This window comes from Setaria viridis, chromosome 1 (assembly GCF_005286985.2).
Source record: "Setaria viridis chromosome 1, Setaria_viridis_v4.0, whole genome shotgun sequence".
NCBI classification, from domain to species: Eukaryota; Viridiplantae; Streptophyta; class Magnoliopsida; order Poales; family Poaceae; genus Setaria; species Setaria viridis.
Window position 1 is genome coordinate 24,510,813 of NC_048263.2, and position 70,878 is coordinate 24,581,690.

Below are 70,878 nucleotides of genomic sequence, written 5' to 3' on the forward strand. Positions count from 1 at the left end.
GGTTTTTCAAGAAAGACACAGAAGGTAAAACCACTAGCGGAAGCAAAACGTCGGGGTCGGACGTCCCTAGTGAGGCCAGCCGGGACATCACTGATCCCTCTCCTCGCTGTCCGAGGAGGGATCCCACTCGACCGTCCAACCCGGAGGGAGCTGGGGCGGCCAAGTGCTAGCGGGAGAAGGGTCGGGAGCAGCAACTTCACCTGAAAAATAGGAGCCACAACAAGGCTGACCTACTAAGCTCAACAAGACTTAACCGGCAGGAGTAAAGCTACTCCATACTTCTAGACATGCAAGGCTTTTTGGCTGAGGGGTTTGTTTGCCAAAAGCACTAAGTAGAACCCTACTTTCCAGTTTTAGCTCCAGTTCTAAGTTCATTATCCGGTCTAAGGTTTTGCAACCTATTCTAGCAATCATAGAACCAACCAAAAGGTATATACAACATCAACAAGACCATGCCATCATCAGATTCCTCATTTACTCAGGGTGACATAGCGATCAAGCAGTCTCAAACTGTGAGAGGCAGACGAATCGATTCGAGTTTCTTAACCATGCATGGCGAACCTAATCTCACGACATCCGTGCACCACAAGGGCCGCTTCCTGTGTCGGCCGTCCCCATCGATCCCCAGGCGCGTGTCAGGTCCAAACTTCCCTTGGCATGCAATGCTCCACAGTCCCGGCCTCTACCGTACTGTGACCGCACTTGCACCCACATGATGCACCATGGGAACCTTGTTCCAGGGACAGCAGGGGTATAAGCCACGCCCTAGTTCAATCAGGTACTAGGCTTCCCCACCCCATACTAGGTATGAGATTAGTACCTTCAAACACTTGATCACGAACACCACCACTATCGGGCCTTAGCAAGTTTCATAGACAGACGGGGCGACCATCCGTCCACCAAAGAGTTACCTCAACCCCGCCCTGTCCATCGTCCTTACAGTTATAACAGAAGAGTAGACATTCAGCTCCTACAACTCGCGAGTGACAAGAAATCACTCGGCTTTTACCGTCTCCTATTTAAGCAAAGCATTTACTCGGTCCAACAGCTAGTGTTCAGATCATGGGAGCTAAGTCATGCATCTAGGGTTCCAATCAACTCCTATACGTAAATGCACAAGCATGTTAAGAAGGCATGCGCAAGTCTGGTAAAACAACACAGGGTTTTCATGCAACCGGGGCTTGCCTTCGAGCAAGGAGGAAGAGAACTGCTCGACTTCTGGGGTGGCTTCGGCTTCAGAGGGCAGGAGCTCAGCTGCACCATCATCTTCTGGCGTCGGGTGCAGCTCGTAGAAGCCATCGGCGAGGCGCAGCTCTACACGAATGCAATGCATTAGTTAACATAGACGGTTATTTCAACAGTAACACTTGCACGTCTGAGCCCAGAAACTCGCGACAAAAAGCAGGAGGGCGGGAAGGTTCAAGGGAGCTGATCGAGATCAAGAGGTAAGGGTCCGAGGAAGGGAACTGGTGATCGGACCCTTAACTAGAGGGTGGCGGCGGTGCTTCTTGTGGATCACAAGTAAGCTCTTACGCAGCGCGGAGGAGCAAACGGCTGGCTGGCTTGGGGAAATGGTGTGGAGCGGAGAGGAGAGTTCCTCAGGAACTTAGTGTGTGGTGCTGGGAGCTCGAGCAGGGAGCAAGAGAAATGGCGGAAAGGTAGTGATGGCGGAGGGAACTCCGGCGGGTTCGTGCATTCCCTTTTATAGCGGCTGGGAAGGGAGAAGGGAAACGGCGCGGGAGTGAGAAGGGGAGCGGCGCGAAGGCCGGGGAAGAAGCAATGGAGTGCCCTGCCTGGGCGGCGATTGAGCGACGAGGGCGGTGGAGCAGGACTTCGGGGATGACGCCAGCGGTCATTGGGCTCTGGTGTCAGGGCGGTGCAGGAGCGGGTATGCCGGTGGTTGAGATTTGGCGGAGGCGGGCGTCGTCGTGCGGTAGAGTTGATGGAAGTGACCGGGTTAACGGCGCTAGAATCGAGGGCGCACAGGTGAGAAGATAGGCAGACGCGGGCGCGCGGGCGAGCGCGGAGCAACAGATTGTCGGGCGGCTTCTGACAGGGCGGGGAAAGGAGCTGTCGCTGCCGTGGTCAGGGTTGGCGGAGGAGGAATCGTCGGGTAGCGAAGACCAGGCGGCGCGACTGTGTCGAAGTGACGGAAAAGACGGGCGACATCGGGCTCTGCGGCCGGGATCTGGCGATGTGATGATGGGCGCGGGTGGCGAGGCGTTGCAGAAAGGTTGCAGAGGGGCCTCCGCTGCAATTGGGGAAGGGGGCGCGAGAATCCATTCGGTCGCGGGCCAGGGACGAGGCGGAGCGGCGGCGTCGGAGAAGTTGAGCCACGCGGCGGGGAAACTCTGAAGCGGGCATGCAACTCGAGTGCGTCTGTCGCGGAAGATCTGGGGGAAAAAGATCTCGTGGGTCCACCGGTCAGACAGAACAGACGTTTTTGGGAAAGACTTAGAAGGATCCGACGGTGAGTTGGGGTTGACGGGGTCGGAACTGGAGACAAGCGGGGAGGGGTCGGGTCTCAGGGGTCGGAACCAGTCGGGAGGTTGAACACTTAGGCTTTGAAAGCTAAGACGGGTGATCAGGGGCTCGGATTAAGATTAACTTGGAAGATTTGGGGCCGGTCGTCACATGAATGCTGAACAATATATGATGAAAGAAGCATCTAGACATCCATTAATCCAAAATATGCTTTGTTCGTATAATTTATTAATGAAAGCATCCAATGTCAAACTTAGTCGATAACACATGCACAACTGAAACACATAAGGTATCCGACTCACACTAGCTAGTTTGAACGCATCAAAATGTAATAAGCTATGTCTAGCACTGTAGCAAAGTTTGGCTTGACATTGATCGTCCCATCACTTGTGCGCTCCACTCAAACTCTATCTTGCTCCTGAAAAAATCATTAACATTGGTATATGCATCAGGTAAACTAAAATTGTATTATTTTTGTAGGGATACGAGGTAGGCTACGCTAGCGTAAATCAAAATTTCTACCGCATAAAACCAGGAAGAACTGCCGTATAAGGATCACAGGATTACCACTCGACGCACTACTGGTGCAGAAGATGTAGATATGCGTCGATGCAGTGAAGACGATCACGTATACGTACGTAGTCGATCAACGTAGTCGTACGTAGTCGATCACGTCAACGTCCAGCAGCTCCTCCGCAGCTCGTCCACGTGCAGCAAGATCGCCCCCGGTGCCGCGGCTCGTCGTCGGCTCGTCGTGGCTCGTCGGCGGCTCGTCGGTGGCTCGTCCAAGTGCTACAGGCGCAACACCTCCAAGGTATCCACACGTGCAGGGAGGAAGTGTCGCAAGCCGGACTGCTAGATCCGCGAGTTGCAACAGGCGAGGGCATGGGAGGCGCGACAGGTGTGTTTTTCCAAAAAGGTGTGAACCCTAGGGCGCCCCCACCCCTCTATTTATAGAGGTTCCTGACGGGCCTCTGGATCCGAGGCCCATTAGTACTTCTAAACCTAATCCAACTCGGATCAGATCCGAATTGGGCTTCCAGCCCCTTAAGTGTGTGACCCTATGGGTTCGGATACGTATAGACATGGCCCGAGTACTCCTACTCGGCCCAATAGTCGGTAGCGGCCTCTAGCAAGACGTGCCAACTCCTATACGCACACGAAGATCATATCAGACGAACCATCACAACATAATATACATGCTATTCCCTTTGCCTCACGATATTTGGTCTAGCTTCAAGCCGACCGCTCTTTCTCGATCCTGTGATTCGGAATCCCTTTGTAGGTTAACTCTTAACCGTACGTAGCATGGCCATGCATTTTCGGATCCGATCACTCGAGGGGCCCAGAGATATCACTCTCAATCAGAAAGGGGCAAATCCCATATTGATTGACCATGTCTCATAGCATGCTTCTTGACAATCCTGAAAACTACCTTTATAACTACCCTGTTACGGCGTAGCGTTTGATAGCCCCTAAGTAGGTCGATCCACATCTAGAATACATGCGACAATCTCAGGTCTAAGGACAAAGCGTATATGTTGTTTAAAGAGAGAACTACTTCTCGTGTTGGGTCAGTCCTAGCACATGTCTCCACATGTGTCCACATTATTAGTTCAACATCTCTATGTCCATGACTTGTGAAACATAGTCATCAACTAATACATGTGCTAGTCTAATATTCATGTGTGTCCTCACATGAACTCCGACTAGGGACAACTTTAGAATAACCATACAAGTAAAGAGTTTCACATACAATTCACATAATTGCAAATCAATTCAAGTAGCCTTCAATGGATATTCAATGAACACAACATACAAATCATGGATACAAATGGAATATCATCATCTCTATGATTGCCTCTAGGGCATACCTCCAACAATTTTATCAACAACAGCATGGACTGAACCATTTTGAAGGTAAGCAATTTGGAATCATAAATTATTGGCGAATGGATTTGAAATTTGCTTATTCATTCAAAGTAAAATTATCCATCAAATGATTGTATGATAAATTCCTTTTTATTTCTCAAATGACCAACTTTCAGTTAATGAATGATCTTCGGTAATAAAAAAATTTCTTCCATGACTAACGTGAGCAACAGCAAGCCAACTTCAGAACAAGCTAATAAAATATTCAGAGATAGTCACGACAGGAAACACTAGATGATCTTATCCAGCACGATTGTTCACAGACTTAGCAGCAGGTGTTCATGCCAATTAAAGAAAGGGACAACTGATATCCACTCACATCAAGCCAAAAGTCTAAACTAATTTAATCAGAGAACCAAATGCAAGCAGCAACAAGTACGTAATATTTTCAAACCACCTAACCAAATCCGTTGATAAATATGCCTAACAAATTTAATCAGACTAGCAGGTTTACAAATAAATTTGCAGAATTATTCAAAAGTAAAATTTCCCATGAAAAGGTTATATGATCAAGCGTACAAGTCAATCAGTATATACAAAATGCACTCAGTGATAGAAATCTGATTCAGAGATATTCACAGGTAGTGGAGTTAAAAATCACCTGTGCATTGCCAGCATGTTGATTCCTTTTGGCTAATGCTCATTTTTTAGCTGCATTATTCTTCAGTGCTTTTGTAGTAGTAAAAAAACTGTCGTATCCCCTCCTTTGTTTTGGCCTGTTTGTGTCTTATTTGCATGCCTCACTCATTAATTTCTAGCAAAATATTTGTGCTTCCGCTTCGATCTACTTGGGTGTACTTTTCTTGTGTGCAGGAACTGCTTTATCCAGCAGGAAATTATCCACATAAGCTACTCTCCGAGCCTCGCTAGTGCTAGAAGTTGTTGAGGGACTCGAGCAGCATTTTGTGTGCTACACAGCTTTTGACCGGTCTGACCGGCCAGCCCTGGCTGCAGTGTTCGAGTGGGTTGCAATTTGAATAAATTGTCAATTCGCCTATTCACCCCCTCCCCCTTCTAGGCGACATCAAGATCCTTTCACCGCTCAACTTGGACATCATCAAAGCCACCATCTTCCCTGGCGATGTGTCATGGCTGGGGGCAGCCACGCCTTCTGAGAAAGAAGAAGATGGGGATAGAGAGGATCACAAGTGGGGTCTGAATTGGGGGGCAACAATGGTAATCCACACTAAAATCGGTTTTTTTGGAGCTGAGAGCACTCTTCTAGCCAAACACCCCATCTAGACAGCTCCAACTCCACCCAGAGCTGGTTCCACCTGAAGTTTTGAAGTGGAGCAGCTCCACTCAGAGTTGGAGCTATGCCAAACATGACCTAATTTACCTCTACTGCCAAACTAGCCCTTAGTAAGGAAAGAAGAGTGAGGTCTTCCATGGGCGACAAGAGCTACTCCGAGTAGCCAAGGAAGACATGCCTACGCTCAGCATGACTCACCAAGAGACAGCAGCAATCGACACAGGCAAGTCATCCTTGGCTACCGAATCAGCTCTGGTCCTCATGCAAGGCTTCCCTCTTTCGATCTGAATTTGTGTCTATACATGCATGCACCATGTTCCTCAAGTATTTATAGGGTTAAAAAGCTAGCAGAAAAGCATATATGCATGTTATGCAAGGAATAATCAAGTTGGACCATTCTGTGGGCACGTTTGACCGCTGGCTGTGCCTCCTCCACAACCTTTTGGTCGTTTCGATGCCACGCTTTGGCGTTTGTATAACTTCTCTTGTACCATCAGAATCTGTTCTCTATGTGTTCAGTTCGCAGTTGGCTATGACTGATGTCTAGGAGTAATACACATCGGGCTTATCATTATGCACTTAGCTGACAAAAAATGCTCTGGCCACTCTATGTAATTGACTCTGGAATTAACTACAGAGATTCAGCTTCAAGTGCATCAGAAATAACCTACATTGGAACCCTATCTGACCTACCATAATTATCATGTCTACCATAATCACTCTTATCATTCAAAGTTCAATCATGGTTGCTGACCATCCACTTGTTCGGCATTTTTCAGATCCATAGTTCCTTTTGACATTTTTGCCGACCCTTTTGACATTCTTCCAATTGATCGATATGCATGATATATCAACACTGGCTAGCAACTTTCCATCTGTATGTCAGTTCATGCCTCGATCATGATAAGTGATCGGGTCTATATTCCACCAGTGTGCATCATGTGCAAATCAAATGCTGCTGAAATGGGAATCTAGCTGACCTGATAGATTTGTTTAACTGATCACTTGTCTTCATGGAGCAAAAGCAGGGTATCTGACTTTGCTTCTCTGATATTTTGGATCCGGTAAGGTGACAAGTGTGCTACTGCAACCAAAAGACGTGGCTTTAGTTTCTAGATTGGCACTTGATGTTGCAAAGGCCGTATCTCTCCAACTAAATGATGCTCCGGAAGTTTCCTCCTTTTGGAACAATTGATTATCACTCTTCTGCCTTTCAATTGTATGAGTCAAGGGTCCTAATTAAGTCATAACTCATAATAAGCAAAGGGGAAAATAGGTAATTTATTTACTTGAAAAATTGTTATGCAAAACTTATTAAGAGAAGGAGAAAGAGAGCCTCCAAAATTCTTATGTAATGGCTTGTTCCACTGTAATTTTGTAGGTATTCTTGTAATTTTATGAACTAATAAAATGACAAGCATCCAGCCCATTGTACATTGTGTCTGCCTATATTTATCAGTTGAGCCATTAGGAGACCATGACGCAAATGGCTACATGGAAATTCCAAAAGAAAAGGGCCGCATAAGGTACTCTATCAGAACATCTGAGAAAAAAAATACTTAATTTAATTTCACAAAACAAATTAAATCCGTGGTATACATCACAAGAAACAAAATAGAAGATAAATTTCAATGAACCATATCTTTATATTTTCTTTATTCAACCTTTCCTTATCGAAAATCCTTTGTTCCACATCAATCTATTTTTCCCCAAAGGGAAGAGAAGGGAATTGTATTACTAAATTGGCACAGTACATCTCCTTATTACAATGGAACCATATATCGATGTAAGGACTCTGCAAGTCAAGTCGATGTAATTTGTCGTCTTTGTTTTTTAATGTTTTGTCTGAAATTTTCATGGCACAATATATTTTTTCGTAGGATCAGTAGCCAGCTAATTTCTATAGATAGATTTTGCTCGGTATATCCGGAACGTGTTTTACTTTCAGCTACATCCTGAGCAGAATGCCAAGGAATAAGTTAGAAATCTTTGAGGCAGAAATTGAATCAGTTATAGTATATAAAAATCATTCAAAATACAAGTCAAAACTTGAGTTATTGGAGTACGCGCAGATCAACAGATGCTAAGTACTGTCTATCATCATTATGTTTACATCATTTACAAACCAACAAAAAGATTGACCAAATCATCAAATAACTATCATACAACATATTTTTTATGAAGGAACTACATATATATTTAGTAAAAGCATCCACAAAACGTTACAAATTTTAGTATGTAGCTTCCGCGTTCCATTTTTCTAACAGGCGGGCGCTGATAGGGTGGAACAATTCACATCGTCCCTCGAAATCATGGTTTCGGTTTTATGAATTTCTCACTAAAACTCTAACATGTGATTAGGTCCTTACGTATTTAAATCTTGTTTGGCATGGCTCCAACTCTGAGTGGAGCTACTCCACTCCAGAACTCTAGGTGGAGCCAGCTCTAGGTGGAGTTGGAGCTGTAGGAGGGTGTCCACAGCTCCAGAAAAGAGGAGTTTGAAGGTGAATTGCCATTTTTGCCCCCAACTCATGGTCCCACCTGTCATCCTCTTATCCCCTCTTTTCTTCCACAGGAACGCAGCAGAGCACGACATAGCATGAAAGAAAGGGAAAGAGAAAGGGTCCAACAGCTCCGTTACGAACTCCTGCGACTCCGTCATCCCTGTATCCGAAACTCCAACGCGGTTAGGAGCTAATCATTTGAGGTTTCTGGAACGGGAAGCACAGAGGGATTGAAGCAAACCTATGCATTCGGGGAAGTCGTCGCTGGCCTTGTTGCCGCTGCTGATGAAGCGGAGACCGCGGATCGCCCGTTGCGTGCGGGACTTGGTGCGGTCGAGCTGCGCCCGGCGGCGGGGTTGGACGCGGGGGAACAGGCGCGGGGGGTCTCGGAGTCCCGGAGGAATAGAACGAACAGTTTTTTGTGTAATCAGTGGCGTAATTACCCACCAACTCCACGAGGAGGTTCAAAAGAGGTGGTTTTGGAGCTGCAAAAGAGGTGCTCCAAAATTCCACCTCCATTTACACTACAGCTCTATGAAGTTGGCAGCTTCATGAAGTTTTGGAGCTGAGATGTTTAGCTAGAATTTTTGCTGAAGTTGTTGGAGTTCTAGAGTGGAGCCATGCCTTGGCATGACCTTAGTTTTACAGTAAATTTCTCACCGAGTCCAAAGCCTTTGATAATAAAGTCCCTCAAGTATGCACTCGTTGTATGGTCCGGCCCGTTTACATACAATTTTGCAAAATTATTCTTTGGTAATACACATCGACATCAAGTAGAGCCAAGTGATATGTCTATATCCATTCCACAACATCGAAGTCTTTTTCCTTCTTCAGGGCAAACGGAAAGGACACTGGGAGGAAAAGGAAATGCCTCGGCTTGTATCGATGTCGCATTTGGAAGGCCCAAACTACCCGGCCCAAAGATTAACGCTGCCAATTCTCTCGCTGTCACACAGGATAACGGCCCACTTTGCCCCTCCCGTCCACAGAAAAGGAAAACCTGCCATGCCGGCTGCCGCTGCTGGCGATAAGCTCCCTGTCTGCGTGGACGCGCTTCCGCCACCTCACCCTGTACACCGCCAGCGCAACTGCCTCGTTGGCAAGTCCTTCACGAAGTGGACAGGTCACCGGTCCATAGGTTGCCTGGTGAACTTGGCTCACGTAGACTTGGTTCGTGCTTGCACATGGCTAGCTTGGTTCCAAAACGAAATGACAAAAATAAATGGGAAGGGCGAAGGCATGGAGCTCTCCTGCTAGCTTGGTCCGGTCTCCGGTGGCAATTCGTGCTTGGGGGGAAGAAGGGGGCTAGGCGGCGAAGCAAATCTCGGTTCTCCTCTTGCCGTCTCGCGCTTGCCTGAAGGTTGGGAACCTCTCCCCCTTCGCGCTGCATTCTTGGGCACCCGTATATTGTTTGCATTGGGGATTAGGTTTAGGAGGAGGTGGGTACTGTCTTGAGGATTTGCTATTGATTGAAATGCTCGTCCTTCAGCGATGACTCTCGGTTCGCCACGAATTCTCACCCTTATTCTCTCATGCAGGAATACTCGTTGTGCACTACCTTTTGTGATGCTCTGAGCCATTAGTCAGGAACTCTAGTAATGGCCGAGTGTTCCTTGGCGACACTGAGAGGTCAGTGTCGAGGGAGATGGACCCAGTCCAACAGCAAGCTGTACCCAAGTAGTGTTTCGATTGGAATGCCGAAGAGGTCGGTTTGTCTCAGCAAGTTTTGTAATCGAGGCTATCTTTCTGTTTCATAGAAATCCTGATCATCTCAAATTGTTAGGTTCTCATCTTTGCTTGCAGGAATTACGACCACAAGATTCACCTTCCCTTCCAGTCCAATGCAGCAAGGGAACCGAAAAGTGCTGCATCTTCTCACTTTGGTTTTCATGGCAGGGGTCACAGGGTGGAAACTTCAGTTGAATGTTTTCGCTTGCAGTCGCTGATGGATTCTGAGAGCATGGTTTCACCAAGTTTAATGCTGATTTCGGATGAAGCTCTTCTCACTATCAGCATGATTTTTGCGTATTTGGCTGGAGTTGTACCTTCTGGGAACACATCTCCTCGTGCCAGAAATCAGGGTGTTAATCAACATATTACAGAGCCAAGCTCCTCTGATTCTGGTAGGTAAGAGTAGCTGCATAAGTATTACTTCTACATATCAGACTGGTGTCTTAGCTGGAAAAATGACTGCTAATGCAATTTCCTTTTGCAAATTTGGGGATTTAAAATTCTTACCGGAAAGGAATGCTGGGCTTGACCCCAGGGATATGTGGAGTGAAGTGAGAGCTAAACTTTCTGAAGCTTTACAAGCAAATGTTCAAGATGCAAGTTTGGATAGCAGAGAGGATGAACTCACGAGTGATAGGAAAAACTATCCTTTGAGTATGCTTGCCATTCATGGTGGTCCCAGGTTGCGGCTTCTTCTGATCACATTTCAGCTCCTGGAAATGGAGGCAAGAGACACACCACAACTCTTTGTTTGACTAAGATTGCCTATGTATACTCACTTAGTTTGTTATAAGTAGTATCTGCGCTGTTTTCAACTAAAAGAGGGGTATTAGTTCCTCTTGCTGATTTTATTGGCTCAATTTCACAAGTTGTATAAATAATCTGTCTATTTGTCTGAGTTTATTATGATTGTGCACTATTCTATTCTAAAGTGTAACCAGCATCAGGATTTTTTTCCTTGACAGTATGACTCGGTTCTTGTAAACTTTTGAACATATATGAAGTAACTATGTTGACTTGTTTTTAGTTGGTCTGATATCATGCAGGTAAGAAATATCTCAGGAAGTTCTGAAATTGTCGATGGAATCAGGTGGTTGCAAGTATCAACTGCCTTGATAGATGGTTTGATTGAACCAGCATTTGTGAAATGGATTGAAGAAGAACAGGCCTTGGAAAATGGCCAAATCAATGAAGTATGTTACAAACTTACTGTTTTGAACTGTTGTCCTTGTCCATTCCAACATATCATATATGCCCCAAATCACAGATATCCTTTTATGTTCCAGAAACTTATGAAGATGATAAGCAGCAAAATAAGGGAGGACGATAGGATCTTCAAGAGGTTTAACAGATTTGGGAAATCTGAACTCTATTTGGATCTGATCTTTTTCCTAAGATTTGGTTCTGCAAGGTACTAAATGACCTTCTTTGTCCTTGTAGCAACTTTTCGGTTCAATTTCTTTTGATTTGGAAAACTGCATCTGAACAATTGTCTAGACTTACTTTGTTCTTTTGCCGTTTGCTGAACAATAGCCTTTTCGGAGGTGCATAAAAGGCATCCTTATCCTGATACTTCCTGATGGCAGGTCCGACAGCTGTTTTGATGCTAAATTTCTTGCTGAACATGGAGCACGAATTTTGGAGGACCTGGTTATTTCCTTAGCTGATGTGATTGCTAGCATTTATCTGGAGCTTATGTCAGTTGATGGTGATATGTCTACTGAAGTTGTTAGTTCCAGCTTAGCTCTATGTTCTCTGTCAACCAGGGAACTTCAAAAGCTGCGCAATGAGGTAATAATTGTGGGTTGTACATGGTCTTGTTTCTGACTTTATTATTGTACTCCTCCAGTTCATTGACATATTGTATTTCTTGTTCAAATGTGCTTTAAATGAGATCATGTGTTCGTGTTTGCTCTTATTTTTTATTCGTAAGCAGGGAATCAGATCCCGCCAGAGCAAATAGAAAAGTTGCTAGGTTTACATGTAATTTCAACTTCTTATAAACTGAACCTCCTGTTTCCAATGATGAAAAAACCTTTTGGTTTTGCTCCACTTACTGGCTAGAATTGACTGGGAACTGATGCCATTAGGCATTGGATTTTCCAAGAACCGTATTTGGACCTTGGAAGCTTCCTGTTGGCTGCACCTAGAGGAACACTTTTGTGCTTAGTGCTATGAGTGTCTGCATTGCTTGTGCTTCCCATCGAAGGACACTTGCTCTTCTTCCTCTGGTTGGTGGCAGCAGCTTAATTACAAGCAGTGAAAAGATAAATTCGATTCTTTAACATTCTGTTTACATAATATTATGAATGATTGATGCTTCATCCTACCAAGCTTCACACCTTTAATTTACAGTAACGTTTTAATTTCATAATTTTATTAGTGGGGAAGTGGAATTGGATCTATAACTTGTCAGTTTATCTGTGGTTCACTTGAAGCTGGACAAAACCTTATGCTTGCAGATGAGTTCAGGTTTACAAATACTTAATCATCTGGAAACCAGTATGAACAGAACTTGTGGATCTGTTCTCATTTTTCAGGAAACTTATTATTCGTACATAGTATTCTTATATAATCAACACTGTAATGTTCACTATCACCACCCTTCTTATAAATAATGAGCATCGGTTTACATGGAAATAGCAGATTTCAACCCTAGCATAGGTGGATGAAATACTGAGTTCTAAATTGTGGTGTGCTCCCATCTATACTTTTACTTATTATATTTTTTACCTGAAAAGTTTTATTTTCTTCTATAACTGCGACGCAATGCAAATTTATTTAAGTGGGCATGAAAGGATAAAGCATGGATATCTAATTCCTACACAAGCATTCTCTTCGAATTCTCCTCATTTTGTGGTGCTTGCATAACGTGTCTAGGTTTACAAATTACAATGCATACACATTAAAATTTTGGATTGCTCGAGGATATGGTTGTAGTCAAATGCCCATGCACTATTAGGCTTTGCTGGCTGTGCTGATCTCTCTTATTTCTTGGAAAGGTGGCGATTAATTGGTGGTTGCACCAATACTTCGAGTCAGTTGTTTCAATGTACGAAGACAGGTTTGAGCTATATGTTCTATGCAGAAAACAAGGTGAAAAACCAGCAGATAATCAAGCTAAGAGGACAAATTGGAGGCTTGCATTCAGAAAGCCTAGTGCGCCTGCTCTTCTTGATTATGTTAACATCAGTCCATTTTCCCTTCCAGCAAGAAGGACGAAGGAATTAAGAGCTTTAACTGGATGGTATGCCCGAGCCTCTTCCGATCTATGCTATTTGTTTCATTAAAAGTTTGAAATATTTTACATGCGACCTGGATTGTGAATTTTCAAGTACCTCATTAACTTATTTCAGTTATCCTGAAAGAACAACTAGGTAGTATTAGTCTTGCGAAACTACAGAAGCACCGTAGTTAAGAAAAGGAAAAGATGAGATCTTTAGAGTAATGCCACGTATCTATTTTGTGTTACAAAAAGGTATTGTACTTGCGACTAAACTTTCAGATAGACATTCACAGTGAGATAACTGGATTAATTTGTCATTTGTATTATACCAGAACTAAGAAAAATAACATTGTACTCCTCTTCAACTGCAGGAGGTATTACATCAGCCTGTTCTTAGAGTTGTCAGATATTGCAATGCCTTTCGTAAGGGCTGCTGTCAGCAAAGTGAGCGCAGCAGTGTCCTACTTCTGGGTCTCCATGATTGGAAGATCATTGGGACTGATTTTCTCAGGGATTAGACAGTCACTTGGCTGGATATGAGCTTATACCTGTTTTGACTGTGACTTTTCTTTTTCCCCGGCACTCTGGTGATACTGAATGATCGACTGTTGACTCCTGTAATCTCGATTCAGTTTTGTGACTGTTAGACTATGCATTGGATATCTTTATTGCCCTGATAAGGCCATCATTTTATCCTCTTTGTTTCTTGTGTGTTTGCATTGTAAACAAAGATTGAAGGATGATATGAAAAACCTGAAAATTGCTGGAATTCATTGAAGCCCTATGCTTGTAGTGATGAATCACACTAATGTGGAGGAACGGTTCCACGTTGCTGCTACGAATAGATATATATAGCGGAAGTATTGGAGGAACCTTTCCAGTGTGATAATAGGTAGAAACAGCACGAAGTGTTGAAGGAAGTACTTCAACGTGCTGAGCTTGATATCGTTCTAGAGATGAAGATAGACCAAAAGGTTGAATCCAAATCCACGGATACCAAGAGCTAAAGCTCTTAAGGTACACGATCTAGTCCAAAATCTAAAGGTTAGAGCAACATGTTCTATTCATAAGGTGTTCTATTCGTAAGGTAGTGGGTACATCAAAATCATCTTACAAACTTGAGGCTTGCTTCTGTTTATAGGCTCGTAAGCCTGACACAACTCACACACAACTATTATGGCAACTCGCATATAACAACTAGGTAACAACTCATGTTATAGCTAATAGACAAGCTTCAAGATACTTTTTAATCTCATTAGTGTAGTAGTATTGTAGTAGTACAACCAAATTTGCAACTAATTTTTGAAGTGTCTAAAGATGGGTGTATCTTTTCATAGTAGAAGAGTGGGACTTGACTTCAAACTCTTGATAGCAAAATTCAGTTTGGATTTTGACGCACTTGAATGCTCATGAACCATTTGGCTATGTCTTTTGTTGATAAAGGACTTCATTCCAAATTAGAAGCAATGTACATGAGAGAGGGTCAAAAGACCCCAGTCTACAGATGGAGAGCCGAAAGGATCGGGCAATCCTGATCATGATAAGAGTTTGTACAAACAGAAGTAAGCACCCTATCAGAGGATACAGTTCTGGCTCGAACAGCTAAACAATGAGCTGCCTCATTTTGAGATCTTGAGATTTTGATCACTTGCACCTCATCTTGTAATCTCAGTTCCTGAAACTGAGAGATCCATGGGCGAAGTTGCCGAGGTGACTGTAAAGGAGCCTTGAGAAGATATCTGACCGCCAAGAGGCAGTCAGAACCAAGACCGCCAGCATTGACCTGTAAAATAGAAAAGATTTTACCCGCCAGAAGAAGGGCTGCAAGTTCAGCCATCACCACAGACTCCACTCTGGCTAATCCAAGCACCTGCAGGCGACAAGAGAGGATAGTGGATCTGAGATCGACCACTAATCCCAGTACTGCAGTTCTGGAGGCACTTCCTGGTCCATCTGGATCTAGAGCTGCATCTGCATATGCAAAAACAAATGGCTGCCAAGCTTGGCTGGAATGTAAATCCTGCATCACCAATAAGGAAGGAACAACAGCAGGAAAAGAAGTATTGATGGCATTGGCAACAACATTATTTGAAGTCCTATTCCTATTAGAAATAGAGATTGAGGTACCACAACCTGGTGAAGATATCTTCCAAAAGATCATCTGAAACACAGTTTGAAAGGATTAAAGATAAAGTGCTTTGAAGGCCATCATATTCCAGAGGAAGCCGATCAGTCCTCAAAGGAACCCCTGCAGAAAACCAGACAGCTCTGGCAAACTCACATTCAAAGAACAGGTGGAACTCAGTTTCATCAGCACCACACAATTTGCAAGTGTTTTCTATTCTCGAACTAAAGGAAGCAGCTCGATGACCAGTGGCAAGAGAGTGTCTAATAGTCCTCAAGCAAAAGCTTTAATGCGAGGAGGAATGGTTTTATGTTGCCAAATTCTGTTAAGAATGGAAAGAGCATCAGAGGAGATAGCTCTTGGTCCTTGGTTCGGTAGGGAGTGAGTGGTTTGAGCTGAAAGGTATTTGTAAGCTTCTTTAGTTGAGCAGATACCATGGATAGAAGGTTTCCAACACAAGCAATCTATACAGGTAGAAGAAACTTTAGGAATCTGAAGGATGGAATCAGCAATTTGATGGTGGAAAGTAGAATTGACAAGATTAGCATTCCAAGAGACTGCTGCTGATTCCATAAATCTGACATTAAGTTGGGAAGCTGCCTATGAACATGAGGGTCTTTAAGGTGGGTGTATATAGTTTCCCAATTATCAAACCAGGGATCAGTCCAGATATTAGAGTTACCTTTATGAATCTGCACCACGCACTGTTGATGAAGGTGATGCTTTACCTGCAAAATAGAAGACCAGAAAGCAGACCTAGTGCCATGACAAGTAGCTCTCCAAAAGCTAGTGTTAGGAAAATATTTGGCTTTTATAACTGATGAAAGTAAAGGATCAGTATTAGAAGCAATTAACCAGGCAGAATGTGACACTAGGCTTTTGTTAACAGTGTAAAGATTTCTAATTCCAAGCCCACCCACTGACTTTGGTTGACAAATATCATCCCAAGACCTGAAATAAAAAGGTTTCGAAGAATCCTCACCTTGAACTCCTTGCCACCAGAAACGTCTCAGGATTGAATTAATCTTCTCAGTGAATGATCTGGAGAACAAAATATTCTGCATATAGTAGATAGGAATAGAAGCCAGCACCGAATTAATATAAGTGATCCTCCCTGCATGATTAAGCTTGTTGGCCTTGATACCAGTTAACTTGGCCCTGAACTTAGTAAGGATAAAACCGTAGGCTTGCGTTCTATCTTTATAGGAGAAAATGATAGGATGACCAAGATGAGTGGTTTGAGAGGTCATCAAAGAAACAGGGAAAAGATTCTGTATCTCCTGTTTAGTTTAGACATCAACATGAGAATGGAGGATTTGGCCCAATTAGGAGTTTGACCAGAAGCTTGACAAAATCGACTGAGAATTTCCTTAATTTGACAGGCTTCAGCAGCAGTAGCCTTACCACAGATAAGAAGGTCATCAGCAAACAAGAAGGAATGTATGGGAGGACAATTATGACCAAGCGAAATCCCAGAGAGATGGTTACTTTGTAAAGCAATTTGTGAAGTGTGGGAAAGCTCATTCATTGCCAGAACAAAAGATAAGGAGATAAAGGGCAGCCCTGTCTAATCCCCCTTTGAGAAAGAAAGGAAGGAGAAGATTGACCATTCACAAGAACAGAGAAATCAGTAGTGGAAATACAAGCACTTATTAAATTTACAATATGAGTAGGTAAACCAATTCTAAGCATGGCATTTGTAATAAAGTTCCATTCTATTCTATCAAAAGCCTTAGCTAGATCAATCTTGAGAAGAAAGCATTTATGTTTCCAAGAAGTGAGACCAAAGGAGTGAGTGATTTCCTGGGCTATAATGATATTAGATGAGATATGTCTACCAGGAATAAAAGCAGCCTGAGAAGCATGAATTTTATTAGGAAGGAAAGGCTTGATTCTATCAGCTAAACTCTTAGCAATTATCTTATAAATAACATTGCAAAGGCTAATAGGTCTAAAATCCTGAGGAAGCACAGGTGCATTTTTCTTGGGGATTAAGACAACGAAAGTTTTATTTAAATCAGGAGGAAGAATACCTGTGCTATAAAAATTTTGAACCAGTTGTACTACATCATCACCAAGCCAGTCCCATGAAGCTCTATAAAAAGCCGCATCGAAGCCATCTGGACCAGGGGCTGCATCCTTTCTCATGTTCTTGATTATTGCCCATAACTCAGCTTTATCTGGAACAGATCTTGTGAATTCACTGTTTAAATCCTCATCTCCCCTATTCTGTTGAGGCAAGTAATGGAACTGCTGATGTTGAACCTGACTTGTGAACAGCTTTGTGAAGTAACTGTTGAAACAAGAAGCTATCTGGTCTTGAGTTGTGAGAGGGTTGCCAAGTTTGTCTGTGAGAAAAAGAATCCTATTCCTTCTGGCCCTCTTAAGGATGGACTGCTGAAAGAAGTGTGTATTTCTATCTCCCTCAGTAACCCATAGCTTCTTATATCTCTGTTTATGAAATTCTGCTTGTTTATCAAGGATCACCTGATGCTGTTGAATTAAATCTCTCTGTAGGGTGTTGTTCTGAAGGTTTGGATGGAGGCTCTGCAGTTTAAGAATGCTATCTTCTATTGCTTGTAACTGAGAGTTGAGGTTAGGTTTCTTTTTTCTCCATTTTTGTAAGTCTGAAGACAAGAACTTTGTTTTAAGGTGAAATGGGCGTGAGGAGGACTTTTCCCAGACAGTAATAGCTTCCTTCTGAAAATCCTCTTCCATTAACCACCAATTCTCAAACCTAAACATCTATCCAAAAAGTGCAGGGCTCAACTCAACCTAAAAGTCCTCTTCCATTGGTAGATGGAAAATAGCCGTTGATGGAAACGCTGCACACCATTCTGCATTACCTAAACATCTATCCAAGCGCTCAAAAGTGGGATTAGCATTAAACCCAAATCCATGAAACCACATTCTTTAACTAGATGACAGAAATTAGACATACGAGTAATATTAACAGGTCTAGGACCTAGCTTTTCATTAACATGCATCACATTATTAAGATCCCACATACAGAAAGCAGGAACATTTGGATAATTTACAACAAAAGCATGGATCTCCTGCCAGATAGACTCAGTTCTTTTGTGATAGGGATCACCATAAACAAAAGCTAGGATAAACTTCTGAGCACTTGGCTTATATTCACAACTAGCTAAGATAACATTAGCTCTAGACTGTTCTACTTGCAGGGACACATCTTGTTTCCAAAGCAGCCAAAGGCCTCCTGCAAGGCCTTCAGCTGGAACAATGTGAGCATCATGAACAGCAAATTTGTTAACAACAGAAGATTTTCTGAATTTCTTATTCCTAGTCTCTGAAATAAAAATTACCTGCGCTTTAGTAGACACCACCAGTCTGGAGAGATGATTCATTTTAGAGCTGCAGAGACTCCCTCCAGTGCCTCTGCAGTTCCAGGATAGAAGATTCATGGTGCCCGTGGCACCTTTAAGGCTGGTGCCAAAGCCTCTTGAGAAGCCGAGTCATTGCAAGCCAAATGGTGTCCAGTTGCTCTTGCCTCATTCACAGGCGGCAGGATATTCTTAACATCCAGAGCAGGATGCAATAGAAGTGCAGGGCTCAACTGAACTGGCTTATTGGTACTGATGGAGCCTTTCTCACCCTTAGTAAAAAATTGATGAAACTGCGTGATTAAAGGGGAGACCTGCTGAACTTCTTGGACTTCAAACACATCTTCTGGAACAGCTGTGGCTCTAGTCATCCAAGAACCGAAGACTTCAAAAGGAACAGGTTCAGGATAATTCTGAGCAGACTCAATGCATATTTTGCATTGTCTGATAGAGCAATCTTTGACATGGTGAACGAAACCCACACAGGAGGTACATATTCTGAAGATCTTCTCATAATGAACATAAATAATAGCAGAGCTATCTTCTCCAAGTTTGAGTCTGATTTTGTCAACTGCTCTATGGTTGATATTTATCTTAGCTCTACCAGCCACACATCTTTCATCACTAAGCATAAAACTAGCAGTCATAGGTTCAAGATCTGAAGGAAAACCAACATTCCTAATTAACTGATCTACCAAAACCAGAGTTCTGAGATAAGGAGGAACCCCAAAAAACTTGATTGTGACATACATGGAATCAAATCGATACTAAGGTAACTCTTTGTGCGGATCTACCCATTCCAAAAGCAAATTATCTCTACCTACATGCCAAGGCTGTCTGGTCCAAACAAATCTCATGTCACTAAGACTACGGAACTTGACCAAAAATATATTGCGAATCACCTGAGAGATCTGATGAGGGTTGCGTGACCAAGCATTGGCCATGTCTTCTTGAATAGGTTGCAGACAAACTTCCTTAGCTAAACCATCCGGATCAGCCACCTGCTGAGGAGTATCTGGCGGCGGATGTGGAGGAACAGGTGGTGGATCAGGAGGCGAGTCGTCGGAGTAACCGAGAAGGGGCTCGTTGGACGGCTATTTTTGCAAAACCCGGTTTGAGAGGGAGAAATAGCGCCCCTCCGAAAACCAATCTTAGAATTTCATCTACATTTTAACCATTGGAGAGAAGATTTTATCACACATTCGCCATTTTTGCATCCGTGGAGCGCCATGTCACGTATACATGCTGGATGGGGTATACGAAAAGACCCGGCTGCCCCTAGCCTTATCCTTTAGACCACCCGACTGCCGGTCTCTGTCCCAACCGAGCCAAACCATCCATTCGAGCCAGACCAACCATTCCCCGCCTGCTCGAACCCGAGGGAGTAGCGGCGGTGTAGGCGGAGACAGTGGCGAAGGCAGTGACTGCGGTGTCGGCTTCAACGGCAACGGCAATGTCGCGTGCTACAAAGTCTTCCGACGGATTGAGGGGATGGGAAGGGGTTAGGGAAGAAACAAGCCTTCCCTTGGTCCAGTGCCCATACTGCGGGAAGGCTAGGGTGTTCGAACGACGGTCGAAGAAGGACAACATCAACCATGGCCGCTGTGTTCTTCAAATGCCCAAGGGTGTAGGTTGAGTGAGATAGTTTGTTGCTCTCATGCTATATTTGGGGTTCGTTGTTCTTGACTTGATGCGGTTTTTGTCTACAGATACTAGAAAAGTGTGACTACTACCGGTGGCAGAGGAAGTATCTGAATGATTTGGTTGACGCCAAAGTGGTTAAGGTGTTTTATCATGAACATGAGCATGAAATCGAAGAAGAGGACCAATATGTGGACTTCCAGCCTGTGTTGTTGGCATAAGAACGGGTTCCTGGCAAAGTGCAGAAGCAAGATATGAAAGCAAAGTTGGACAAATTAATGAAGCTTGTGTTTGTGTTGTGTATGCTATTTGTAGCCATTGTTGGCATGTTCCTTGGCCATGTGTTGAAGTAGAAAATATGTGTTGTAGTACATTGGCCAAGGGACATATTTGACGAATGAATGGTAGTATTTGATGAATGAACAATGCATATTGTGTGATGACTGAATGAGTTCAAACTGACGTAACTTTTTCAATAGCGACATAGTTCAACTTGACAGACATAGTTCAACCAAAACATAGTTCAATTTGACGGACATAGTTCAACCACAATATAGTTCAAACTGACAGATATAGTTCAAACTAACACACATAGTTCAAACTGTCACACATAGTTCAACCACAACACATAGTTCTAATTGACACACATTACTTCTTAGTTGCCCCTCTCTTTCTTGGACTAATTTTCTTTGCTACAGAAGGTTTCAAGACCTTGGACGCCAGCTTTTTCTTTGGAGTCATCTTCTTTTCTGGAATTGTCTCTAAAGATGTTGGCATTGTCTCGATCAAACTGACAGACATAATTCAAACTAACACACATAGTTCAAACTGACACACATAGTTCAACCACAACACATAGTTCTAACTGACACACATCACTTCTTAGTTGCCCCTCTCTTTCTTGGACTAATTTTGTTTTCTACAGAAGGTTTCAAGACCGTGGACGCCAGTTTCTTCTTTGGAGTCATCTTCTTTACTGGAATTGTCTCTAAAGGTGTTGGCATTGTCTCTAAAGGCTCCAAATCAGTTATGGGCACAATTCCAATGGTCCTTCAAAATCAAGCCTCCTGTACAAATTCAGAGTGATGTTAGTTATTTGTTCACATAGGAAATGCAGTAAAATGGGGATCATACCTCTTGGGTGGAGCTTCAGGTTCTGATTTTGTTGCTTCACTTGCTTCAATTGTAGTTGCTGGACTTGTTAGTTCACCTGCTGCTTCTTGGCTTGCTGCTTCCATACCTGATGCTTGGCTTGCTGCTGCTTCCTTATTTGCTGCTGCTTCCCTTGCTTCTGCTTCCCTTGTTGCTGCTTCCCTTGCCACTGCTGCTCTTGTCCTTGGTGTTGTAGCCTGCACTGTCTCAGTTGTCTTTGATTTCTTTCTCCCAACCTTGGTCTTTGTCTTCTTGGATCTCTTCCTTTTCTTGGTTCCTGTCAGTTCACACCTTCAACTCCCCTTCTTGTGACCAAGTTGACCACAACCATCACATTTTGTTTGCCTTGTAGCCTTTCCTGACCTCTCCAAGCAAGAAGGTATCCTGTTCTTTCTCTGCCTTCCCAGACCTCTTTTCTTGGCATCTGGTGGATATAGCTTGAAGCCCTTATCAACTTGTGACCACTGACTCCTATCTGTTATGTTAGGCCATCCAATGTCATATGCCTATCTGAACCTTTGCACTGAATAAGCCATGTCCACATACTTGTCCTACACTGGTTGCCTCCCTGTAGTGATGACAGCCAAAGCATGTGGGTAAGGCTTTCCTGTTACTTGCCACTGTCTACATGTGCAATTATTCTCATCTAGACAGACCACATGTCTTCTGACATCCTCATCCTTGTAAATCTCTGTTACCTTAGTTTGTTTAGGTCTGCCCTTAGTGACTTTAAGGTGTCCTAACCCCTTTGTGGCTGCATTTAGCTGATGAATCATAGCTAACAGTATGACTCCATGCAAAGGTCTAGATATCCTTCTCCTTTTCTCAAACATGACCACACCCTTCTCCCTTATAGCATCAACCATACAATGCAATGGCAGGTCCTTGAACTCCTTTATCCATGCATTCCATGACTTAGCCAAGTTGTTGTTGATGTAGTCACACTTTATATTTGTAGGAAGAATAGAATTGGATATAATAGATTGATTGTATTGCATTGAGGCCTCGGACGATTTATATTGAGTACAGGACTTAGAGGGCAAGGCTCCCCCGGATATATATATGGCAGTCTATGATACATATATCTACAACTACCAAATATACTCTAACATTCCCCGCAGTCACAGTAGGAGCACCGCAGATGATGAGACTGGAGAAGAAGCCGAAGGCAAAAAGCTGATGGACTGACATCTCCTCGCAGTGATAATGTCGGTGTGGTGCGGATGCTGTGACTAGACAGAACACCGGCGAGTAACTCATGCAGATGATAGCCCTTTGTGCCGATGTCAAGGTAGCCAACCAGGAGGATGAGTAGCCGTGGTCGAGGATGCCGTGCATAGAGTAGCCGTGGTCGACGTAACAGTTTAAGTTGCCGAAAACGAGGGAGCCGTACATGAAGCCGCGGGCACATGAGGATGCGCCGAGAGAATGGTGGCGCATAAAGGAAGACACCAAAGACGAAGACGGTGACGCGTCGAGGCAATTGTAGAGGGGGAGAGGGATTCAATGCTGAAGTTGATGCAGCCAGGCTGACGTAGATGACAGAGTTGGCATCCCAGAGCACCGCTGGATGGCCCTAGTCATAGACCGAGTGATAGGGCGCGGAGGAGCAGGAGGTGGCGACGAGGAGCAGGAGGCGCGGTCGGGGCGCTCGCTGGCCCGGTCGGGGATGATGGCACGCACCAGTGTTGCCAATACTAGACATGCGAGGTAGAGGGCACCAACCATGTGTTAGCATCTAAGGAACTAGCAGAGAAGGCCTCCAAGGTGGTCGCAGGCGCAGAAGAACGGCGAGGTAGAAGATTCCGATGCAGCCCGTGGTTGCTGGAGTAGACAAACGAGATGGAGATTAGACTGCGACGCTGGTGACGAGGTGGTGCTAGACGAAGCGAGGAGGTAGACCCGGACAATCTGACGCAAGACCTGATGATCTGGATGACGCGGCGGTGGAGCTCGAAGGAGACGGGGAAGAACTCGAACAACCTAATAAAGACCATGCATGCAAGGTGCAGCGACTCGTAGTCGATGATGAGGTCGTTGATGTGGTTGGCGGCAGTGAGGATGCAACGCTGAAGGAGACCACGTTTGGGCCACTACTGCCCGAAGAGGCGATGCAGTGGTAGCCCTCCATACTCGGGCAAGAGGTGCGCAATATGAGGACGAACATCACGGGAGTTGGGTGAATCACGCACATCGGCTGATTAGATCAAGTATGCGCAAGGCGAGACGACGATAGACAAAGTCGGCGGAGGTGTCCCGATCAGTGGAGGCGATGATGAGCCGGTGGAGGTCGACATGCGGATGAAGTAGCGAGGAGAACGGTGCACATGGGCGTCCCCTAGGACGTCATCCATCTCACCAAGCCGCATAGTCGGAGACGGGGACGGAGCTGGTGAAGTCGACGCTGGTGTCGAAGTAGAGGCAACAGGACGACGGGCGGTGGGTGATACAATCCCGATCTATAATCAAGCAAAAGAAAAAATAAGATACAGCAAGAGCATCTCATGTAGAACCTTCAGGTGCATGTAGGCAGAAAAGATGGAGTGGAGCAAGAAAATCTCATGCCAAGGGATGGTGGCGCAAGGTGGTAGTGAGCGCGACGCAGGGGATGTGCAGCCGAGGGCGACGACGCGAGGAGCAGAGGCGCGCGGCCGGGGGCGGTGGCGCGAGGAGCAGAGGCGTGAGAAGCAGAGGCGTGTGGCTGAGATTGGTGGCACGAGGAGCAGAGGCGCAAGAAGCAGAGGCGCTCGGCTGAGGGCGGCGGCGCGAGGAGCAGAGGCGCGCGGCCGAAGGCGGCAGCGACGAGGAGGGAGGACGACACCCGGGTGAGTTTCTTCACGATCTGATCTTGCTTGACAACAGAGGGCGGCGGATTAACAGGATCCGTCGCGGAGACTGTGGGCGCTGCCCCCAGCGGATGTCATGGGCAACCTCCCCGGGAGCGCGCTAGGAGGCCATCGAGGGGGCGCGCTGGATGCGCACTGTGAAGGATGGCCGGCTGCGCGCGGGAGGTAGGGAGGACGTACGGAAGCGGAAGGTTTGGCCTAAGATCTAAAACCCTAAACTCGTGATACCATGTAGGAAGAATAGAATTAGGTATAATAGATAGAAAGTATTGCATTGAAGCCTTTACCGGTTTATATTGAGTACAAGTGTTGACGCTAGATTTCGACACGTATGGAATCGGCGTCAAGGAAGGAGAAGACTGGCTGATGCGGCAGATTGGAAGGCTGGAGCGATTGGGCCAATATGGGCTTAAAGTGGATCAGAGGAAGAAGATAGATATTGGCCCGCGGGAGTATAGTAACCAACTCCGATACGAGTTGTGTTTGTAAATATTCGTTTTCGTTTAAAATTAGAGATAGATCCTAGTCGGTTAAGAAATTGGTTGTAACAGGCTATAAATAGCCATCGTTAGAGATTTGTAAAAGAACACATCAATCAATACAACAATCTACTATTTCCTCGTACTTTACCTTCAAGTCGGCGACTTCGCCAATACTTTTCAGTCGTACCAGGAGCGGGGAGACCGTCAAGAAAGCTCCTTTCCCAACTCCCCACCAGATCACCATCGCTGAAGACTCGGGCAAGATGTCCGATATGGTTCAGCAGTCTGTCTACCAGGCCTTCATCGATCAGTCCCCGGTGATGGCTAACACGGTATACAATGCCGTCATCAGCTCCCTGGCCAATGGCGTATCTCAAGGGTATCAGGGGCCAGCATACGCCCCGCCCATTACGGCCCCAATCAGGAGCTTTCCAAACACATCTCACTCGGCTCCTCAGCCGATGCCAACTCAACATGGAATGCATTTAGGATACAATGGTGCGCCATGGTTTCAATCACAAGCACCGCCGCAACCTGCTCAAGTTTCCTCCATGCAATCATTGCCATCAAACTCAGCGCCTTGGGGGGCACCATCGACATCGGCCGTTCCGGATCAATCGGTTGGCTATGGAGGCTCTCCAATCCAGGCACCATTCCAATCAGCCGCCCGGCCGACGGTTCCACAATATCAACCTGCCACGTCAGAAATCGGCAGGGGGGGCAGATGCTGCTGAGACGCTCCGAGGCGCGGCGCCGATGATACTGTATGATGAGACGGCCGGTCCGCTGTGCCACTAGATGCCAACCGCTCAGCCGGCCACGTTACCGCAGAATCCGCCACACGCCTTGATTCATCACCCGGTCATCCCACCACCGATCCACCAACATGTGCCAATTCCTCAACAAGTAATTCATCAGCAGCAAGTGGACTAGATGGCAAGGATAGCGGAAGTGATTCAAGATCAGTTCGGGTTGAAGCCGAAGGTACAAACCTACACGTACAGGACGCCATACCCGCCTGCCTACGATCTACTACCGTTTTCCCATTGGTACAAAGTTCCCGACTTCACCAAGTTTTCGGGGCTAGATGACACTTCAACTGTGGAGCACGTAAACAGATTCATCATCTAATGTCGAGAGATGGCTGCGCAGGTGCTCTACGGGTGCGTTTGTTCTCGTCATCCCTATCCGAGTCGGCTTTCCAATGGTTCACTACGCTACCGCCCAATTCCATAGTCACTTGGGCCGACATGGAGAAACAGTTCCATAAATACTTCTACGCGGGAGTCCATGAGATGAAGCTCTCAGATCGGACCAGTCTCAAGCAAAGGAGCGATGAGCCAGTGTCCAATTATGTGCAGAGGTTCAGGGAGGTCAGAAACAAGTGCTACACCCTAGTCCTGACCGACGCGCAGCTGGCCGGTATTGCCTTCCAAGGCCTCCTGCCGCACATCAAAGAGAAGTACGCTTCCCAGGAGTTCAAGAGCCTGAGTCAAATCGTTCACCGATTGGCCGGACAAGAAGTACGCCCTTTTGATCAGCGGAGAAATTTTCAGAAGAAGGTGGCGTACTTAGAGGGATCTGAATCTGAGGAGGAAGCGGAAATCAGCCTAGCAGAGTGGGTTAAAGGAAAGAAGCCAATATCGTGTCCTTTCGGGAAAAAGGAACAAGAGGGGTTCGGTTTTGACACGTCAAAGGCCGACAAAATTTTCGACCTACTTCTCCAAGACGGGCAGATCAAACTATCACCCTATCATACGATCCCATCGGTCGAGCAGCTGAAAAAGATGAAGTATTGCAAATGGCACAATGCCACGTCCCACAACACAAACGAGTGCAAGATCTTCCGTTAGTAGATACAATCGGCCATCAAGCAAGGTAGGCTCAAGTTCGAGGTCCCGACAAAGCCAGCAAAGCCGATGAAGATTGATCAGCATCCTTTTCCCACTAACATGGTTGATACGGGAAGGAACGCGCTTCAAACCAAGGTGCTGACGTCGGAATCGGCTAAAAAGAGTGGCGCTGTGGACCCCAGAAATCAGGCTTCTATGGAAGATGTCAAGGGGAAGCGACGGGTTGACGATGAGGGTGAAGGATTGGAAAGGCCGCGCAGACCTATTACTTCCCAATTTCTGCTCGACAAATATCAGCAGCAACAGGAAAGTTTGAGATATCACTAAGGAATGATACGACGACACGAAGATCATTAGTGATGCCCGTTCTTCATCCATTGCTAGGAAAATAACCTCAGATTGCCATCGGCCAATAATTGCCCGGAGTGCAGCGGTCCATATCGCAATAATTGCCCGTTCAGGAGGTCTCGCTCCAGGGATAGAGGATCAGAGCCAATCAGTAGAAACTGGCGCGAGCAAGAGGATCGGCGCCTTTCAGTGCGTGATCGGCTGGGGGGCAGAGTTGTCCGATATGATCGGCCAAGGGATAGACGCGAGCAATATGATAGGCCGGGGGCAGATCTGACCAACATGACCAACCAGGTGGCAGAGTCAGCGCACACGATCAGTAAGAAGAGATGGCCGATGCTCGGGTGTCAGATGAAAACCCCCTGGGACGGGAACCAGACTGGGAACGCGCGAGACCGCCGGCCAAACCGGTGAACCCCAAGTGGTGCAATGACGGATTTACCAAATCCCAACAGCGAAGAATCCAATGCCTGCGCCAATGGGAACAATAGGAAGAGGAGCAGACGCAGATGGTGGGAAAGAAGGATAGGTCTCAAGTCTGGCGCCCCAAAAGAAACAACAATGAGGAAGATGCCAGCCAGGAATCGGCAGCTGACGTCAGCATGGTGTTCATCTTGCCGATGGAGTTCATGGCTCCCGCCGATCGATATGACACGACAAAGATGGAGGAACAGATGGCGCAATTGGCTTTGGAGCCGTTGACAGCCACTTTTGAGAAACCCGAAGATGAAAAATGACAACACCTTAAGGCACCGTTCCTCAAAGGGCACGTCAACGGTCGACCCGTCACCAGGCTACTAGTAGATGGAGGCGCTGTAGTCAATATCATGCCGTACGCCATGTTCCAAAAGCTGGGTAAAAGCGACGAGGATCTAACCAAGACGGACATGATGCTCAAGGACTTCGAAGGCAACGTATCTCCCGCACGTGGAGCGCTTTGTATCGACCTCACCATCGGCAATAAGACCCTTCCCACTACCTTCTTTATTATTAATGGCAAAGGATCCAACAATATGTTGCTCGGTCGCGATTGGATACACGCAAATTGCTACGTCCCGTCTACAATGCATCAATGCCTCGTACAATGGGTCGGTGACAACATCGAGATAGTCACCGCCGATTCCGCCTATAGTGTTGCTGCGGCCGATACGCAACAGTGGAGCTGCGAACACGTCAAGTGCATTTCCGGAAGAACTTGGGACACCGATTTCCTGAAAGTGTTCGATTTTGGCCTACAGCCGATCCGAGCAGTCGGCTCTGAAGATTCAGATTAGATTGATAAGTTCGTCCGAGAAGATGGGAAGTTGGGGCACGGGTTTATGTCGGCCGATTCATTAGAGATGATAGATCTAAGTGATGGCACCAGACCGAGGCCGACGTACATTAGTGCTAACTTGGATCCAGAATATAAGTGTAAATTGACAAATTTATTGAAAGAATTTAAAGATTGTTTTGCTTAGGAATATCATGAGATGCCTGGTTTAGACCGGTCTATTGTTGAACACCGGTTGCCTATAAAGCCGGGATATCGGCCATATCAGCAGCCCGCACGACGATACAATCCTAAAATTCTACCTGACATAAAGGCCAAAATTACAAGACTGATTGAAGCAAAATTTATTCGGCAGTGCCATTACGCCGAGTGGATCTCTAACATTGTACCCGTATACAACAAAAACGGAAAGCTGCGCGTATGCATTGATTTCAGGAACCTTAATCAGGCCACGCCGATGGATGAATATCCAATGCCAACGGCAGATGTGTTGATAGATGTCGCCACAGGATATAAAGTCATCAGTTTCATGGATGGTAATGCTGGGTACACTCAGATATTAATGGCCGAAGAAGACATTTCAAAAACGGCTTTCAGGTGTCCTGGCCACCTCGGTTTATTCGAGTGGGTAGTTATGACCTTCGGATTGAAGAACGTCGGCGCTACATATCAACGGGCAATGAATTACATCTTCCACAAACTCATCGGCGTCCTGGTGGAAATCTACATCGACGATGTCGTGGTCAAATCAAAAGGGCATCAAGAACATCTAGTCGATCTACGAGAAGTGTTGGAATGCATGAGGAAGCATGGGTTGAAAATGAACCCAAACAAATGCGCATTCGGTGTATCGGCCGGGCAGTTTCTGGGATTTATGGTTCACAAGCACGGGATAGAAGTCAACTGGAAAATCATAACAGCCATCAACAAGGTTGTGGCAGCACAGAACAAAACTGAGTTGCAATCCCTAATCGGCAAGGTTAATTTATCAGAAGATTCATATCCAACTTGTCAGGGCGCATTCAAGCCTTCACGCTGTTATTGAAGTTAAAGCCCAACCAGGAGTTTGTATGGAGAGATGAACAATGGAAAGCACTGGAAGACATCAAGCGATATCTAGTCTCGCCACCTGTGCTGGTCCCACCACAAGCTGACAAGCCGTTCAGATTGTACTTATCGGCTGACGAGCGGGCCATCGGATCGGCGCTAGTACAGGAGTTCGAAGGAAAGAAACGGGTAATATATTATGTTAGTAGAAGACTTCTGGACGCGGAAACAAGATATTCCCCGGTAGAGCGGCTATGCCTATGTCTTTATTTCTCATGCACCAAGCTCAGGCACTACCTGTTATCGGCAGAGTGCATAGTCGTATGCAAGGATGACGTGGTAAAGTATATGCTGTCATTGCCGATTTTGAAAGGACAAATTGGAAAGTGGATCCTGGCTCTGTCAGAGTTTGACCTAAGGTACGAATTGGCCAAATCTGTCAAGGGCCAAGTCATGGCCGATTTCGTGGCCCAACACTGCGGACCAGAAGTCGCCGTCGTTGAGCCAGCTCCATGGACTCTATTCTTTGATGGTTTGTCATGTGGTGCCGGATCAGGAATCAGCATCGTTCTCATATTGCCTCGGAGGGCAAGCTATGATTTCTCTCTGCTGATAGAAGCTTCCGCGACCAATAATTAGGCGGAGTACCGAGCTGTCCTAAAAGGCATTCAATTATTGAGAGAGATCAAAGCCGACACTGTGGAAATTTTTGGGGATTCCATGCTCATCGTAGACCAGCTAACGGGAAGATCAGAATGTAAAGATGATGTCCTGCGGATTTACCACAGAGATTATCTCCAACTTTTAAAAGAGTTCAAGACTGCAGTTATTAAGCATATTCCCAGAGATTATAATGAAGAGGCTAATAGGCTCGCCCAACACACATCCGGGTATCGGCCAATTCAGAGCGCCATGATTCTGGAACTCGCAGCCGACGATTGGCGAAAGGAGATCGCTGATTACTTAAGGGATCTATCCAAGAAAGTGGATCGGCGAGTACGTTTTCAAGCCACAAAGTATGTGCTACTTGATGATGATTTGTTTTACTAAACGATTGATGGAGTTCTGCTTAAATGCCTGGGGACAGAAGAAGCAAAGATCCTAATGGGAGAAATCCACGAAGGCATGTGCGGAGCTCACCAATCAGCTCATAAAATGAAGTGGATGATTAGGAATAACGGATATTATTGGCCGACGATACTCGAAGAATGCTTGAAATATTATAAAGGTTGTCAAGACTGTCAGAAGTTTGGCAACGTACAACGTGCGCCGGCATCGGCTATGAATCCAATAATCAAGCCATGGCCATTCAGGGGTTGGGGAATAGACCTCATCGGACAGATTTATCCTCCATCAAGTAAGGGGCACAAATTCATATTGGTAGCCACTGACTACTTTACCAAATGGGTGGAGGCAATCCCATTGAAGGCTGTGACATCGACCGCTATGGTCGCGTAAGGGACCACATTGTTTATCGTTTCGGTATTCCTCAAACTATCACAACCGACCAAGGGACGATGTTCACTTCGGGAGAATTCGAGGAGTTCACTGCTGATATGGGAATCAAGTTACTGAATTCTTCTCCATATTATGCTCAAGCTAACGGCCAAGCTGAATCATCCAATAAGGGGATAATTAAGTTGATCAAGAGGAAGATTGAGATACAACCTAAGAAGTGGCACTTATGTCTGAACGAGGCTTTATGGGCTTACATGATGGCCTGCCACGGGGCAACTAAAATATCTCTTTATCAATTGGTGTATGGTCACGAGGTAGTGTTGCCTTGAGAATTAAGGATAGGGTCAAGATGCACATCGCTTCAAGACCAGTTGACGGCCGACGACTATTCCCACCTCATGAAAGGAGAGCTCGATGACTTGGCAGGTCAACGGTTGAGGGCTCTGATCAGCATTGAAGAGAATAAAAAGAGGGTGGCCAGGTGGTACGACAAGAAGGTTAAAGTCAAGCAATTCTCCCAAGGGGATTTGGTATGGAAGTTAGTGCTGCCGATAGGATCCAAGGATCCCAAGTTTGGTAAATGGTCGCCCACTTGGGAAGGGTCGTATAAAATCGGCTGATGCGCTCTGGGAAACGCATACATACTGGAGACGATCAAAGGAGAAGAATTCACAAGGGCCTTGAACGGGAGGTACCTAAAGAGATATTATCCTAGTATATGGGTCGACGCATAACTAAGTTACGAAGAGTATCAAGATGGCACGGCCAGTTCCTATTAGATCTTATAGCCGATGCAAAGATGAAATCGCCTTGAGAACAAAACATTCGTTCAAGTTGGCCGATTTATTGTTCAGTGTGAACAATGGGGTACACGGGCGACATGGTACAAGTCGCCCTTAGAACAAAAGTACCAACACATCTATTAACCACGCTTTTTCTTTAGTTCCCTCTCTACCCGACTTAATTCTATCAAGAGGCAGGTGCTCCTTTCCTCCAGATCCTTCATCGTGGCTTCAGCCTCAACTTGGCACGGAAGAGGATGGCTCTGATCTAGCGGTGGTTGAGACGTTCCAACTGAGGCGTCTTCAAGGGTGATTGGGCGAGGGAGTGGATGACTCCTTTCGATTGGTGGCCGCCTGTAGTAGTTGGCGTCGATGTGGTCCCAGATCCGCCGTTCAGCGGGGACGTGGTCCCTGAGTTCTTCGCGATGGGCTCTGATCAAGTCCTTGTCCTCCTGCGACAACAATTCATCGGAGTGCATGATCTCGATTGCTCGTTCCAGTTCGGGACTAAGGCGTCTCGGCTGAAAATTGACAAGCAACCTCTCGATGTCAGACTGATCAAAATGTCGAATCAGGGAATGGAGGGCGAAGGAAGGATCCAGTACCTGGTTGACGGAGGCGGAGGAGAAGGAAGAAGACGAGGAATACATCTTGGTGAACAGTCCGATGGTATGAACTACTGGACGAGAAGAGGACGAGCGAGGCGAATGACTTGGGAAGTAATACGAGATCTCGTATTTATAGAAAGAAAAGGGGCAAGAGTTTGGTAAGATGCATCTCATCGGAGTAAAAGGGGTAATAAATGAAAGTCCGCCACGAAGGACGCATCAGAGTTGGATTCATGCATCAAACGGTCAAAAGACTTTAATGTTTTTATGGAGCGGCCAACACTTTTACAGTTCATCCAAGGAGGGCATTAATGGCCGCAATCGCTCGTTGCCTAACTTGATCGGCCGAGTCTAATATCCGCTGGTCGTCATCGGCTGATCCTGGGACTTCTGGCATATGGAGATGGAGTCTGATTGCTTCGTGGGCTAGGTTTTGTCTCTCTTGCTTTAGTTCAGTGATGACAGAGGAAAGGTCTTGGAGTCTCTTCTCTTCAACGGCTATGTCCTTGGTCACCTGCTCCATCTCCTTGGCGAGCTCCGCCCTTCGGCGCTTGAGGCGATCTATAGCACCAACAATACCCGGGTGGGAACTTTCAAGAAAGTTGATCCGGTGATGTATGTCTTGGGCTCGATGCTTGTAAGAGTCTTCCTCCTCATGAGCTTTAGCTAGCTTGGCGCGATCGGCCATGTGACTCAAAGCCCTGAACACTGGGATCCGCATTGATTCAATGTATGCGACTGGCACCAAGGCTTCTTCCGCCTCTTCTGGGACTCAGCCACTGATATCACTGAAGAGCTGCCGAATTGGCGAAGCGTCCTCCACCAATCGACCGATGTCTTCTTGAAGGAGGGTCCATATGCTCTCAAGTTTGGTGCGGACGCCATCAGGGATTGAGCTCAGAGTGACCTGACGTGAAGCAACCTCCTCGTCATCAGAAAGTGCGACCGCGAAGGAGAAGAGACTGTTATTGGGAGTATCTTGTTCCTGCAGGAAAGTAAAATGATAAGCATCGATTAGCCGACGGTAATAGGAAAATCGGCCGATTCGGGTAACAAGTCTCTTACCTCTTTGAAGCGGATTTCTTCTGTTTGCGTCAACGGGAGTGCCGCCCTTGGTTCAGGAGCTGGTGCGACCGGCTCATCAGAAGAGGAGGACTCAATGATTATTGGCGTCCTGCTTGGACCGGCCTCCTGGAAAGGTACGAGGAGCAAGTTCTTATGAGTATAATACAAGTGTTTAGATCTGATGACATGTGGTGATTGCCGTACCTCTGAGGTTTCCTTGGTCGATGGCTATTGAGAAGGTACAATTGATGTACCAAGGGTAGCCTGCATCAGAATCAGTCAAGCTTTTGGTTAAGTATTAAAAAATTGAGTGAAGGGATTCTTTACCTCAGTGGGAGGATTTACTGGTGCTCCGATTTCTGCTTGGGGCGTTGGCAATTGCTGCGGAGGCACCGGGGCATTTTGGGCAGCCTAATGTAAAGAAGAAGTCAGTATAGGAAGAATACTCAGGAGAATGTGAACACAAGGTTACCTGAATTGCTTCTAATACCAGTGATGTGGTGGCCGCTCCAGCTTCTGTAGCAGCTTGGGGATCAACCTCCTCAATGACCGGGAGGATCGGCGCAGCCAAAGTTTTCGCTGATGCCGTCGCAGATTGAACGGCCGATTCCGTGCGAGCATGCACTCGGCGGCTTGTCTTCTTGACAGTTTTCTTCGGCGTTTGCTTTAATCGGCTGGTGGTGATATCATCAATGGATGGGGTGTGGTGGCCGATGAGTGGGAATTCCGTATACGGGTAACGGTTCTCTATCGGCCTGCCACTCCGGCTGCGTTTTAGGGGGAGTTGACTCCCGGACTATAAAAGAAAGCAAGAGTTAGCGACAAATTTGTAGCATAAGAAGGAAAATAACATTAGAACCGGCTGAAGGAAAAGCAGTACCTCTGCACTCGGGTCGATGTTCTCAGGATCTAGATCATTGCAATATGTCGCGGGAGATACACAAAACAGATGTTGCTTCCATTCTGCCCACCATAATTTGAATGGTTGGACAGCAAAAGGAGCTACTATCCAGTTGTTCAGATCGATGGTGCTGGAATCAGGCACTCGGTCACACAGCCGACTGTAGTCGAGACCCTTGGTGAGCCTATCTCGGAATTTCACGCGACCGACGAAATAGACTCGAATCGGCAGCTGACCTAGGCCGAACTGCCGTGCCGCAACTGATGGGTTATAAAATTCATAAGTAGGGGCATCCTTCCCCGAGAAAAAATTCGCTGGTAAGATCCCCGATTTAATCAAGACGTCCATAAGATCATTATTAAAGGTGTTGGACGTCGAATCGTAACAGAAGGGGAGCTCACTCTGTCCTCTGATATGGGTACCAACTGGTGGTTTCCTTACTGAAGCCGTTGTAGAAACATCTGAAGTACTCGGCTACTTTGGTGGCGGTCAACTGGCAACCAGGGAAGACTGATGCTGCTTCGCCGAAAGAGGTGCATCGACGCCGTACGGTGGGGTTTTCTTCCGATTCAATGTTGGGGAAGGTCATGTGCTCCACCCGATGCTGAGAGATCTTGCTCATATACAAGTTGAGCCAGAGATTGATGAACCACCAGGGGCCACCTGGGTTTCCAATCGGCTCTCCCTTGGATAGTTTGACACCGATTTGGTGCAGCATGTCATAGGCCGATCCCAGCAGATCTTTCCCGAGGGGGACAGAGGCTCCTCTTGATAATGCTTTGGCCAAAGCTTGTGTGTTGGAAGACAGACCGACTGCCCTGCCACAGAAAAGATGTTTCTCCAACCACATCATCAGGAAGGCCGCGTATTCTTTCTCTGAAACAGCCCCGGTCTTCATTCATGTTGTTCTTAATGAACCCCTTCCACCCGCCGATTGCTTTTGTCTCCAGCCGATGGGTTGGCTTGACCAAATAATGGAAGGGGGTATCGGGAGAAGAAATGTCAAGGCTGGTCAACATTACAACATCGGCCAAAGTGGGGGTCATAGGCTCATGACCGAAAAGGAAAGCATTGAGGGCGTCGGACCAGAAATAGGAGGCCGCCATCACCAAGGGTTCATTTCTCTCCATTTGAGACAGAGAGAGATTGATGCATTGGCTGATTTTTCGTTCGTCCCATTGAACTCTCTTGGAATTGGCTATCCGTTGGTACCATTCTTTCCAACTGGAGGTTTCATTCGGCCAAGATCTAAAGGTGCCTGACCACTGATCCAATTCCATTAGGGATTGCTTAAATGGGATTATGTGAGTTTCTAAGTTTATCAGATTGGTTGGGTCTGGATTCCCCATAGGACCTAGATAGATGAGGCCGGGGGCTTCGGAAAGGCGAATGGTGATTTGGTGTCTAACCACCTAAAAAAGGTAAAAAGGGAAGAACTAAGAATGGATCTAAAACAAATGCCTGGGCGGTAAAGGTGAAAAGAAAAGTTCCGGGTGAATACCTCCGGGATGAAAGTCATCGTCGCTGACGGGGCTGCTGGTGGAGCTACCGCCGCCGAGGCCGCCGGTGGAACCTCTGTCGCCGATGGAGCTGTTGCCGCCACCGATGGAGCTGCTGCCGCCGCCATTAGAGCTGCCGCCGGGGTTTCTGTTGCTGGAGGGGTTGTTGATGGTGCCACAATTGGGAAGATGAAGCGGAATGCGGATGAGAAGGAGGTCACCGGAAGGTGTGGTTGGAAACCAAAAGGGCGCCGGAAGAAGATGGAAACTAGTGCGCCAAGAAAGGAAGTTACTGGCTTGTCAAGAAGAAGTGCGGGCATGCCAGTATTTAAAGACCATTCGAGAAGGGGTAAAGGCAGGATTTTTACTGCGCCATCTACACGAATTTCGGGGGAGTGGTTGTCTCAGGCGCCCGTTTCGAAAGGATTGCAATCACCAGGCAGGAGACCGCGAAACGGAAGGATATTTTTAATGCGTTTGTTTCGGAGGAGAAGTTGAAAAGGAATTTTGAAGTCAAAGCTATGTTTTACTCCGAAACTGGAGGGCATGTGTTGACGCCAGATTTCGACACGTATGAAATCGGCGTCAAGGAAAGAGAAGACTGGCTGATGCGACAGATTGGAAGGCTGGAGCGATTGGGCCAATATGGGCTTAAAGTGGATCAGAGGAAGAAGATAGAGATTGGCCCGCGGGAGTATAGTAACCAACTCCGATACGAGTTGTGTTTATAAATATTCATTTTCGTTTAAAATTAGAGATAGATCCTAGTCGGTTAAGAAATTAGTTGTAACAGGCTATAAATAGCCATCGTTAGGGATTTGTAAAAGAACACATCAATCAATACAACAATCTACTATTTCCTCATACTTACCTTTAAGTCGGCGACTTCGCCAATACTTTTCTTCTTTCACGAGTTCGTACGGGTTGGCAGGGCTGCATCGAAACGATCTCCGGCCGATTCTGTAAGTTCCATTTATCGAGTAATATCTAAGCTTTAACTTCGGGCGCATCGCTGTCGTTTCGTTTAGATTTATTCACCAGTTATCGATATTTACTAGAATTATAGGTTTTATCTGTTGTTCTAGTTTTATCACCAGTTATCCAGCTTGAGATTTGAATTGTCGGCTTTGCTATTGTTATTTTTGTTCATTACTACCACATAGCCGATTAGATCTGTTTCAAGTGTTATTTTCGTAGCTTTGTCTAGTTTACTCTAGTAGTTTTCTTTACAATCGCTACGTGATTGTCAGTTGTATTATAGCCGATTATCTTTTTATAGCAAATCGGCCGATTCACTGATACGCTCCTCGAGATCAGAACTTTAGCCGATCGGAACCCCTGGAATTTGACACGTTTTCTTCCTTGCCAATCAACATGTTAGATTGGCTGGTATACCGCGCGAACCACACCAGGGCGATCACCCGAACAGGAGCTAAGCAGATTCTCCCGGGTCGTGTGTCCAATGTTGAGGGTCAATCAGCTTACTTTTAGCACGAACAACAAGACTTGGGGGACAAGGCTTCCCCGGATACATATGGCAGTCTACAATAAGTATATCTACAACTACCAAATATACTCTAACAACATCTGGTGAGAACTTTGATCTAGCCCACAAAAGGTTGTGATGGTCTTCCAGCCATTTCTCTACATCAGGGCTGGTTGCAAAAACATTGTCTAGGAAATACTTATGCTTTTCTTGTGAGTATGCTCTAGCTGCAGGCCACATGTCTGATGCATAAACTTCTCCTGTGAAATTCTTCTTCATGTTCTCCATAAGATGATTGAAGCATTCCCTGTATTCTGCACATGGAAATACAGTTTTGATTGCAACTTCTAATCCTTTGCAGGCATCTGTGCATACTGCTAACCTTGGAAGAACACTAATAGCTTTCCTTAGTTGCTCCATGAACCAAATCCAATTCTCTTTGGTTTTTGAATCAAAGAAACCATGCTAATGAAAACATCCAATTGTGACCATCAAGAGCTAAGGCTGCAAGCATGTGACCATTCCACATTCCATTTAGTGCAGTGGAGTCAATACCAATGTAAGGCCTGCAGCCACCTAAGAAACCATCTATGCTACCCTTGGAAGCAAAAAAAATCTACTAAAATGCTTATTGTCACCAATTTTTATATAATCTATCTCAACAACACTGCTAGGACTTCTCATTTCAACCTCAGCCTTAAACCTGTACAACCAGTCAAAATTGTCAACCCATTTCCCAAAAATTTTATCTGTTGCCCTCTGTCTACCATACCATACAGTTTCAAACTGAGTCTGAATCTTATACTTGTCCTCCAGTTCCTCCTTTAGTTCTTTAGCACCCATCCCAAGCTTCCTCTTCAGTAAAGGGATAGCTCTCTCAGCAACCCAAGCCTGGTTTGCCATTCTTCCCAACACTCTACTTGTTGAAGCACACTGATGAAGATACTTATTTATTTGAACCTGCAGTAATGCAAACAAACATTACAGTAGTTAGTCTAACATGAAGCTCAGATGTAACTGCCTAACTGTAATAAATTGCATAAATATAACATGAAATAGTTAGTAGGTGTACCCTGACACAACCATCCAATTGTGTCTTAGCCCTAATAATCTAAGGGCATGCAGTAGCCTTGCAAAAACCCCTGAACCTAGACTTGTAAGCAAAAGCCCCTGAACCTGGACTTGTCAGACTTCTCAGTGCCTAGCTCAAATTCATTCACAATGGCATGCTAATTAACTACTAGTCTAAATTCAACCATAGAAGGATACATTATGCCAATAGACATTTTTGGATTATCCCTATCCCGATCCATAACAGGTTCAATAGGATCACTGTCATCCATAGTACAGCTTGAATCTCTCATGTCCTCTTCCATTTCTTCTGGAATGGGAATTTCTATTCTTGTTGTCTGTTCTGCTCTCTCATCTACATCTTTGAAACCCATAGCCTCAAACACTCTATCTTCATCAGCCAGTACAGTTGCTTCACCATCTTGATCAGGCTCAGGGAGGATAACCAGAGAGTCCCAATCCACAATCTCAGGTGCCAAATTTTCATGACATGTCTGCTCTGCCTCTGCATTATAACTAAATATCTCACCTAAGCCTTGAGCAACATTAGGTACTGGTTGTGCTTGGCTGGTGACACCTGAACTGGCCATAGATCCATCTCTAGTTTCACAATCTTGTTCCTCCTGCTGATAGCCCTTTTGAACTACTTGCACTAACACATTAGCCAACCTGTCATGAAACCTGGACCTAATCATCTTCTCAAAATGCTCATTCCTTCTGATCTTCCACTGAGAACTACTATCACTATCAACAACCCACACAACAAGTGTCTGACTAGGATCCCAAATGATCTTACTCGCCATTTCAGTAACAAATGAATCAAGATTGTACCCACTATATCTATCAATCCACATATCATGCCATTGCTCAGCCATATCTAAAGCACCAGAGTACTCCAAAATTGACTTAAATTTTTCACATTAACCATTTTCTAAAAGCATTGCCAGGATCAATCCTGACATAATCATAAACAATGAAACAATTTGACCCTAGAGACATGAATATGCGGTGCAGCGACTTCAAGCGCGCTTACCATGGAGGGCATTCGCTAGGCTCCATGTTCAATCAATGCAAGAACCTCACATCTACTAGAATACCTCCCTACAACGATGAAATAAAGCAAATCAGGGGAGCTCAAGGGAATCTAGAACCCCACATCTAGGAGAACACCATTCTTGGAGCAAGCGTGGAGCAATTACCTTCAATCCGTCACCATCGCCGTCGAAGCCGACACCGGCGTCGCCGTCGCTGTCGGGGTCCAGCTACGGTTCGAGCAGGTGGTGAATGGATGGTCTGGCTCAGTCGGGACGGGGACAGGCGGTCGGGCAGTCTAAAGGATAAGTCCAGAGAAAGCCGGGTCTTTTCGCGTGCCCCCGTCCAGCGTGTATGCGTGACATGGCGCTCCACAAATGCAAAAAATGGCGAATGTGTAACAAAATCTTCTCTTCGGTGGTAAAAATGTAGACGAAATTCTAAGAGTGATTTTCAAAGGTGTGCCATTTCTAACGGTGGCAATTAATTAAATATCCCGGTTTGGGATAGTTGGGAACATGAAGAAACTAAGTGGTGCACAAGGATCTATGGAAAACGAAGAGATCGAGGGATGAACATGGGTGAGATTCACTGTAGAAGGGATGAGGGAGAAGAAAGGAGAAAAGGGAAACAGAACCGGCATACCGCCTAACAGTCAAGATTATCCGTAGCCGCATTTGGCTAGGTTTGATGTCCCTCGTCATGTAGACTTCGTAAAAAAAAAACAGCTGGAGTAAATGAGCGTGAGAGATGATGTTGTAGACCCTTTTTGTTGACACAGAATGGAAAGGGCAGCATATTTTATCAGCATGCATCATATTTCGTACAGAATTTTCATTTCACTTCACTCATACATTTATCTGGACTGAATTCCCGTAATCTAAAAAAAAGTAAGAAAGCAGCCCTTTCATCTGACAACTAGTGCAGAAAACTGAACCGGAGGTTCAATGATCTTGCATTACGTGATCAAAGTACATTACTTTTCCGCCCTTTTCAATTGCAACTCTGACAGTAGAATGAAAGAATATCATGAATATGAACCTACAATACATCCCTACTTACATACAAAATCGTCTAAGATCAGTCTGCATTTAGCTGGTATGTGTCACAAGGTTCCTGCAAAGAAAGGAGGAGATTATTAGATGGTTCATCACAAAAAGATCATCTGCAAGGAACTGCACAGCTAAGATCCATATTCTTTGGCACAGTAGCACATGCTCAAATTCATGCAAATAGCCTAGTCATTAATACTCCAATAGTTCCATTATTCAAAAGTAAAAGCCTAGCATCATTGTAACCCAATGGTATTTTGTAGCATCATTCTTCAATTATACTTAATCTTCCAATTTGTATGTTAAATCTGTTTTATGATATTTTTAGTGAAAGAACACAACAATTAATTTTGACGAATAAAGTTTCACAGTTTTTGTTGTTCCCAAAAAGGTACCGCTGCTTCCACAACACAAAGTTCAAAAACAACTTAAAGTTGCCCATGCATGTCAATCTTGGAAACAATGATGAATAACCAATATCAGGCATAAATTCCAGGAACAACTTCCGTGCGGTCCAAATTGCTAAAAATTGGAACTGAACTTTGAATTGAAGCAAACAAGAGAGTTAGAAACAAAAAGCGATGGGAATCCATCATCTGTCAGTAATTACTTACCCTTCATCCTTGTGCTACTTGTTTTTGCTGCTTGCTGCTGGGACAAATCAGTCAGTGACAAAGGAGTTAGTGGCGGGGAAGAAATATCACTGCCATCTCTGCTATTTCTAGCCTCCAACAATCTGTTCACAGTGATGATGGGTATCCTCTGGCTATTTGAGGGTATGGAATAGCTGCGAGTGAGGGTAGCAGGTGGTAGTGGAAGTGGCGAGGGGCTTTGTGATGCCGTCGGCGATGCACGGGCTGGTGCTGCAGGAATTTGAGTCTGACGTTTTGATACCAGAGGACCAGAGTAACCGACCAAGCCAGAAGGTCTGAGGGACTCCACATTGGCTGGAGGCCTAGGAAGCTCATGAAGTTCGCTGATCTTTGGTGATTTTGTTGAATGCCGCAACATCTTGGGGGAAACTTTTGGGGACACAGATGATGTCTGCCGAGAATGACTTTGAGGGTTTCCTGGCATCACATGTTGTGCCATGGGTGACCTGCGATCGTTCAGAGAAGATGGCTTGCTTAACCCTGGTTTGCTTGGAATTGGACCAGACCAAGATTCCCTCTTCATCTTCTTGTAATCAGAAACTGATTGGGAGAACGTCGACATCCCCTCAGTACTTGATGGCATTTTCACATGGCCACTCGGCCTAAACAATGGAGATGAATGCCACAGATTCGTTGCCACATGAGGTTTACTTTCAAACTGTTGCGAATGATGTGATCTGTGAGCACCTACTGTTCTGGGGGTTTTGTCATCAACTGGGGTTGGGAGTTTGTACGAATGTTTGGCTGAAGATGGCTTCATTTGCCAAAACCTCTCAGAAGGATCTGGTAAATTGCCCGCAAAAATTGGTGCTGAATGTGTGTTAAACTCAGGCTTCACTTGTGGAGTTATAATATCTCCCTTGTTTTGTTTGACCTCTTCCTGCATATAAGAGGACAGCAATATTATTATCTTAAGAATATGCCCCCGATTTGATTTATAAGTTAAGTATCAAGAAATCCTAATATTCTCTACACCGAGTCTAATTGTACCTGCTTGCTTTCTTTTATTGGCTGTGGGGAATTCGTCACATCTCTTTTATCCAACTGTGCACAAAAATTACAGTAAATAATTAAAAAAAGACAATGCAGATCATTGACATTAATTCTCCATTGTACAGATAAAATTTAAACACAAGAATGTAAGAGAGAAGTGTAGTATCAAGAAAAAGATCAGGAAAAAAATACAGCAACAGCCATACTGTTTATTTTATGAAGTAGAAAATAAAACTGATAAAACTAGAAGCTAAATTAATAGGCTGAACCTCATATATCAATCATTCATTAAATTGCATTATCACACGCTAACCACATTTCATCTAGCAGTGGTGAACCCATGAATAACGTGCAACTCTTTTTTAAACTAGCCTTTGAGGCCATATTTGTTCTTCTAATCAGCTCAAACAGAAAACTGTGGAACTGGAGTCAAATCTACCTCAAATGCTATACAAATAATGCTTAATTACAGGGTATTTATTCTGTGAAACCAAGTGTGGACAACATTAATTGTTAGGCACTTGAAGGACAGAGGCACCTAGTTACATAAAAAGCAAACCAAAATATGAACCATAGAACTTACATCCATTGAACCTCTTGAAGCAAGAAAATCTTGATCCTTGTCATTTATTTCATAGTCAAAACTAAGGTCTTCATCGTCACTGCAACCATCCTGTTCAGAGCTGTAATCGCCGTTGTCAGATGCATCATCCTCAAGACCACTGAACTGGTAGTCAATGTGCTGTTTCTCAGCTATTGCTTTTACATGAGGATCGAGTGCTTCAAGACACTTCAACCCTCTCCTGAAAAAGCTTAACTAAAAGTCGAAAGAACAGTAGGATAGTTAGGTTATGTGTCACCCAATCACAGGGCCAATTTGAAAGCCAGAGAAAGAGTAAACCTACCTGAGCGGCATGATGGCGAGAAGCCTGTGTTAAAAGACTATGGAACTGCCCTTGCCTCAATGATTTTAAGCGAAATATGAACAGTGCTGCATCTTCTTGGTACTCGGCAAAAGAACTTTGCAGTTGCTCTGCAGAACATGATTCAATTTTGGAATGCCTTGACTTTCCCTTTTCCCTATAGGATGTCCTCATAGCTTCATATGCATCTCTGTGATGAAAGGAAAAAAAATATTGGTAAGAGAAGTATCAATCGTAAATGAGAAAAAAGTTGATTTGAGTTGTATTTGAACCTTTTCATGTCGCATTGCTGCTTCATTTCCTACATGTTGTCAAATAAAACAGAATGTACAGTGTGTCAGGATCTTACAGAAAAAAAATGAAGTAAACTAAGGGCATATTTGGATGGGGATTCCAAATGAATTTTCGGATCCTATGTTCTTTGTTATCAAGTTGATCAAAGTCCAAAAATTCTCAGAGCAATCCTCTCTTCAAACACAGGGGGCATCCCCTTCTTACTGACATAAAATATTTCCAAACAAATTCATGATCAACAATCTTCTAAATCATAATAGAAATTTGGTAACAAGCAGCTAGTATCTGCATTTCCAATCAGAATACATAATTGTACAAATTTATAGGCATCATAGATCTAACCTCTACAGTTTGTAGCTCCTTGAGAAGAGACTCTGATGGGGTTGTGATTGTATGAATGATATTTGAGCGCTGGATAACCAATGTAAGCATGTCAGGGTCACAAATTCTAAGGCAGTAAGACAGTTAAAAAAGGCATGATATTGCTTGTATTGTTTGTTTTATTTTAAATTTTCAGCTGTTTGCTTCTGGCAGAGGCTGGAAGTGGCCTCGTCGATTATATCACTGAGTGTAATTATCTGAGTAAAAAATAAAAATAGCAAAAGGAACTTACGTAAGTATCAACAAATTTTTGCAATTCAAATTGGACCTTTCCCAGCATCATCAGCACTCTACCTGCAGGCAAGAGAAAATTAATATACCACTAAGTTGTTTTTTCTAAGAAAAACTAGACACTACCAAAGTTGTACCAGAAGCATAAAAAAATCAACTGCATAAAGATCTAATTATTTTGGTCCAAAGATGCCAAATAGTACTCTTATAAAATGGCATTATCATCCTAGGTTATATTTTAGGAAAGATCCACTAGTCTAGTTTTATATGGAGGAAGTGTCAAAAGTTGAAGTCGCTATGATTTATTCAGTAAATTTCCATAATAGTTTAGCGTGTTGTGATTCTAAAAGATGCCTCTAGCAGAACAACGTGGTTTACTATGTGTTACATCAAAATTTGGATGTTCTTACCACTATCATCATCATCACCGTTGAGTGCAGTTTTCGCGAGAAAGCAACCTCCAAGTTCCTCGAGAGCCTCCGAAAACTCTGCATAGACAAACAAGCTCTCAGTTAGAAACATGGGGACACTACACAACTGAGTATTTGCAAGCAATTCAATATCTTAAGTAAGACCGTCAGGTACCATATACACTATTTGTTGTCGCGGCTGCAGCTGAAATCAAGCCATCATAGCAGTTTCTCATGTCTTCCACCTCCTGGAAAGAAGTTGAGAACCAAACTTCAGTCAATAAGGCAATATTACCGAAAGGATGACTGTTTTATTCTTGGTCTCCTTTATAATTTAACTGCATACTCTGAATAAATTGGACATGTCCTAGCAGTGTGGCAGGTTGCCACAGTTAGAGAAGTCTAAGGTATGGTTAACATCAGAGTAAACAAGTGCCTGGTGCCATTGTCATTCGACAAATACTTGATGAAATCCTGCATTATGGCACTACAGTAGCTATTTCACAAATAAAGCATTTTGGGACTACTTCTCCACTGTTATATTTGTATGATCTGACATGCTTTGTATTATTGAAAAAGATAGCTCAGCAGGGGAGATTTTCAGAAAATTGTCAAAACACTGCATGTCTGCCTCAGAAAGACAGAAACACGCTTTTCTTAGATGGCATCATTAGTCCAAACAGCGTAGCGTCCGAGCATCCCACATCACGCGGTATCTGGAACGGAATGCGTCGTGTTGCAGAACAAGCGTTCATACGACGGACGGAAAGACTCTTGCTGGTACCGAAGTACAGGCTGCCGTCTCCATTGATCTAACGTGTCTTGTCCAGTCAAGATCACGTCGGATGGCTGACATTTTTTATAGCAGCTTTCTCTGATGGACGTTTCCTTCTGAAGACTTTGACCAGCAAGAACAGAGCCCCAAAACGCCAAGGTGATGCCGAGCAGACACGTAAAGGGGTTGCAAGTCTTTTTCATGGATTAGAACCTAACAACTACCTTACCCAAAAGATACTTTGACTTGAAAAAAAAAACTCCTACTTGAATTGAAGAGAATATAAATTTAAGCGACATTATGTTTTTTCTTTAAAAAATTTGCCCACGATATTTTGAAGCCAATACTGTTTGTATAATTTTTCTCCGTCTACAAACTAGGATACTGTCCCGTGGTATTTGCCCATTAAGAAGTACTCCTAATTTATGAAAAATGAAATTAAATTGTGGAGGTATGGCCATGAACCAATGAACAAACGTTGGCAATTCTTTGGTAAAAATTCTAATTTTCACACAAAGACAATTTCAATTAAAAGGAAATTTGATCAGTTGCGCTGAATGACCGAATAATGGGAATTCCATCGTTTGGAAGTTTGATCATTCCCCACCTAACCAATGATCGGAAACTGACACCAACCAAGAAATGAACAACACACTCCACCCGGAAAACCGCACGAAAATTAGGCTGCTAAAACCGAAAAAGGAGAAAAATCCAGGGGACGATCCCTCCCGAGATCCAATTTTGGCTCCGGATTCATCACGGGCCACGAAAATCATATCCCAAAGGCCAAAGATCACCCAGGAGCAGAGCCAGAAGAAAGAGGGGCAAGGCGCAGGTAGATACGGACCTGGGCGGCGCAGACGAGCTCGTCGAGCTTGGCCGGCGGCGGCTGGTGCCCCCTGCGCTCCTTGGGGTGGTTGTGGCCGAAGCCCCGCAGCCTCCGCAATGGCGACTTCATCCCCTCCCGACGCCACGCGCGATTCCTCCGCGCCCTCGTTGTTTCCGTCTCTCTATCTCGAGCCTCCTCGCAATCAACGGTGACCGGTGACGCTACCCGTTGCCTTGGAGTTTGGATTACGGAGAGCCAAAAATAGCCGGCCACTTGGGAGAGAAGGGAGAAATGGAAATGGAGGAGGAAGCCGGAGAGAGAGTAATTGCGCCTCGCACTACTTATAATAATCGCTAATGGAGAAGCAGGGTGGGCCCCATGCGCACGGTTGACCATGCCAGTGGAATCGCGCGGGAGAGAGAGGAGAGGTGGAAGAGGCTGCGACTGCAACAGGTTGCTCCGAATTTCAGCCAGTGCTCTGATCTGGCAGGCTGGTTCTCCATTTCAAAAAGGTAATTTTACCCCTCCTTTAGACAAAGAAAAACTCGTCTCATGTGACGATGTGAGTGATGGGACATGATATCTGTCCATCTACTAGGAGGTAACCTACGGCAGAGGAAGGCCGCTGGGCCCACTTGGCTGGTCGGAGATTACCAGCTAGGACCTGGAGCAACTGAGCTAACCCATTGTACATCCATGCATGAAACCTATGTTCTCTGCCTCCTTTTCTCCGTAATGTAAAAGTTCATTTGTCCTGGTGAGACGCCCAGCTTGCTCTGTTGTTGCTCGGTAATATAATGCGTGAGACCGTTCAAGCCGTCTCGCTGTCACCAACAACTTTTTGCAATTGCAAAAGATAGTGGCATGGCCATTTACCGTGACAACTTTTTGACCGTGATCGAGACAGATATATGGGCAAATGCCCACACAATCCATGCCACTGTGCCGGTAAAAAGTTATTTTTATTCAAACCAACACAGAATTGATCGGGTGGTTTTTCTTCTTACAATGAACTTGTAGTACTATTACGGCATTAAGGCAAAACTAGAGTTAAGAACCCACGATGGTACGCGAATTGAGCGTAGGTGTAGGTTCCACATGTCGATTTAGGTTTGAGTCCTCAACTTGATACGAACTAATGATGCTTGGAAGCAAATATGTCAGTTGACATCGAAGTGTCTATAGTGACTTCATCAATCTCGAAGTAATAATAGAGACAACCAATATAAATTGATATCTATGCAAGAGCTGGCCCGACGAAGCTCGGAGAAAAATGAAAACACATAAAACTTGTAATGTGATACTCCAATAAGGAAAGTTGATCTTTATAATTTGCTATCGCCTTACTGTAGGTTCATAATTTTTGTATATATATTCACACATTTTGAAAGCGGATGGTGGGTCGAGTGCACGAGAAACAGCGATTTTCGTGACGCCGATGCATCGACCCACCGCTTTGCTTGGAAGGCAAGGAAAAATATCCGGACGCGACTGATCTCAGCTCCCGTTCCAACGCTTTCCTCAGGGAAGCCGTTTGCGTGCGTCAGCACGCAGCGCGGCACGAGCCCGGCGCCCCGGCGTGAGTCCTCGTCCGGCGTCCCCGTCCAAGTCGGACGCGCTGGGTTTGACCGCTGACCGATCGACGGCCCGGATCGATCATTTATTTCCACGCGGTCAAAAGGTCGCCCAGGGGCGCGGCACCAGGCAGCCCACGCCCCCCATGCTGCACCATGCAGTTGCGTGCCCACGTAACGGCCGATGAGCTGGTCCAATCCAGCTGGGATGCATGAGACTTGAGAGACTTTTTTTCTGGATTTTTTCCTTCTTCCGTTTTTGCCCCCTTCACGTGTCCGTCTGTTTGCTGTTGACGGGTCGAAGGAGCGGTGGTGGCGTGTGGCCGGTCGATCAAAAAGGTGTTCCTAGGAGATCACGAAACGGATTTCGGTTTTGAATATGCATGCAGATGAATGGAGACCTGGATATTTCCGCGGCCCAACCGTTGGAGCTTCTCTTCCATCCCCTTCTCCTTCTCCGTCTCAGGAACACAAAACCAAAGACAAAAGACTTTCGTTTTTAACGATCTTTTTTTAACGAAAAAGGAGAAAAGACTTGTCAAGGCCGCAGCTAAAATGGGCTTCAGGCGGGGGCTGCCAACCAAATCCTTTGAACAATCACTCGTTTTTTTTTTTGAAGCCCCACTGGATTATTGGGCGATTGGCAATAAAGTCTTGCCGTTCGGTACTGGTAGCTTCGCGCGATTCGGAAGTTTTTGGGTTACCATTGCTCACGCGCAATGTGAGGCACGGGAGGAAGAAAAATGTGGATTTTCTTAATTTACTAGTCCCTCCGTTTCAAATTTAGGTCTTTTAACTTTCTAGATTTATAGATTTATTATGCATATAGACATATACTATGGTCCTGTTTGGGAGGAGGGTGCTAAAATTTAGCCTTGACTAAATTTTAGCACCATCAAATGAGGTGCTAAACTTTAACCCTTTGGGGTGTTTGGGAAGGATGCTAAATTTTAGCACATGTGTTGACAAAAGACAGATTTACCCCTCCCGTTGCCCTCCCCGTCCACCTCCTCTGCCTGGCCGCTCTGCTTGCCCTCAACCTTCTCCTCCAGCAGCAATGCCATGCCCTGCTCGTGGCGCATCTCAGGTCGGGGCCCCTGCTGCTGCTCACTGGTGGCGGCACACCTTGGCCGCGTCCCCTTCGACCTCGCCGACTTCCGCGACCGCTCCTCGACACCCGCTCCCTCTTCGCCGCCCAGGAGCTGGACGACGTGATGGACTGCGTCGTCATCCTGGAGATGATGGCGGAAGCGAGGCGACGGAGGGGAGCGCAGGGGATGTGGGTGCTGAGGAAAGCCGTGTAGCAAAACGCAGAGAAGGTTATGCGCGAGGTCGAGCGCGGTGGAGAGGAGCCCGAGTCCTCGTCGCCGGCGGCGTCCCCGGCATCGGCGTGGAGGCGGTGGTGTGGCCTGTCAGGCTAGGATCTGGCGGCGGCGGCGGTGGCGGGGCCGGTCGGGCTCGGATCCGGCCGCGGTGGCGGTGGCGGGTTCGGGCGGAGGCGAGGTGAGGCGGGGTGGGGGGCACGACGGTGGGGTCGGCGGAGGCGAGGCGCCGTGGTGCCCCTCGCGGGGAGAGAGAGAGTAAGGGGAGGAGGCGGCGGGACCGGCGAGCGAGGCGGAGGCGGTGGGACCGGCGGGCAAGGCGGAGGCGGCGGGGTGCCGTGCGGCGGGATCTGGCAGGGAGGAGTGAGAGGGAGGAGAGAGAGAGGGGAAGGGGAGGAATTTTGGACAAGGGGATCACTTTTAGCCCCTTTAGTCCATTTTAGCACCTCTTGGAGGAGCTAATGGATTATGGAGGGCTACCTGTTGTTTGGCATGGAGAGGCTAAAATCTGGCTAAAATGGGGGGTATAGTTTAGCCCCCCTCCCAAACACCCCCTATATCTAGATGCATAATAATACCTATGCACCTAGAAAAGTCAAAACGACCTATAATTTGAGCACCTAGGAAGCAACTAATTGCTTGTCAAATCAGCTATCCAAATTAAACGTCATCTAATTTTGACCGGAGGAAGTGCTTTCAGGCATATGCAAACGAAACTTTAAACCAGGACATGTACAGTATGTAGGTACATAGCCAAATCGAACCACTTCTCTCTCTGTTTTTTTTTGTCACACTGGGCATTGCGTCGCAGCGGCAATGAACAATAGGGTACTTATGTAAAGATAAACCTTCAATTTTGCCACATCATATGACATATGGGGTGAATGCAGGGAGGAAAATGTGCTTACATTTATAGTAACAATGTGTGGTTAAACTTCTTTAAGCACCCATCACTACATTGTAGAGAAGAGTTATTCTATGGATGCTTAATAGCGATATGTATATATGCCCACTATAATTTATTTTTTCATTTTTAAAAACATAGTACATGCATAGATGCTCACATAGTCACATGCACGGGTACACTTATACCTTCTTTTAGAATGTTATACCTATTAGCATTTATAGTTAGAAGATTAGACTAATGGGTCTTGAGATTGACAAAGTCATCAAAAGCACATTACCATTGACACGCACATCATACACTACATAATAAATGTGTGCATCACTGAGATATATCAAATCCGGGTTATGATTCTGATAGGCAGGGAAGCACCCCTACTAACTACCAAGACAATGCTTAACTAGTGCTCAAATTCAGACCATCTAAGCAAACAAAAATAGATGTGCTTATAGGGAGAAAAAGGTGCTTCAATTACATTAGTAACACCGTGAACTTGTTCAAGAACCCACTCCATTGCATTGAGAGTAGAGTTATTCTAAGAGTGCTTAAGGGCATGTACAATGGTCATCTGCAGGTCGTCTTTTTTTATCCATGCTGGCACTTTCATCTAACGTGTACAACACTTAATGAAGGGAGAGCAGCGCGGACTGCAGCTTGCTTGTCCCCTTTCCATGTCCCCATTCGTGTCCCCCAACACGTGGAAGCCATCTATTGGCCCCCATCTAGGGACTGGGTCCTATTTTTTTTCAATTAAGGCGTCAACAAGCCCGCACCGAGAAAACGGAGACATCTCATCAGTTCCGTCCTATCAATGTTTAGATCCAGCAACCTACCGAGGAGGTACTTGAGGTAGTTTTTTTATGCGTGGGACTAGCCGAGATCAGGAACTCGAAGGTGAACTCGAACACATGATTTAGACAGGTTCGGACCGCTTGTGTCGCATAATACCCTACGTTCTATGTGTTGATTGTGTTGTATTGATTGAACTTATTTGGAGGAGGTGTCTACCTCGCCTTATATTGCCGAGGGTAGGATTACAGGTCGGTTGTTTACAAGAATACTAGTCAGATTCGACTAAAGAGTCATACTCTAATTGCTACGAGTAGTTTTCTAATCCTCGACTAGTTCTTATCCTCCACATAGACCACGTGATCCTACACCGTAGTCTCCATGTCTGACACGTCTCGGTGTACAACCCCGTATGTAGGACTGTCCAACCTTCTGATGGGCCCATAAATGTATGGACGACAAGCCTTCGAGTACGTTTTAGTCAAATGTAGCAGTCCCGATTAGTTTTGTAGGCTTCTCCGACTAGCTTGTGGTAATCTTCGAGTACTCCAATGGATCTCAGTCTTCAAATGTACTCGAGTACTGCCATGCGGCTAGAATGTGCTCAAATCTTATTTAACTTGGTCTTGAATCTTCAATCTTGAATTTTATATGGAAGTGCGATGAAAATCGCACTCCATATGGAGTAGCCCCCCGAGCCTTAGGTTGAATCGAAGAATCAGGTCGAGGGTCAATCTTGTAATTTCACCTCTCTTTTTCCTTTAAATCCAAAGAAAAAACTTTTTATCCAATGGGCACATGGCACGCAGCCCCCGAGTCGTTACATGACTAGTTTGGTTTTGGTTATAAGGGTCAACGACTAGTCAACATGACCATTCGCCAATAGTAACCTTATCTTCTTCTGATAATTTTGGAAACTGCTGACCGTTGCATAATCTTCGGACATTTTAAAAATAGAATATTCCCGTTAATCTCGCCACTATTTTAACTGTGGCGCGGTTATAAATAATAAAGGAAATCATACCTTCCGTTTTCACCCAAGCCATTCTGCCTGTTCATCTTCCTCATTGTAGCCCTAACGCCGCCGCTCGCTGATCCCTTGAGCTTGAGTGCCACCGACTCCCCCATTTTAACCCCAAGCATATGCGCAGGAAGACCCTTGTGGCAGCACAAATGGGAAAGAAGGCAACTTCTAGCAAGGTGGTGGAGAGCCAAAAGAGGAAGGCCGCAAAGAAAGAACTTCAACTGCCGTTGCTGAAGTACGGCAAGATGGACCAGACCGTTCCGCCAACGCAAGCATGCGCCTGGAAGAAATTCATGATGAAGGAGGCGGACATTCAGGCATTGGTGGATGCTAATCTGCTCCGAGACCAAGAGTCCATCAACTAGAGAGAAGCCCGCGGCAATCCCTAGCTGATGGAAAACTACACTCACGAGACGGTGATCTTCACACACTTCATCGAACGAGGTTTGGCTTTGCCCACATCTGAATTCTTCCGCGGACTGCTGAATTACTACAAGATAGAATTAGTGCATCTCAACCCAAATTCTATCCTACATATTGCCATCTTCGTGCATCTGTGCAAAGCTTTCCTTGGAATTCAGCCACATTTTCAACTCTTCTGCAAATTCTTTAGAGTTAAGCCTCAGCCTCAGTTAGACCATACAGAAGTAGTTGGAGGGGCAGGCATTCAACTGCAGGAGAAAGTGAAAAGCTTGTACTTGGATTATGAGCTGATCGATTCTCATTCTGGCTGGAAGGACAAGTGGTTTTATATTGGTAATCATGAGCCCCGACTACCTAAGGAGACAAGCCACCGCCCAATTTGGAATAACCAGTGGTTGGACAAGCCTTCCTACTCAGACAGCTTTCAACTACCCAAGCTTCTGGAGAAGATCGCCGTACTCAAATGGAAGGGGCTGACAGGAGTAGGCGTAGCCTTCAACTTCATGAGGAGGCGAGTCCAACCCCTGCAATTGCGCTGCACTTGGGGGTATGACTACTCGGGCCCCAATGACCCATCCCAGATGACATCAAACGACTTGTCCGTGGATGAGGTTATGGCGTGATTGAGGTGCCTCTTCAAACACGCGAGAGCAATCCCGATCATCGTGCAAGAACACTGCGCTGCCAACCCACCAAGCAGTGTAAGTACCCATAGCATCAGCCCCCAAGTACCAATTTTGTACTTGTCATTTTACTGACTTGTCTTTTCATGCAGGAAGAGATTCACTTGTATTGCTCCATCCTCCTCCACCCAGCTCGGATGGCTCTGATGCCGCTCCTCGAGTGCACACGGCTACCGAAGCTCAGAAGGTAGTCGAGGAGGAGGAGGAGGAGGAGGAGGAGGGGTTTTCTTCTTTCAGCAGCTTTGATTCAGAGTTTGCTGAAAAATTTGTCGTCAAGGCCCGACCGTCTGACAAGGCGGGGTCTTCCTCCGGGACATCCAAGTGCGAAGCCGAAGATGACCTGGAGGCTGGGCTAGCACCACCGCCGAAGAAGAAGTGCACTGTTGCCGTCAAGCACGTGGTGAAGAAGCCGCCCACCGCTAATGAAGTCCGTCCTCCGATAATCACATACGAAGAAGGACAAGATCGTGAGGATCGAGTACTCGTAAGTTGTTTCCTTTATCGCCATGCCTAACTTGATTCTGACATTGATGATTTGCAGGTAGTCAGAGGGGAGACAAAGGTAGAGAAGACGGCTGCAGAAGTCATGCAGCAGGAGCTGCCGGTGATCAAGGAGGTCATCGAGCTAGAAGATGACGAGAAGCCTCTTGTCACCAGGGCCAACCCCATCCTTGCGCAGACTACTCAAATGGTGGAGACGACATCCAAGTCTAGTGAAGATAAAACTGCAATCCAACAAGCCACGCCAAAGAAAGCGTTGCTCACTACCAAGTCCTTGAGCCTGGGGGGAGAGCCCTCCTTGAAGATAAGGCGATCCACAAAGTAAGTACTGGACTGTTATCAGAGTACTGATTGTGACTTGGTGTTGTCTTGTAGTGTGTATTGACACTTGTCTTGTGCAGATATTCCACCAGCGTGGACATTGGAGGTCCAGGCCCGAAGTCTACGGCTGATGGCAGCAGCTGCTCAGTCCAAAACCTCACCCCGGCACCTACAACTCCACCGCCAGAGGAGCAACCTGCATCAGAAGTAGCTCCAGGTGTTGTATCCCTTATTGCTGTGCTTGTGCATGATGTTATTGCATCACTAAATGTTGTTGTAGTGCCAGCCCTCGAGCTGCCAGTAGTTGAGCCCATCACGGCGACTACTTCTGCTGTGGTGGCTACATTGGTAGTCCCCGAGCCAGAGGCGAAGATCAAGATGGAAGTAGCAAGTACTTCTGGAGCTGAGGCTACACTTGTAGCCCCCGAGCCAGAAGTGGAGGTTGAAGCTGCCGGGGCTCTGCAAGTGTTGGCTGTCATCCCACCGTCTGAGGCGGGATCGTCTACCAACAGCGGCATGACTTCTCACTTATCTTCTGAAGCTGGTCCTTCAACTACCCGAGCACTGGTTCCTCTTGGTGCCCCAATCGCCGAAGAGCACAAGGAACCGTGGATAGCTGAAGGGGTGGATCTAGAGAAGATCCAGCTTCTTGCTGACCCTCTGACCACCGTGGAGATGGAGGCCACGGTCATGGAGATGCACCGCTACTCATGAAGTACGACGGCCAAGCTACCGAGTATTGTAACCTCGTCCAACAAGCCGCGAAGGGGAAGGACTGCCTCCGGTAGCACAACAAGGCATTGAAGAATCGATTGGATGGTATCTTGTCACCTCCCGCTGGTTTCTAAGTACCAATTTGCGCTTCAGTTTCCTCTCCTTCTACGTTAGAGGTGAGCTCATCCTGCGAGACATCGTCTAGATGACGTTTGCATCATGGATTTCTTTCTGGTAGTTCTTCACCATCATTTTCTTATGCAGCAACGATAGCGAGGAGTTCCTGCTCTAGAGAAAAACTACCCGAACTTGATGTAATGATCTCTGTGGGGCCGTCTTCCTCGTAGATGGGCGACAGAGGAGTTCCCTCCTGGTATGGGAGAGTTTCAAGGTAGACGACAAGGCGTGACTCGTCGTCCTTGGTGAGAGCGGGTGGCTTCATGTTGGGCAATAGACGAATCTGCCTTGTGGAGTATATTTGATAACCAAACCCTGCTGTGGACCTGATAATGGAATCTCCTCGTCCGGATCCGAGTAATAGTCGGGGTCCTCGATCAAATCCGAGTTGGATTGCGATTTGGATAGGGTAGCTTGGTAGGCAGCACCCGAGCTTCGAAGTCCGAACGGGAATCGACTTGTGTTGTAGATCGATTCACATGATGGCTTAAGCACCAGCTCGTGGGAACCAGTCCAACTGGTGAGAGAAGTCGAATTGTACTCGGACTCGTCCCTTGAGCCTTGGAAGAGGTTGAAAATTTCGTTGAATTTTTCAACGAAATCCTCCAAAGCTTGGCGATGAAGGTTGATGTCATACTGCTTCTCCTCCAGGGCCAGCGCGATGTGGCGGTGGAAATTTCCAGTGCCGCGTGTGATGCAAACCCAGGAACCGAAGATGAATGTCGCGCCCACTCCTAACACAACGGTGCGCTTGATGATGACTTGAGCCATCGAGTTTGCCAGCGGATCTTTAGCGAGACCCCTACCTAGCGCGCCAGCTGTTGGTGTTTAGACCCCGCAACCTACCGAGGGTGTACTCGAGGTAGTGTTATTATGCGTGGGGCTCGCTGAGATTAGAAACTCAAAGGTAAACTTGAACACACGATTTAGATAGGTTCGAGCCGCTTATGTCGCGTAATACCTTACGTCCTGTGTGTTGGTTGTGTTGTATTGATTGAACTTGTTTGGAGGAGGTCCGTGTCTCGCCTTATACTGCCGGAGGCAGGGTTACAGGTCGGTTGTTTACCAGAATACTAGTCAAATTCGACTAAAGAGTCATACTCTAATTGCTACGAGTAGTTTCCTAATCCTCGACTAGTTCTTGTCCTCCACGTAGACCACGCCGTCTTGCACCGTAGTCTCCATATCTGATACATCTTAGTGTACAACCTCGTATGTAGGACTGTCCGAGCCTTCTAGTGGGCCCATAGATGTATAGATGACACATCCCCCGCGCTAACATTAGTGGCAGCTAGGAAGTTGATAAAAATGGCACCAATTACAACATATTGCTTCCATTAGCGAGGGAACATTTAAAATCAAAATAATAATTATCAGATTAGCATCTCCCCTTCGTCCACAAAATAGTAATGGAGCTAGATCTTCAACTGAATGTCTCAATGTTTTGTCAACAAGTTGGGTTTCTTTTGAGGTGCAAATTGTACAGGAATGATCAATCCGATTTGGTTTTTCGATGAACTAATCCAACTGATTGGAAGAGACTACTTACTGACCGGACTAAAATGACTTGCTACCGCACTACACTGTAAAAAAAGAGGTTCATGAAGAAATTGATGCCTATCAGGTCGATGTCCCACCACGACAACCTTGACTCGACGATACAACTAACGAGAAAACACCAAAAATAAAATTCCTTACCATCCAAATCATCACGAATCGAGATCCCAGCCACCCAATTCGAAATCCCGAAGCAGGAATCGAGATCCCGGTCACCCAAATCGAAATCCAAGCAGCTAGAATCGAGGTCGATTTGGCAGGAGTTGCTTGTGCCCAAATCGACTTCCTTGTTGCTGAATGGAAGTTTGCCGCAACCCAAATTGAGTTTTGTGCCGTCGCTTCCTGCATCTAAATCGATCTCCTCACAGCATAGGCCAGGCGAGCAACTTCCAGCAGAGGAGAAAGAATGGGAGGAACGGGGCTGACGGACGGCGCCACTCGTGGCGTGTCCATGTGGAGCTGGGACGGAAAAAAAAAAGAAAGAGGGCCCGGCCCCTGGAGAGGAGCGATTTGATGGCCTCCACGTGTTCGGAGACACGGATGGAGACACGTTAAGGGAACACGGAAGCTGCAGCCAGGAGCGCGCCGTCGCCTCGCGAGAGGACGGCAGGGGCTCGTGTTCCCAAGTTTAATCGCCCGCTCGTGCTCCGTTGTACGACCCCATTCTCGGAGACGACGACGACGAGCGATCCTGTGCGGCGAGCCGGCGAGGTTCTCCAAGATTTGGCGCGGAAACATGGCGGCAAAAGTCTATCCCCGCGCCATTTTCCCTTCCCCTCCACCTCCCCAATCTGTTCCCAATCCTGCAAAGCCAGCAACCATGCGGCGACAGCGGCGGGATGCAGCGGCAACGCGAGATCTGCTGGAAGCGGCGCCGGCACGGGAGAGGAAAGGTGCTGCGGCAAGGGAGCGGAAGGCCGAGGTAAGGACCCTTGAGGAGAATGGCCCTGCAGCGGAAGGGTGCAGTACGGGCGGAAGGAGCTGCCCCCGTTCAATCCGCGTCATCCTTCACCGACGACGTGAGGCACATCCTCACAGTCACCGGCGCTCCCGCCTCCAGATGCGGCGGCATGCTGGAGCGGAAGGTTGCGATGACGGCTGGAAAGCGGAAGGGCTCGCTCAATAGCGGTGTTGTTAATTTCCGGCTCTGTTCTGTTGCTTCCCTCCACGGATGGATTGGGTGCGGCAAGATGGAGAGCGTGGCGAAGGGAAGCACGGCGGCGGGTTGCTGGAAGCCAGGATCTAGCCCCAGTCGGTGTTCAGCTTCATTACTGATCTCCCCCAGTCCATGCTTGCTTCTCTGAATGTCCGTGTTGCTTGCTTCTTTGTTTACTTAAACGTCACTAATGCAAATGTAGAGAGCGAAGATCGTGCAGATCTTCTCTTTTCCAATTTCTTAATTTTTTTCCTGGTGTTTACAAATCTGAAACGTAGACCTGTGTTTTTTTGTTTCATGAGATTCAGAACATGATGAAATATTAAGCAAGTTGAAATCATGACCTTTTGATGACAGTCAAGCATTATGCTACTAATATCATTTTTTTACAGTTCCATATGTAGATAATAGCAACGTAATATCAGTTCGAGTTCTCTGGTAGCATGCTCCTGATATTCTAATAACCTTGGTCAGTTTAACACATGCTAGTATTGCCATTGATTTTCACAGGCACAGTTGCTGAGCACTAGGGTCTACTACTATCTGATTCTTGTTAGGCTCACAAACTTCAAATTCTGCCACTGAATATGTCTGCTATGTACACGAACTATAACTATGAATGTTTAGACTTCACATTGCAGATTTGGTCTGAATGCTTTGACTAGCAAGGAGGAAGCCAAGGGAGGACCTGCTGTTGCAGCGCACTATTATGTCTGTCAGTTTTTCATGTGAATGTGCCGAAGTGTGAATAGATGCGAACATGTGTCAAACTAGCAACAAAATGACATGCAAAGATCAAATATATAGTTGATCGCCATGTTAACTGTCTCTTTGGCTGCCTGTACGTGATTGGCTGCCTGTACGTGATGTGGCATGTGTTCGCAGACAATAACCACATGCACTAATGACATGACTTTCCTTTTACAGTTTTACAGTATCTTTTTTCAAAAAATTTCTAAACAGTACATAAATACTCACATGCATGCATGCGACCATAGTATGCACGAAAACACTTGCACACACAGAGATGGCAACGGGGAAAACGCTCCCCCATCCCCGTGGGGAAGAAAAATCCCCATCCCCGCCCCCGTGAACGCTCGTGGGGAACGTTTCCTTCCCATCCCCGTCCCCGCACGGGGAATTTGTCCCCGACGGGTCCCGTCCCGCAAATTACCGACTTTTTTGTATTTTGGCTCTTTTTACGAAAAAATCTCACAAATAGGCCCCTGGCGAAACCAATTCCGAAAATGGACCCTCAGCTTGGCGCCAGGTATAACGTCTTGGCGCCAGCCATCCTGGCGCCAAGGTCCCTATGCCGCGCCTCCGACGTGGCGCCGGCCCGCTGACGTGGCGCGGAGGCTTGGCGCCAAGATCCATGGCGCCGAGCCTCGGCGCCAAGATCTGTGGCGCCAAGGCTCGGCGCCACCGTCGCTGGCGCCAAGCCTTGGCACCATAGATCTTGGCGCCGAGGCTCGGCGCCAGCCTCCCTAGCGCCAAGCCCCCTACCATATATAATGCCCCTTCTTCCTGCCCGAGAGTTCCTCCTCATTATTCTCCACTCTCTCGGGTTTTTACTCTCCCTACTTTGCCCTAGACTACGAATCGACATTGTAGCTTAGGAAACTTTCATTTGATCCGTGGATCCTGAAGAGCAAGGTATCCTCTCTCCGTCGTACCTTTTTTTTCACATCGATTTGCTATATATTTCTTGCATTTTTGAACTTAGGGTTTCATGCAAATGTAGGATGCCGAGGCGTGGAAAAGCTAAGAAACTAAGGTAATCTCAACGCCCGTAGTTATGTTATATACTCATTGTTGTGGATCAAATGAAAAAACCTTAATTGTAGGTTTATTCTTAAGTGCGTTTGATTCATAGAACCAAATAAACAAAATTGTAGTTATGGCGCAAAGAAGACCGGAAATGCGTTCGATCCATTGCCTCTGCCTAGTGGTGTTCCAGTGCCGATGTGCTTTTGCGGCGATCCTTGCAAGGTAGCGAAGTCCGAAGAACATGCCACGTATAGGCAGAGGTATTGGATGTGTTCCAACTTTGCGTTTGAACCTACACTTCGTCAGCGCCGCATTAACATGTTGGTAAGGAAATGTTGTTGTCTTATAATTATTGTCCATAATTTTTTTGTTATATAACAATTGCATTTGTTGTAGACCCCTCCACCGCTATGTGATTTTGAGCAGTGGATCGACACTGAGATCGATCCTGAAGACAAGGAGTTTTTGGAGTATATGATGCGCTGGGATGCAGAGAGGAAGGAGGTGTACGAGAAGAGGCTCGTAGAGGAGGCTGCGGAAAAGGAGCACAAGGAAGAGGAGGAAAGGAGGCGGGTTGCTGCGAACAGGGAGGAGAGAGAGAAGAAGCTTGAGCAGGCACGCCGAGCGAAAGCAGCGGTTGAGGAGAATCCCGATGCCTTAAGGAAGGGAAAGTGGCCTCGTTGCACTCAGTAGCCATATTTAGGTTCTAGTTCTATGGTTTATTTATGAACAATATTTTCTACTGTGAGACTTTTATTATGTTGTCATGTAATAATGCACTTTAAGTAAGGACACGCAATTTGTAGACGACATATGTTCATTTTGCGATGTAATGCATTTCGAAGTCGTAGTCTACTAAAATATCCGTAGAAAATAAAAATGGTACTTGTTAGCGAAATTTCGGCAGAATTTCCCCTACTTGTTGATGCAATCCATACAAAATTACGAGATGAATAGTGAATATAAATACAAGCATAGAAACATAGAAGCATATGACACAAGCATATGACACATTCAGAATAGAATCCACAATAGTTCAGAATGAAAGTCCTTATATATACAAATAGTCCATATGATACAAAGTTCGCAATCAGAGTCGTCACTGCCTCCTAGTCTTACCCTTACCCTTGTGACCAAGGGTGTCGATGCCTGGAGTGTAAGGAGAACGTGGACGACGTAGTCTAGTGCCCCCTACAATCTGTGTAGGCTGAGTCAAGGGAGCCTCCTGGAGCTGAGACGGGCCAATCTCCTCGGCCCTCTGCTCATCGTCGTCGTCATCGTCATCGTCATCGTCGTCGTCGTCGACTTCCTCGGATGCAATTGATTTCGAACCTGAGGGGCCTTGGCTGGACGCCTCCTTCGCGCAGGGATGGAACGTGCACGTCTCGCGTCGTGGCAGTCCTGCAACCACAACGAGCAGCGGCACGGCGAAGCCGATTTGACAATCGCTGCAGTAGTAAAAACAAGTTACACAAATGAAGAATGTAACGTATTAATAAAGTATTAGAAAGAATAATTTGAGACTTACCTCTAGGAAGCTCCGCGTCTCGGGGTCCCTAACTCGTGGACGGAATTGCTCTATATCTCTAACCGAGCTTTGTAGGGTACGCCCCTGCAACAAATGACTAAGTCACTAAAGCAACAAATGACTAAGTCACTAAATGACTAAATGATTAAGTCAGATGATCACTAAGTCCTTATCTAACTAACTAAATCTCTAAGTAACCTAACATAGAATATAGAAAAGTGAAGCAATTGTCTTACCATCCTATCCAGGATTGGTCCTACCTCCACCTGCCTTCCAGCACGAGTACTCTGATCGTACACCGTGTCTTCATCGTCGGATGAGTGGATATCGGCATAGTCATCTTCCGTCCACACTTCCCTCAGCCTGTGCCGCGTCGCACCTTGGTACCAGCTCTGGTATTGCCTGTACGCACTGTTTGTGTGCGGCTCGTTGTTCTCGTCCAAGTTCTGCTCGAACTGCTCCCATTCCTGAATGTACGCGTGGTGGAACGCGGGCCACTCGGAGACCTTCCGCTTCTTCTTTCGATCCACGCTGCACGTCACGTTACACGTTACTGTTAGCCAAAATTTAGTTAATAGTATTGAAATATATGAAAAAGGAAAAGACTTACTTGTGTAACTCTATACTAGTCGAGGTCGCCTGTGGTGGCCAAATCTGCCTCATCCCAAATTGACGTGCTACTCGATGTGGCAGGTGGTACTCGACAGCATAGAAGCAAATAAGAGGGCACACCATCCTATAAATATCATCGTCCGTCGCACACACGAAGCTAAGGGGAAAAGGAAGTGGATCGTCTCCGTCGTAAGGCTGCCAATTTACCTGCAAAATTTGAATAAAAAACGTTAGTTGTTATACTAAAAGATTACAAAGCATGTTTAAAAAAAATTCACTTACACTATGAGCAGTGAGCGCGTCTATCTCGTTGATGTAATCCAGGTACGCGCGGTCCAACCTCGTATGGCTAACCTTAACCTGATCCCAAATATATGCCCATGTCGGCTGTCGTCTCGGCGGCTCACCTGGGAACCACGGTCGACGCGGCATAATCTCGGGCCGACCAACAGGAAGACGGGACCACATCCATAATTCCAACAGGTAGACACACCCACCAACTGACGGGGAGCCCGAAGTCCGACGGCACGCCTCGCACAGCTGCCGGTATAGAAAGCACAACACAGCTGATCCCCAGCTGTAAAAACCAGCCTGGTGCCAGTCAGTGAGGCAGTGGATCCACATCCAAGACGCAGTGTCACCTGTAGCGTCTGGGAAAAGAACACAGGCAAAGAGGTGTAGTATCCACGCCCTGCAGTAGTGTCCAACTGTCTCAGCATCCGCGTCCTGGGGGCACTGGCCGAAGTGTTCCCGCAGCCATGAGATTAGCACTCCAGATGTGCGAGTCCCCTGCTCCTCAACCTCTCGCCCCAGGAAGGCTGCGACTCGTGCTCTCCAACCATCTGAGACGCACGGCCCAGTGACTGGCTGGCCCCGAATCGACAGACCCAGCATCTTCTGACAGTCCTGTAGGGTCACTGTCATCTCTCCGAACGGGAGGTGAAAGCTGTGAGTCTCGGGTCGCCACCTACATTTCGCCGGATTATTATTTGATAACATGTAAAGACATAACAAAATGAATATGATTAGTGGTAACAGTACCTGTCAACCAACGCAGTTATAGCCGCTGAATTGAACTTGGGCATCCCACGACGAACCTTATACGAGATGACATCTAGGCCAGCCATCTGTAGCAAAGGAGTGTAGCGGTCGTCGTACTGCAGCGCCAAAAACCCATCATGGGCTCTAGAACGAAGGAGCGGAAGGACCTGCATGCAAATAAACCGAGTCAGAGATTTCATAGGACACAAGACGTGGACGCTCGCAAAGCTTTAATCATGAATTGTAAATTATTACCTGCCCTCCCGCTATGAGACGACCTCGGTGGGTCTGGTCGTACGCCTGGTCTAGAAGGTGGAAGTGCGCCATCCTACAAAAAGGCAAAAAGAAATAAGATTAGTAAACAATAAATCATGAAGTTAGAGATGTAGAAACACAACCTGTATGAATAAAACACATATCAAGTAACGAAAAGAGCTACTAGTCGCACCTCACTAATTTGCCAACGGCAAGTGCGTGAATTATGACCCAATCTGCCGCACTTGCCGCACTCGTTCTGTTCTGGATCAGCAAGAAATGGTGTTGCTCTACCACGCCTCGTTCTTCCGGATACCTGATCCATAGTCATGTTATGCCTCGTCCGCTTCCTTGTTCCACGTTTGTTCCAACGGTATGCAGGATCCGCAACATATTTTGGCCCATCATATGGAGGCCACTCTCTAGGATCCCGGAAAGGCACGAAGCGGGGGCTCCATGTCCGCACAAGGGTGCCTACGCTGAACTCATGTGGTATCATGCTCTCGATATCAAAATTGCGATGCCTAGCTGCTGCCACCAAATGAGAACATACGAAGTGGTACTGCCTTGGCCTACCACAAGTGCACTTGAAATCTCGGAGAACTACCACATGTATCCTCGACTCTCGGATCTCACCGTCGGACGTTGTACCGCCCCTATGCTCCACCTGATAAGTCCCTGAGCCGAGATCAAAACATTGCACCTCATGTGTGGAAGCCCTTTCATTTGCAATGATGAGATGTCTCTTTGGTTTTTCAGCCCATCTCTCCCCAGCAATCTGCAACGCTTCTGCTTTTGCGTGTCTTTTATTGAACCACGCAACAAGCCTGTAGAAGGTGAATTCAACGATTGCGTTCACAGGCATACCACGTATCCCCAATAACAATTTATTGAATGACTCGGCCATGTTACTGCACTGAAACTCGTACCTCCAACCACCGGCGTCGTGAGATCTAGTCCACTTATCTAAATCTCTCATCAAACCAGCAAGCCATTGTCGACCTTCTGCATTTGTTGCGGTCCTTACCTGCTCCAATTTGCGCTGAAAGTAATAGTCCTCAAGCTGATGTGCTGCAACTTGAAACAGATCAAAATTATCCTTCACACCATCCTTCCGAAGAAGGTTCTCCGCAAGGTGCCGAGTGCACCAACGATGATGCAAAGGTGCATAACCCTCTATCTGTTCTTGCACAGCATGAAGTATGCCCTGATGCCTATCGGATATGACGCCAACCTCACTACTAGGACCAACCACATGTATCCGGACTAGTCTTAAGAACCACCCCCAACTGTCATTGTTCTCCCTCTCAACCAATGCAAATGCCAAAGGAACCAACATATTGTTCGCGTCACAAGATATGGCTATAAGAAGTGTGCCTCTATATTTGCCAATCAAAAACGTACCATCAATAGAGAAAACAGGACGACAGTGCCTAAAGGCTTCCACAGACTGAGGGAAGCACCAGAACGCACGCTCGAATATCTGCCTCCCGTCCTTCCAAGCATTTGGCTTTGGGATGTACTCATAATGCATGCCTGGATTCACCGCTTTAATTGCATTAAAAAGAACTGGCAGCTGCTCGTACCCAGACTCCCAATCCCCATAAATCATCCTCCACGCTCGCTGCTTAGCCCTCCAAGCTTTACCATAAGTTATCACATATCCTCCATAAATCTCCTCAACAGTTCTTATAATTGTTCTCACTTTCATGTTGGGTTGTTCCTTCAATATTCCCATCAATCGCTTCGCAATGAGGGTAGATGTTAGCTGCGGATGTCTCACTGTAAGCTCATGGTCAGCACAATTGTGTGGACCGACAACTTTTGTGATCTTCCACTTCCCGGTGATATTTTGCTTTCTTGCACAAACCCTCCATGGACACCGTTCCTTGTCACACACAACTGTGTAACGGCGCTCCGCATATGAATGCAACACTTTGTATGGTCTCTTCCGTATCACCGCAAAGGCTTGCAACCATCTCTTCAATGCGGGAAGGTCCTTAAATACCCTACCCTCCTCAATAACCATACTAGGACCAGCTTCAGGAGCTTCTAGGAGCTCATCATCATGTCCTTCTGCAAACGCCTGATCGGAAAGAGTCAGGTCGCTAAACTCGTGAACTATCGGATCACGACGTCCGGGGAATATACGCCTGAACATCTCAATATCACTCTCTGTCATCTCTCCAACAGGACGATCATCATCAGAATCAAGATCCACTCCCATCTCGTATGCATCTTCATCATTCAAAACTTCAACACTATTAGAGCCACGCAATCCATCTCCACATTGCACTTGCGCATCAACTAGAGGCACATCCACATTTTCTGGAATATCTCCTGCGCCATCAAGTACAAATATGAGTAAAGAATAAGTGGATGGAACGAATGGATTATCTCGTATCAATAGAAACCGGTGAGACACTTACTCGGATCATTCTGAGTGAAAAGGAACTCATTAGGAGAGTCCGCCACATCATCAACAATCCGACAACCATGTCCAACTACTTCATTAGGGGCAGATTCAGCATTGGGAATAGTAGGTGCAACATCCACGTCCATAATAGGTTCTGGGACGGGAGGATCGAAATGTGCCCGTTGACCCATTGGTCGGGAAAACCGACGAGGATTTCGATCAACTCCGACCGGACGAACAACCACTTCAACACTTGGGGAATGACCATTCATAACCGTCCTCACATATTTCTCCCACTGACCTGCACACCGAATTGGGACCATCTTCCTTTGAATGTTGAGAGGGGAACCTAGGTGAAGTATGCCCTCGACTGTGATTTCATCATTTTCATGACAATGTAACTCCTCCCGAGCCCTTGCAACCAACTCACTAAACGATGGTTTCTCATCGAATATGACAACCTCGTACTGCATGCCAACAAACTTAACACATCCATATTCATCCCTTTCCACAGTGCCTCCGTAATATATGCTCACTACGTTCTCCATCTAGTATATCAATATAACGACGCACAATTCATTTAGTCCATAATAAATTAAACATTCTAAGTCTACTAAATACAACTAACTAACTATGTCACATATACTAACTAACTATGACACCTAATATGTACCTACATACTTACCTATACAACTACTTAACTAAATATCGTAATAACTAGTTTACTATGCTATTAGTTATCATATCTAACAATTTACTTAACTAAATATCGTAATAACTAGTTTACTATGCTATTAGTTATCATATCTAACAATTATATCTATCTGTCAACTTATCTATCTACCTATTTTATCTAACAATTCTACCTATCTATCTAAATTTTACCTAACTATTCTAATTTATCAATATTACTATTTTACCTAAACCTATCTATCTACATTGTATTACAACAATTACCTTCGATCGGTCGGGAGCGGCCACAGGACGGGGAGCGGCCGCCCTCAGGCAACGGCGGGCGGAGCCCGGCCGGAGGGCACCGGCGAGCGGGGAGGCGCGGCTCGGGCCGGGCGCCTCCGGGCGGAGCTGTGCCGGGGCGGCGCGCGGCAGGCCTCCGGGCGAGCCGACCGGGGGTGGCGCGCGGCGAGCCGCTCCTGGCGCCGGGCGGGGGCGCGACGGGGCGGGCTGAGGCGGCGCGCGGGGGCCGCCGGGAAGCCGGCCGGGGGCGGCGCACGAGCGCCGACGGGGCGGCGCAGGCCGCCGGGCGGGCGGCGCGTGGGCGCGGGCCGCCGGGCGAGGCGGCGGCCGGGCAGGGCGGCGACGGCGCGTACGGCTCGGGCGGCGGCGGACTGGACTGGACTGGAGCGCGATAGGTTGGTTTCGAGATGCAAAAACAAACTGCCCAGAAGGAAGGCCGCCGATATGGTTGAAGGCTTGGCGCCAGGGAGGCTGGCGCCGAGCCTCGGCGCCAAGATCTGTGGCGTCAAGTCTCGGCATCACGATCTGTGGCGCCAAGCCTTGACGCCACAGATGCCTGACGCCAAGCTGAGGGTCCATTTTCGGAATTGGTTTCGCCAGGGGCTTATTTGTGAGATTTTTTCGCGAAAAGGATAAACAAGTCGAATCAAGAAACAAGTCCGCAACTATTACATCACCGTATAGCACAGTTTAATAATCAAGAGAATCAAATCTAAGCTGTTTTCAACACAACAGCGTCGTACAACGCCACTACCACAAGCCAAACTCTGTTTCTCACCCTTCCTTGTCGTCGTGATGCTATGTTGGAGCTCGTGGGCGCGGAAGACAAAGCTGTACAGCTAGTGTTGTTGATACGTAGACGTCAGCTGTGGATTCGTCGATGGCCGCGGACGGAGCGTCACCCAAATCTTGCGCGGCGCCGTGGCAGTCTTCGGCCTGTGTCACGGACTCGTGGCCTCCTGCGCGCGACCGCGCGTGCAGCAGAAGTTTGGGCGCGGGACGGCAGGGTCTGGGCGCGGGACGGCAGGGTCTGGGCGCCAGCCGCGCGGGGTCCGGCCGTCCGGGGCTCCGGGGTTCGGGCGCAGGAGGCTGGGGCCTGGGGGTGGCCGGCCGGCGGCGGCTAGGAAGGAAAGGGGATGAGGGACTGAGGAACGGATGATGGATGGAGTGAGTCTAGGGTTTGGAATTTCTCAGCTGGTTATTATAACCTCTCGTATTGGGCCTCGTTTTGATGGGCTGCTAGGCCGAATTATGAACTCCTGCTGAAATTAGTCGGGGATGCAGGGAGACGGGGACGGGGACGGGGACGGTGAATCATCCCATTTAATTCTCTGTGGGGATCAATTCCCTACCATCCCATTCGTTAGAGCAACTCCAAAAGATTACTAATCTTATCCCCAATATCTTTTTAGGAGAAAAAGAGAAAAAACGAACTCCTACAGTTCACCCAAACATTCCCCAATTTTTTAGCGACGATAAAAAAATAGCTTGCCATCGCGTATAATTTAGCGTTGGCGTTCCTCCCCCAATTCTGATTCCCGCACGCCCGCGCGTCCCTTCTGATGGGCCCAATATGATGACGTGACCTGTTTTAAAATATTGGGGGCAATTTATTAGCGATCTGCTGTGAATTGATATGATTTTTGTGGAAATTTTTTTAGGAGAACCCCCAATACATAATTTTAGGGGAGAATTTTTTTGGTACTCTTGGAGTTGCTCTAAGAGCAACTCCAAGAGGCTGCTAATCTTACCCCCAATACTTTTTTTTGGAAAAAAGGAGAAAAAACGAACTCCAGCGGTCCACCCAAACCTTCCGCAATTTTTAGCAACGCTAAAAAACAGCCTACCACCGCGTATATTTTAGCGTTGGCATTCCTCCCCCAATCCTGATTCCCGCACGCTCGCGCGTCCCTTCTGATGGGCTAAATACGATGACGTGGCCTATTTTAAAATATTCGGGGCTATTTATTAGCGATCTGCTGTGGATTGATATGTTTTTCAGGAAAAATTTTTTTGGAAGAACCTCAAATACATAGTTTTGGGGAAGAATTTTTTAAAGTACTCTTGAAGTTACTCTTAATAGGAGAATTCCCTGCGGGGAATCGGGAACGGGCTCCGTTGCCATCCCTATGCACACGTGAATATTTACAGGAAACTAAGCTGGGATCTTAAGATTAACAAATTTAGCAAAGACGCATCACCGGCAATAGGCGCATCTTGCACTACGGAATGAATAGCCCCATCAGTGAGACATGTCAAAACCTATGTCCAGTGGGGAGGGGGAAACCACACCCGACAATGCTTAATCAGTCTTCAAATGTAGACCATCTAAGCAGCAAAAGCAAAATAGAGGTGCCGTTGCATGCAATAGGTCAATCTTATATATATAGTTGACCGGTGACAGATTGACAAGGCTATACAATCCTCTATCACCTATCACTGTGCTACCTTTTTCTGCGAATACTCCCTCCGTCCCACAAGACTATTCGTTTACCTTTCAAAACTTGTCCCACGAAGAGTATTATGTAACTTTCAGACCATCCGACAAAGGCTTGTAATACCTTCTGATCCAGTTAACGAATCGATCATTTACTCCCACCATCGATGCTCAAGCTACACTCGCTAAATAAGGAAGGCTAATAGGTCCGGCAATTATTACGCATGTATAATTACTCGGTAATCCATCCGATTAAGAAGAGTTATTAGTGGTACTTTGGACTTTTAGCATTGCTACTATCTTGTCTAAAATTTTCTAAACAAACAGTCGGAGAGGGAGTACTTTTCAATGTCAGCATTAACTAATGTATCAAACATAGATTAATTTAATAAGCTACATGGAGTATTACCCACCTAACAGCATCATTTCCATGACACAAATTATTTTTCTATAACAAATAGAAATAAGTTCCCTTGCTAACGCCTGGTCAACTGCGACGGCCGACGGACCATTGGAAATTGAGGGAGCATTCGGCAGTTCGGCACAGCTCGGTTTGATTGGAAGCCTTCCGTTCGTAATGACGCATTGGCGCACCAAAACCAAATAATTCGATGTAGGTTACGGCTCACTCAGCCAAAGCCAGGCTGCCTTGTTTGGACCCCAAAGCCTAGAGAGACCTAGACCATTCTCCTAGGCATGGCGGCTATCATCTGGAGTCATGTAGATAGCAGCCAAACATTGGTGTGTTAGACTTGCTAGCACCCCCACGTTCCAGCCTACACACTGACAGTGGATACAGCGCTACTGTCAGCGGCACACCGTGCAGACCCCGTATCCTATCGATGGCCACAGCACTACGGCAGGCTGGGGCGCCCCAGGCTTGTCCACATCCTAGGCAAAACAATCTTGCGGTAAACTTCACGGTCAAACTGTCACTGCAGCACAAAATCTGTGGCCAACCTATTTTCTTTCATTGCAGACAAATCTCATATTACATTACGTGCGTAGCTTCAGTCATGGACTTGTGAGAGTAACATATTTATTCTGGTCCAAAAGTAAGGGGTATTTGGATACTAGATGCTAAACTTTAGCAGTGTCACATCGGATGTTCGGATGGTAATTAGAAGGACTAAATATGAGCTAATTATAAAACTAATTGCAGAACCCTATGCTAATTCACGAGACGAATCTATTAAGCCTAATTAATCCTTCATTAGCAAATGGTTATTGTAGCACCACATTGTCAAATCATGGACTAATTAGGCTTAATAGATTCGTCTCGCGAATTAGACTCCATCTGTGCAATTAGTTTTGTAATTAGCCTATATTTAATAAATCTAATTAGCATCAAACATCCGATGTGATAGGTGCTAAATCTAATTAACATCCAAACATCCAAACTCGAGAGCAACGGCAGTTCATGACAGGATATACAGCATGCAACAAGCAAGTAGCATCTTTTATGTACAGACTACACAAGAACAACGGCAATGCACTGGCTCATTTAGAGGTAATGGTCTTGGTCTGGTAGAAATTGGTGTATGTGCGCTATGCAGGCACGGCGAAGCTTGGCTCGGACCACCGAGTCGCATCGACAACAAGGCACGGGTCGGACTTCCTGAACTCGCCCACCTGCAGAGTTCAGCACAAGATGATGGATGAAAAACCCTGGAAGCAAATTTGTCTAGAGAAAACAGAGCATGGTGAGTGTGGAGATGCCAAACCTTTTCCCCGCAGCTGGGGCAGTAATGGTACTTGTGCCAGAGGCAGTCCATAGAAGGGCACAGGAAGCAGACCCCCAGCATGAAGGGCATCATGCAAGCCACAACGGATGCAAGGCTTGGCTTCGACCTGTTCAAAGGAACAAGCGGTTCATTTTCATTTCAGCTATGAAGCATCATCAACTATTGATTTGCTACATATTATCTATGTCCTGCTGGACCCAACGAGCAGTGTAGAAAATCAAAAATGCTTAGTGTGAAAACTGCTTGTCACAAAAAACGAAGCACGAACATACAGGTTCAGATTTAGCGAGGGTGTCATCAATCCATACCAATATCAGGGCAAAAGAAGATCACAGCAAGAAATACAGTATTCTAGCCAAATCTTAAAAACATAGTGCCAGCGTCACCTATCCTGGACACGATCTTGCACTAAAACTTAATACCTCTGCAGAAAACTAAAAGTATTCTCTGGAATATTCTCAGCAACTGAAATATAAAGTAGAATAGAGAAACTCAATTGACCACTGCAAAACTGCAACATGATGGTTGGAGAGTTGACTAGCAAACTACCAAATGTTCCTTAATGCTCCCTCAACAGATCCCCATGACCATTCAAAGTAGAGGCAACTGAGACCAAGCAATGTAAATACCAATAGCACAAACCATGAGCAGATGTTACTCGGATGGTTTTATGATAACAGAAAATGCTTTGTTCAAGTCTTGTTTGCTAATTACCGTAGCTCCCCATGACAAATGACTTTCAGATATGTCACCATTAACTAGCAAAGCCAGGCAGGTGTTCCGATTCCAGAGTTGAGGATACCCAGCAAACATCAACAAAGATGGTCCTTACAAAGCACTGCTCAATTCAAGTATATTGCTAAATTACTGCATGATTGCCTGAATCAAAATTCTTACTAGCAATTCATGTTCCTGATGACATACCCATGCAGTCATACTACAGAATAATAATGAAGACAACTGGAATCCCCCGTACAGATCTTTAGGTCTAATGCTACTCCTGAGGTCATAGGATATCAGCAGAATAGTTCAAAAACTCTTCTTTCTTCTACTCAAACTACACATAAAGATTACTCTGGTTTTATATACATTTTTACCAAAATTATGGATCTATCACAATCTCATCAGTACTTTCCACTCAAATAACTAGATAACTCATCACAATGCCATCCTTTTCCAATAAGAAAGAGGTCCACAAAATATTTGACATGGCCCACATTAGTTTCTCGTATGGAACATAAAAATCATAATAGAAGTCTCATCTTTTCCAT

The 70,878-nt window shown here is 46.1% G+C and overlaps 4 protein-coding genes, 1 long non-coding RNA gene and 1 pseudogene across 8 annotated transcripts in view; 1 reads left to right on the forward strand and 5 right to left on the reverse strand.

The window, feature by feature from the left end:
* The first annotated feature begins 9,371 nt into the window (after positions 1-9,371).
* On the forward strand, positions 9,372-13,907 carry LOC117852174 (uncharacterized). 3 transcript variants are annotated; one of them, XM_034734165.2, is made up of 9 exons: positions 9,372-9,532; positions 9,711-9,877; positions 9,976-10,299; positions 10,418-10,628; positions 10,950-11,096; positions 11,190-11,314; positions 11,490-11,694; positions 12,906-13,150; positions 13,501-13,907. In XM_034734165.2, exons 2-9 carry the CDS (start codon positions 9,771-9,773, stop codon positions 13,667-13,669), a joined length of 1,533 nt encoding a protein of 510 aa, XP_034590056.1. In that variant the 5' UTR covers positions 9,372-9,532; positions 9,711-9,770; the 3' UTR covers positions 13,670-13,907. The 3 variants fall into 3 exon arrangements, with proteins under 3 accessions (XP_034590056.1, XP_072149242.1, XP_034590047.1); XM_072293141.1 differs by having other exon boundaries at positions 10,439-10,628; XM_034734156.2 differs by having other exon boundaries at positions 9,402-9,611.
* Positions 13,908-14,533: 626 nt separating this feature from the next.
* Positions 14,534-19,839, reverse strand: LOC140222480 (uncharacterized). Of its 2 annotated transcripts, none has more exons than XR_011898025.1 (2): positions 19,501-19,839; positions 14,534-18,983 (listed from the first exon to the last, which is right to left on the reverse strand). It is a non-coding gene; the product is annotated as an uncharacterized lncRNA (long non-coding RNA). The 2 variants fall into 2 exon arrangements; XR_011898024.1 differs by having other exon boundaries at positions 14,534-19,256.
* A 1,500-nt stretch (positions 19,840-21,339) lies between these two features.
* LOC140221639 (uncharacterized) lies at positions 21,340-38,831 on the reverse strand (annotated as a pseudogene).
* A 1,094-nt stretch (positions 38,832-39,925) lies between these two features.
* On the reverse strand, positions 39,926-46,128 carry LOC117840737 (uncharacterized protein At2g33490). The gene is made up of 11 exons (XM_034721262.2): positions 45,702-46,128; positions 44,255-44,327; positions 44,080-44,157; positions 43,671-43,732; positions 43,400-43,468; positions 43,036-43,064; positions 42,746-42,953; positions 42,424-42,657; positions 41,838-41,891; positions 40,809-41,727; positions 39,926-40,258 (listed from the first exon to the last, which is right to left on the reverse strand). The coding sequence occupies exons 1-11, from the start codon at positions 46,077-46,079 to the stop codon at positions 40,248-40,250; spliced, it is 2,115 nt and encodes a 704-aa protein (XP_034577153.2). The 5' UTR covers positions 46,080-46,128; the 3' UTR covers positions 39,926-40,247.
* Positions 46,129-61,798: 15,670 nt separating this feature from the next.
* Positions 61,799-65,083, reverse strand: LOC117855105 (uncharacterized). The gene is made up of 4 exons (XM_034737385.2): positions 64,464-65,083; positions 62,228-64,374; positions 62,035-62,107; positions 61,799-61,946 (listed from the first exon to the last, which is right to left on the reverse strand). The coding sequence occupies exons 1-4, from the start codon at positions 64,996-64,998 to the stop codon at positions 61,924-61,926; spliced, it is 2,778 nt and encodes a 925-aa protein (XP_034593276.2). The 5' UTR covers positions 64,999-65,083; the 3' UTR covers positions 61,799-61,923.
* A 3,729-nt stretch (positions 65,084-68,812) lies between these two features.
* The window catches only part of LOC117865896 (GSH-induced LITAF domain protein), a 4,313-nt gene continuing 2,247 nt past the window's right edge, over positions 68,813-70,878 (reverse strand). The window contains exons 2-3 of the mRNA XM_034750192.2: positions 69,587-69,713; positions 68,813-69,494 (exon numbers count right to left, since the gene is read on the reverse strand). Of these exons, the coding sequence (XP_034606083.1) occupies positions 69,411-69,494; positions 69,587-69,713 (211 nt within the window). The 3' untranslated portion in view covers positions 68,813-69,410. The remainder of the gene's footprint in view (positions 69,495-69,586; positions 69,714-70,878) is intronic.

Excerpts from the sequence above, each read along its gene's own strand:
- LOC117852174 (XM_034734165.2), top strand. The coding sequence starts at position 9,771 with ATGGCCGAGTGTTCCTTGGCGACACTGAGAGGTCAGTGTCGAGGGAGA. Across the intron at positions 9,878-9,975 it reads TCGATTGGAATGCCGAAGAG|GAATTACGACCACAAGATTC; the intron begins GTCGGTTTGTCT and ends CTTTGCTTGCAG. Across the intron at positions 11,097-11,189 it reads AAAATGGCCAAATCAATGAA|AAACTTATGAAGATGATAAG; the intron begins GTATGTTACAAA and ends TTTATGTTCCAG.
- LOC117840737 (XM_034721262.2), bottom strand. The coding sequence starts at position 46,079 with ATGGTCAACCGTGCGCATGGGGCCCACCCTGCTTCTCCATTAGCGATT. Across the intron at positions 43,733-44,079 it reads CGGTGATGATGATGATAGTG|GTAGAGTGCTGATGATGCTG; the intron begins GTAAGAACATCC and ends TCTTGCCTGCAG. Across the intron at positions 42,658-42,745 it reads CTCGCCATCATGCCGCTCAG|TTAAGCTTTTTCAGGAGAGG; the intron begins GTAGGTTTACTC and ends TTCGACTTTTAG.
- LOC117855105 (XM_034737385.2), bottom strand. The coding sequence starts at position 64,998 with ATGGAGAACGTAGTGAGCATATATTACGGAGGCACTGTGGAAAGGGAT. Across the intron at positions 64,375-64,463 it reads TTTCACTCAGAATGATCCGA|GAGATATTCCAGAAAATGTG; the intron begins GTAAGTGTCTCA and ends TTGATGGCGCAG. Across the intron at positions 62,108-62,227 it reads GCCGTTGGCAAATTAGTGAG|GATGGCGCACTTCCACCTTC; the intron begins GTGCGACTAGTA and ends GCCTTTTTGTAG.